Raw genomic sequence first — 72,089 nt, 5'->3', positions numbered from 1 at the left:
CTGATTCGTAGGGTGATGTTATGCTAGTGACCGGTTAGTCTGGTATCTTGGTTGGGGTAATGATATGTTATGTGATATGTTGATCGATTCGCTGACTGTGATCTGTTGAATGATTATATGTTATGTGCACAGTTGCTTGGTCTGGGGTTTGACCCGATATGTAAGGCTGTTCTATGATCTGTTATGTTACGTGGGCATTATATATTATGGGCCGGAAGGCGATATGTTATGGGCCGGAAGGCAATACGTTATGGGTCGGAAGGCGATATGTTTTGGACCGGGAGGTCGTGGCCTGGAAGGGCGTATTTGTGGTTGGTATTTTTGGGGGTATCGCACTAAGCTTTCGGGCTTACAGTTGTGGTTTTATGTTTTCAGGTTCTCAGGAGTCTGTGGCAAGGCAAAGGCGTGATCGTACCGTTCCCCGCATTGGTGTTTTATGATTTGAACCTGTGAAAAATACAATGTTAAATAATGTATTGAAAACCTTTTTGTAACAACGTTATTAAAATGGGTGGTTTTGAAAAGTTTTAATTGTTTTGAAATTTTGGTCGTTACTGAAACTAGGTCCCTAAATTTCGAACGCGATGAAATTTATACAGATTTGTAATATTGAAACAAAATGAGAATTAGCCGACTGAGTCTAAATGAAAGTTGTAGTACCCATCGATACAAAGTCAACGATATAAATTATGTTGAAAACTGAGTTCCTATGAAGAAGTTATAAAATACATAAGGAAAAGTAATGCTTGCATTTTTTTTAACTCTTTTACCTTAAAAAAGACATAAAAATCATGCCTTTCTATCTCCTATCCCTCTTGCTCTCTTTTGAAGCTAGTTACAAGTTTTGGTGGTATAGAAGTGCTTATCCTTAAGTACTTAAGTGTGTTAAAGTACTTAATGGCTTAAGAAGTTCAAATACAAAAGAGGACTAGCATTCCATTGTGTCATAATCTTGTTGGTGGATATTTGTAAGAAAGATCAAGCTTCTTGTTATTGCCATCTACATCAACTCCTGAAATCCAAGTGGGATCAAAATCTCCAAAGGTTCTCATTCTAAAAGACCATTTGGTTGTTTTTAATATTATTTTTAACCTATGTAATTGGATCCTTGATGGAAAGAAAAGTAAAGCACACAATATTTAACTTGTTTTACATGATCGTAATGTTTGACTAATCTACATGGGGAAGAGAGAGAGTATTTTAGTAATCACCAAGAACAAGTACACATACAAATCATTAAAAATGTACATCTAGTCTATGGTTTTCTGCACATGCAAGAGAAGAGGATGAGGAAACTATTTATAAGAGAAAGTTGACCTAAAAACTAAGAATAAGACCAAACCATTAAATTCTGATAATTTTGGCTCATGAAGCATTTTGATGTTGAATCAGATAGAGGGGCTAGCCCTAGATTGGTCAAATTAGCAGCTATGAGGTTAAAAAGAAAATCAGACTCCATAAATCAACAAATACATAGAAATGGAACCCTATTATCCCACATACTTTGGTACAAGTATACACACACAAGGTACAAAGAAGCTTTAGAGTGTAGGCCGTGTTAAAGGAGACACACAAGAGTTCAAATTTAGCAGTATCGGTCATGGTGGGGCCATGTCCCCGAGGGTACTGTCCGATACTGAAGGCAAGCCAAAACTCATCCCGCTCGATGCCGCCCCTAAGTGCCATGGGGGTAGCCACGTTATCCTTGAAAGCGCTTCTCCATCTCCATCTCCATTCCATTAATGGTTTTTTGGACTTATTTTTTGAATGTTAAGAGACTTCGAAAAACCCAAAAGAAGACCGATGACCAAATAAGATTAAATGGTACTTAGTTGATGAATAATAGTATTTACTTTTTTTTTAAAAGATTAACACATTAGCTAGATTTGTTTTTTCTCGCAATATTTTCCACTCATGTGTCGTGTAAAGGACAATAGTGTCAATGTGAACAAAGTTTTTTAAGTGGCGTATGTGATTTTGTAGGTTTCGAATACGTTAAATTATCAAAAAGATCACTACTATACAACCTCATTTTAATGGTGGTGTGAACAAAGTTTACTAATTACTAGCTCATGATCAAACGATAAACTAGCCAAAAAGACTAAGGTGTTTTTATATTTTTAAACTATATAACTGATTAAAAAGGTTTGATAAGTATGCATTTATATAACAGTTTTTATACAATTTATATCATTTCTTGATTCTTTTTTTAGTTGATGGTAACTTTCAAAATTTTGACAGGTAATTTGTTATTGAGGACGAGGTTAGCACTTAGCAGTGTACAGGGACACACTTATGTGCAAAAAAGTGTGAAATTATATAATAATTGTTTGCCAAAATTCTAAAACATCGTCAAATATTCTAATATATTACAAGGTTTAATCACATAAAAGAAGTTAGGAACTTATCATCAAAATGTATACAAATTAATAAGGTTTTGTAACCAACTCTTCACTTGAAAACAAATGTTAACTATTTCCCCCTTTTCCTTTGTTCTAATTTAACACAATTCATACTTATGTATTTGTCAAATATATGTAATTATGAACACGAACTCTCAGTTTATTGGTTGAAGGACATCAAGAAATGCTTTAATACATAATTAAAAGAATTCGAAGATATAACAAGTTTGTTATGAATCTTGTCATAAGAAAAAAGGACATTAATGACTATCGCACAACCAAACAAGTATATGATGGTCAAATGGTCCACTCTCATGTATTTTAATAATATTTCTAACAAGTTTGAAATAATGATACGTTTTACGTTTAAACATATGCCACCTACACAAAGAAGATGTCAAAAGTCAACCATATATATAAGTTGAAAAGAAACTTAAGATTATTGATGCTAATACTTGGAAGGTATACAAGTAATTTGTGTTACTTGCACAAGTGTCTAAGATTGTTGTCATTTTGGTCAATAGTTTATGCCAAAACTAGAATAACTTGTATCGTTTACTTAATTATATATTCCCCTTCTTGACACCACATGCTCGAAACACGAATTCAGTCTCAAGTTTGAAAGGCGTGCATGCACCCACTTTAATGTAATTTATATAACATCACTTAAAAGATGTTTAACAGAATCAGATAAAATTGTGGAGTATATATTTTAAAAGAACTATGATATTTAATATATTGTGATGTGTCATTTTTAATATATTGTGATGTGTCATTTTAATATGAAGATTGGATACCAAATAATTAAGTTTTAGTTAAGCATTTGGATACTAAAAGGATTTGATAAATAATTAAATATTTCAGATATCTTAAACGGATAATAACAAAACAAGACTTTACTTAAACGCAAGTTACGTGTCAAGGCAAAAGCCATTTAAAGCAATTAGGAGCACACCGTTACTTGTTCCATGTAGAGAACGTGGTCTTGGATCTGAACGTCAGTTTAAATCGAAGGGAATTTAAAAACTGAAAGTATGGATAATCACTTAAAATATCAATATGGTAAGGTATCGTATTTCAATGATTGTGCTTTCAATCCTTATCATAACATAATAAATTATTTTTAAAAATTAAAAGAAAAAATTAATTTACTATGTTACTTTTCTGGTGATGATTATAGTTATGTGAACGGTTTGTGATGCTCCTTTAATTTGCAATACTTTCTAATTTTATATAATTATAATTTGAAGTCTTTAAGAATTTTTTGTAATATTCATAAAAATAACTATCAAAACAGTCTGTAAATCTTTAATTGATCGTTTTTTAGATTTATCGACATGATCATGTATTCGGAATATACATCTTGACTTCCAACTCATCATCATTTCCGATTTTGGACATTCATTTTTTTCCTTACAAAATAATTAAGAACGTTGTTTTGATGTCGATATACAAATTCAATCCTCGGTTTGTATGTTTGTGCGACTAAAATAGTTGAAACGAGGACATTGATATTTAAATAAATTATATTCTTATATAACATTATAATTTATGAATACATCAATATCCCAATATCTTTAATGGAACACAACAATAGAACTAGGGGCTGAAATCAAAACTTCAAAACAAAACAAAATAAACAAGTTAAATTCAAGTTAAAGTCATTCAAGTCAAGATTGTTGGGGTGTACATGGTTTAGAACTGGATTCCTGATGGATCATGGAAGTTTATTTTTCGAACTAATATTTATATCATATGTTTGGTTTACAGAAACACGAGCTAGGGGATCTGCCCCTTGGACCATGCTAGGGGTGTTGCCCCTAGGACCCTACAACGGGACGTGCCCCCCTTGACCATCTGATATTCTGTCCTACCGACTAATAATTCAATCTTATATATGCACGTATTCACAAACATATAATATAAAGTACAAATAATAAGTCATTTAGCTTACATGTCAAGGTTATATGTCAGTTCCAATTACAAAAAATATCAAATAACACTAAAATCACCAACAAATATAAGCTTTTCGGGATTGGTTTTCGGTAATATAAACGCCCGCTGTAGGAGTATTTGCATCCAAAACAATCATTGATGGTTTTTCAAGATTTTAGGAAAAACTTGCATGTTTTCTTTTAAAAACATTGTAAATAGTGGATTTTCTTTTTTAATTTAATTTATAACACATAACACAATTTACTAATTATAAAAAAAAACAACAAATAAACTAACAATTCACAATTGCATTTTTGACAAATAACTTATTCTGATTTTATTAAGACTATTTTATAAAAGCTATACTTATACTTTAATAACAATTAAAGAATAGCAAAATTAATTAAAATTTAATGAAAATTTAATAACTAACAAATACATTTAATTAATATCATATAATCCTAATATATATTAGAGAAAGAGAAATCATCAGAAAAGTCCTAAAATTTTAGTCTAATTTATGAAAAAATCCCAAACTAAATTTTATTTACAGAAAAGCACAGAATACTGGTTAAAACTTCGAAAAAACCCTTTTCAACCGGTTTTACAAATTTTGCCGGTATTCTATCTTTTTTCGTTAGTTTGCTCAAAATTTTGGGATTTTTCCAAAATTACATAATAACCAAAATACTGAGACTTTTTTTGAAAATTACTATAAAATTAATGGATATTATTATTAACAAATCATTTGTAAACATAAAAAAAATTATTATAAAAAAAGAAAATATATTTGATGCTAATTTCTATGAATAAATTGGTGGCCTAAGTACTATATTGCTTCCTGACCACTCAAACTCTCTACGTTCTTCCTATGCATTGTTGTGAGTATGATGGTGAGATGAACTTACTTAACATTCCTCTAATGTTGTTGTTCCTTTTATGTTGTTTAACCTAACTACCAACCAACATTCATATCTTACATGTTAACAACCATCAGCTAACACACATCTATAAAATGTGAAAGGTGAACCGTAAATGATAATTTATATGGAAACAAGTGAAGGTTTATTATCTATTTAAATTATCATTCAAAGTTTACTTTTCACTCTCGATAAATATGTGTAATTTTATGGTTGTTACTGGGTAATATTTGGAGGTTAGGTGGTAGTTAGGTTAAAGAACATAATGAAAGATCTATATGTTCGTGTAATGATATTTTCTGATAACATGTGATCATATAGCATCACCTGATATCAAGTAGAAACTTATTGATTGTGTATTAATAAATATTATCAATTCTTGTATTGGTCACGCCTAACAGAGTACTTATCACTATGACACCCACAACGATACATAGGAAGAACATAGAGACTTTGAAGTGGTCAACAAACAATAGAGAAGTATATTGTCGACCATTCTATTCCTAGAAATTAGCAACAAATGTATTTCCTTTGTTTATAATAAAAAAAATATATGTTTATAAATGATTTGTTAATAATACTATCCATTAATTTCATAGTAATTTTCAAAAAAGTCCTATTTTGGTTATCGGGTAATTTTTAGAAAAGTCCTAATATTTTGAGCAAACTAACGAAAAACGACAAAATACCGGCTAAATCTACGAAACCGACCAAAAAGGTTTTTTCGAAGTTTTAGCCGGTATTCTGTGCTTTTCTGTAAACAAAAAATAGTTCGGGACTTTTTCATAAATTAGACTAAAATTTTAGGACTTTTTTGGAGATTTCCCTTAAAGAAACCCACAAAAAAACCTTATGTATTATACACGAGTGCTTAAAAAACCCTTATATTAATTTTTTGTTGAATTAAACCATTATTATTTCTGAATCCATGTAACGTATCTAATTTATCCGATAACCCTAGCTTACATGTTCTTATCAGTCTACGTGGAATACCCTTTATCCGCTTTTACTATGATATCAATCATTCTATAAAATAAAATAAAAAAGGAAAGGGAAAGTTTCGTGGAGGAGGGAAAACTTTTTAGAAGTGGTGAGGAGGGAGGGGGGGGGGGGGGGGATCGATGCTTAATTACACGAAAAAAGGTAATTGATCATTCTATTCTGCTTAATTAGTACATTGACCCATCTTTTACCCATATTTCTTATTTTGTTGTATACATTGATTCTTTAAGGAAGCTTTAACTAACAATTATGACTTCTATTTCAAATGTATTATTCGAAGTTTATATAAATGGTTTGAATGGAACAGATGATGAGTATGATGATAAAGAATACGTTGCTTCTTCAATGGACAAGACAATATGAGATCCTTTTTTGAATGACTTGGTACAGAGAGAAATGGAATTGCCCAAAATATCATTAAATGATGTTTAATTGACTCCTTCAGATGAAAATTTTGACAAAGGCGAGCACAAAGATCAAGAAAATGGGGATCAATTTCTTATAATAACCCTATGATATCTTGGAATAAAATAGAACCACACATGTGGGAAAAATGTGACATCCCCAATTTCATGGTCCGAAAAAGACCGATTTGTGTATGCTTATTTAAAATCAAAGTACCTTTTTTGAGGAATAATATTGTTGAATTTGTCCCAAAAAAACATAATAATGATATTATCAATGCATTTATGAAGAAACGTACTTTATTAATACTAAAACATTGGGATGTCATCTTCAATATAAAAACATAAGCATAACAAAATATTACAAGCCTTACAGTAGTTAAACTAATGGCCTAATACTCCTCGAATCTCTCAGCATAATGTATCCTCTATATCGCTACATGTGATACAATAAACCGAGTAGGTCATGTTGGGAAACCTGGTGAGTACATACGGTTTTCAACCCACAATAGTATAATTCATATGTTGAATCATCAAACAATTAATCCAATTTCACATCCCCATTATCTTCTTTATTCTTAAGGATCTACCCTAAGGGTCATCTATGTTCTTAATACTAGTTCAGCGATTCCTCCATGATACTTGTTAGTAGGTTTTCTTCTATATTTATGCCTAAGGATTTGTCCTAATGAATATACACGAAGTCCATCGATTCCTGGTTTTATCTAATAAGCTCTAAGTCCATAGCTACCAGTGTTTATCTATTAGGCACTAAGTCTATAGCTTTCGGTGTTTATCTATTAGGCACTAAGTCCATGTCATCGTCTTCTTTATTGACAGTATTATTTTACGGACTCCAGCCACAATACATATCAATTGGTTTTCGTATATCTGATGAACACATGGTTCATAAACACCTACAGGGTGTGAGTTTGGTAGCGTTCTACTGGACTGTCTAGAATAGTCTATGGTTGTCATTAGGACTATTCACTATTCGGATAAAACCGAATTATCCAATTCGATAATTTGGATTGGACTATTTGGTTCGGATATTCGGATTTTTGGATTGGATTTTAACAAAACCGAATTACTATTTTGGATTTCGGATTGGTTTTGGTTTATAAAATAAGAACCGAATAATCCAAAAAAACCGAATAAACATTTATTATTTATCTATTTATAATATATATCCATAGTTATTTATTAATTTGGTAATTTATTTTTTCAAATAGGTTCAAAACGTTTCACCCGATAAAAAACATTAATATGTATTTCTCTCAAAAGTTTTCTATCGATAAAATTATTTAACTACAATATATCTTCTTAGTAGTTGTTTAAAAATTTCAAAACACAACTAAATAATTTATTTTTGGTTCTTGTGTAAAGTTGGGTAATATTATAATTATATATCGTTTTAAAATGTTTCATTTTTTGAAAACCGAATTATAAAAAACCGATCCAACTGAATTGTAATTGGATCGGATCGGATCGGATTTGAATTTAGATTGGACTATTCGGATCCATGTTTTGAAAACCGAAATCAAATTGGATTCACTTGATTGGATCGGATCAAACCGATCCATCCAAACGAACACCTCTAGTTGTCATATATATTTTACTAGATAATGTTATCTTTACAGTCAAGACCTCTCATCAGCTATTTCATCTTTCATCTCTTATCATATATATATATATATATATATATATATATATATATATATATATATATATATATATATATATCATATTTCATCTCTCATCATATATATCTTCTTTCATCTACCCATCTTTACCCAATATATTTATATGTATAAAAATACATGTACAGTTTAAATCGAGTAAAACATATATAAATTGTTCATCTAGTATAGATATCAGGAACACATATAATAGGAACATATAACATGTAATTATCTTAAATACTTCATATATATATATATATATATATATATATATATATATATATATATATAAGATGAAAGTAACTATGCACTCACTTGTTAAAGTGATGACTGGAAACTTGGACACAGCTTCGCTTCTAGCAATTGTTTTTTCCTTTGACGTAACCTAGTATCATTATCACTAAGTCTTAGTCTAATATTTATTGCGACTAATTTTTAGTCTATATTTGTTATTAATTCAAAGTATATAGATCTATATCTGATAAGGGACAACCAGTAAGATCATATCGGAGGTACGGTCTGTTTGGTACACAGAGTATACTGTTTGGAAAGCCCACTTTAAACACCTCAGTATCTAGCATTGTCATTATCCCCGTAAGTAGAACTTCTAAACCTAAATCTCTATTTCTCAGGGATTTCTGATGCTTAGGAGCTTTGCTACTAGCCCTTAGGAAGTGCTAGAACAAGGCCTAGGTACCATGGGGGTTTGGGAAAGATTGGAATGAAGAGGTGTGTAGAAATAGGTGAAATTCGTGTTCTATTTATAGGCTGCCAGGAGGTCCAATACGTTTGGTGTACTCAAACATTGGGCGTACTAGGGGTTATGTGTCATCATTTGGTGGCAAGACGTGGGGAGAAAGGAGTGTGCCAGATCACAACACATGTCACGCTCTTGTTAATCGAAAAATTAACTATCCTGTAAAATTCATAACTTTCGCATACAAGCTCTGTTTTTAACGTTCTTTATATCCACGCGTAGCTATCGACGAGATCCACAACTTTTGTTTATAATTTGTCGGCTAATTTTGACTTTATTTTTAAAGTTATATTTTAACAGGCTTAGACAAAAAAAGTCCGTTAAAAATTCATAACTTTGTCATCTGACGTCCGTTTTTTACTGTCTTTATATCGTTGAACTCCTATTAACTAGATCTTCAGTTCTCATTTATATTGTTTTGGATAAAAATCGGCCGATCTAAAATTCAATTTCTGAGTTGTATATTGTTATGTTGAATCTTAAAAAAATCATAACTTCCTCTAATGAAGCCAGATTTCGACGTTCTCTATATGCACACTCTCGATTTGATAACTACAACGCCTTTCCTTTAGATCATTAAGTATCAAATGTATTTTATGAAAAAATTACTTTTTACGTTACGTAGAGTCGTACTGTTTAAATCGCGAAACTTCAACAGGTCATAACTTCTTCGTTATAAGTCGGATTTCAGTGTTGTTTATAGGTACGGAATCCCTGTGATATATACTATAACTTTGTTTAAGCTTATTTATCCTAAATAATCTTCTATAAAAAAATTCATTTTTAACGCTTACTATCTCTAAAATAACTAACCCAAATCTATGGGCATTACAAAAAATACGAAAGCCCGAAACAATTCAAGCTTTGTCTAAAAAGTTATGCGGTGGTTAATCGATACCAATTGAGGTTTGACAAGTGTGATCGTTCTAGGATATTAGTACATTGTGGCAAAAAAAGTGACGAAAACAAGTATCTATTTAGATTTTGGGCGTTTTGGATGGGAAATGAACTAACTTGGCAAGTGAAATCCTTAGAAAAGAAACATGTTTATGCATGAAAATACAACCTCGAGTAATTGATAAGTCTGAGTTGGATTGTTAACCATTATCTCAACAACCTAATTTGCAAACCCAAATGAAATTCAAAGAAATGAAAGTTGATTTTTTACATAAATATTCATTAAAGCTTAGAAAAAGTCAGTTTGAAATGGAAAGGACATTAGCATTTACACTAATTGATGGCAAGTTAGTTGATAGCTATGCTCGAATAAGGGATTATGGTAATGAAGTTTTAAGATCAAACCACGAAGCAATATTGAAATTGGATTCAATTTTAATCTGGATGAAAATATTGATGGGTTTTATACAAAGGAACATCCTATGTGCTCATACAAACCCTAGATCTAAGACATGTAATTATACAAAATAACATCCTATGTGCTTGGATCTAGGTTTCTCTATTGTACATGCAATTCATCTAAGACTTATGAACCCTAGATCTAGCATATATATTTTGAAATTATCATATAAGATCAGATCTACATAATTACCTCTTCAAGAATGGCTTGAATCTTCTTCTCTTAGAGCTTAAAGTCACAAATGTCACTCCTCTAATGGCTTACAAACACCACAAGCAAGAGGATGATATTGGAGAGAGGGGAGGAGGCACAATTTCGGCTATAAACTCTTCTAGGGTTTCCAGTGGCCTAAAACTAATGCCCTAGGGGTCTATTTATACTTGTGCTGCTAGGGTTTTAGTCAAAACCCTAATGGATAGCTTACGCCTTAAGCAGTCCAACGGACCTTCTAGAATAAGGCCTCTATGGCCGAAATTAAGATGGAAACATCCTTAATTTTGTCCATGCCTAATATATAAGGCTTCTCAGCCCAATATTCAACTATCACACAATTGACAGTTCTAGTCCCCTTTATTTAACTAATGTCTTTTAGCCACATAATTAATTCTTAATTAATTCTTGTCTAATATTTATTAAATTATATAATTTCTCTTTTAATATATTATTCATATAATATATTAATAAACCATAATAACCTCTCTTTTTCCTTGAATCATCCTATCAAGTTGCTTTGGTGAAGGCAACCCAAAAAGACCATGCACAAGCGGGTCAAGTACATACCAAATATAGTTACGGGCTTAGATACTAATCCAACGGTCTCCCACTTGGATGAGTCTAGTAACTATAGTGTAAGTACAATCCGATTAACAATCGTAGCTCTCAAAGATGTTGTCGAACTCTGATCTTATCAGTAACTTGTCCTTTAGATCAGGGATCGTATAGTCCTCCGTTCTAAATATCGTGTGGACAATTAAATGGAACACAGTCATACTTATTGTCCAGCAGTTTGTTTCTCGATCTCTGATTCGTCTAACATAGAACTTAATTAAACTCATCAATTCAGTCTTGATCGGGCCCGACACATAAGTCAAACCAAATCATCGAAGGGCCCGGATATCGCTTTTACCCTCTTAGGATAAAAGGGACCGATAAACTTCGACTTATATACATTTACCATTCACTCATCAAATCATGCACAACAATGCGTTTTATAACATCATGTTATTGATACGTTTACGCATTATCAATGCACAACTAATTTTCAAAAAATAAACCATATATCTAGGTTTTAAGACCATATGATATTATCATCTTGTGATCACTCATGATAAATTCCATGAAGTGATGCCAGAAAGCACGGGTTTAATCTAGTACTCAAATCAAATTCATAAGCACTCATGAACGTTGCAGCAAACCTTTGCTATGTCTAATACACTTTAGACAATCTACAAACCAATTCATGACAATCTTCTTTCATACCTACTCCCAAAGTATAAGCGACTGTAGAACGTTAGAATAATCTTATTATTCAGGAAGTCAAAACATGCAAAGTGAAGCAATAGGAAAACAATTAACATAAGACAGTAACTTCACTTATAAATAATACTCCTTTATTTAATCATCAAATGTCAATTACATTTATCTATTACACGTTTCGAAGCTATCTAATCTAAACTAATACCGTCCTTCAGCCCGATGCTCCTAGCGTGCTGTAAGTGCTTAACCTTACTCAGTCCCTTCGTAAGGGGGTCTGTTGGGTTATCATCCGACGATACCCTCTTCACTACGAGGAGTCCCTCTTCTACCCAATGTCGAATAAAATGATATTTCCTGTCGATATGTCAAGATCTTCCATGATCCCTCGGTTCCTTGGTTAAGGCAACCACTCCTTCATTATTACAGAAAATTTCCATTGGCTCCTTTATGGCTGGCACAACTCCAAGGTCTCCAATGAAGTTAACCATATCTCCTCCTTTGACGCTTCGCTCGCCGTAATTTACTTTGATTCACACGTTGAATCAGATACGATCTCTTGCTTAGAACTTTTCCATGTCACTGCTCCTCCATTTAGGGTAAAGACCCATCCCGACTGTGAACGGTAGTTGTCCCTGTCGGTCTGAAAACTGGCGTCACTATACCCTCGCACCCTTAAGTCATCACTCCCACCGAGGACTAGAAACCATTCCTTGGTCCTCCGAAGGTACTTAAGAATATTCTTGACTGCGATCCAATGTGATTTTCCAGGGTTCCCTTGATATCTGTTGACCATGCTCAAAGCGAAGGTCACATCAAGGCAAGTATAAGTCATCGCATACATGATCGATCCGACTACGGAAGCATAAGGTACTTGGCTCATCTATGCTATCTCGACTTCGATACTCGAGCTTTGAGTCTTACTCAACTTGACATTACTTTGGATTGGTAACTCCCCATTCTTAGAATTCTCCATACTAAAACGCTTTAGTACCTTGACCAAGTAAGTATTCTAACTAAGTTCTATTAGTCTTTTACTGTTGTTTCTCACTATCCTTATTCCCAGAATATAGACAAGCTCTCTGAGGTCCTTCATAACAAAACACTTCCCAAGCCAGGACTTGACTTCCTGCAGCATCGGGATGTTGTTTCCTATGAGTAGTATGTCATCGATATACAGTATGAGCAAGCTTACTATACTCCCATTGGCTTTGACACACACACATGATTCATCATCGCTTCGCAGAAAACCAAACTCTTTGACTTTCTCATTGAAACAAAGATTCCATCTGTGAGATGCTTGTTTCAATCCATAAATGGACTTCTCAAGCTTACAGATTCTCTTGGGGTGCTTTGCATCGACAAAACCCTTTGGCTGACTCATGTAAACATCCTCAGCCAACTTCCCATTAAGGAAAGCGGCTGTGACATCCAATTGCCACATCTCATAGTCATGAAATGCATCAATGGCTAGCATCACCCTATAGACTTTATCTTTACAACTGGTGAGAAGGTCTCATCATAGTCAACTCCGGGAGTTTAAGTGAAACCCTTCACAACCAATCGCACCTTATAGGTGTGTACCTTTCCATACATGTCGGTCTTCTTCTTGAAGATCCACTTGCACCCGACCGTCTTATGACTTGGCACATTGTCAACCAAATTCCAAACTTGGTTGTCATACATGGAATGAATCTCACTGTCCATAGTCTCTTTCCATTTTATAGACTCCGGGCCTACCATGGTTTCCTTGTAGCTGTTAGGTTCATCCAAATTTATTAATGTACTATCACTAATAAACATATCACCCTCACTTGTTATATAAAACCATACAACACAGGTGGAACACTAACTCTACTGGAACGTCTAAGAGGTAAGGATTCGTCAATCGGTTCAACCGGAGTTTCCTTCTTGGGTTATGTGCCAGTGTTAGAGGTTCCTTGATCGCTCGACTCTTGAAGCTCTTCAAGATCGATTTGCCTCCCATTGTCCCCTTGGCTTATGAGTTCTCACTCTCGGACAACCCTTCTCCTCACAACGAAGACAGCAATGTCACCCGATCTATAGAAGAGATATCCAAAGGACTTATGCGAGTAGCCGATGAAAATACACCACTCACTATGGGGTTTGAGCTTGTCGTGAGTCTCTCGTCTTACGAAAGCCTCGCAACCCCAAACCTTGATATGTGCCAACGAGAGAGCTTTCCCTGTCCACATCTCGTGAGGTGTTTTAGCAACCTTCTTTATAGGGACTAAGTGAAGGATATGGGTGGCAGTGTCTAAGGCATACCACCAAAATGAGATAGGTAGCGAAGCACGCCACATCATGGAACGAACCATGTCTAGCAAGGTTCGATTATGCCTCTCAGCCATACCATTCAACTACGGTGTCCTAGGTGGCATCAATTGCGAAACGATTATGCATTCCTTGAGGTAGTCGTGGAATTGAAGACTTAGGTACTCTCCTCCTCGATCGGATCAAAGCATCTTATTTTCCTGCCCAACTGATTCTCCACTTCTTTTTTAAACTATTTGAACTTTTCAAAGGTTTCCGACTTATGCTTGATTAAGTAGATATATTCATATCTGCTATAATCACTGGTGAAAGTCACATAGAAGCGGCTCGCATCCCTTATGGTGGATCTAAAGGGACTACACACATCGGTGTGTATGAGATCCAATACCCCCTCACCCCTTTCACAAGTGTCAGTGAAGGGTGACTTGGTCATCTTTCCAAGAAAACAAGACTCGCACACGTCATCGTCCCTAAGGTCGAATGACTCTAACACTCCATCCTTTTGAAGTTGGGCTATGTGTTTCAAGTTGACATGTACAGGACGACAATGCCACAAGCATGCTTTATGTAAACCATTGGAAGAATCAATACATAACACATCATTTCCTAAATTGTCTACACCCATCACAGTTTCATATATCCCATTACAAGGTAATGCTTCAAAATAGAAAACACCATTAAGATAAGCGTTAATTGAACCCTTTTCATCATCAAATGAATATCTAAATCATTGTCTATACAAACCATGAAAAGAAATGATATTTTGCCATATCTGGCGAATAGCAACAATTATTTAAATCTAGTCCTAATCCATTACTAAGCACTGAAGAGTAAACTCCAATCTTGGTGACAGGCGACGATCTTTTGTTCCCCATGATCAAGTTTATCTTCCCATGCTCCACATACCTATTTATTCATAGGCCCTGCAAATTAGAACAAATGTGAAAACCACATCCTATATCAAGTACCCAAGAAATAGCATGTGATGAATCATTAGATTTAATAGTGTTAATACCTACATAGGATGGCTTGATCTTTTCATCCTTGATGTTTTGCAGATATTTCGAGCAGCTTCGTTTCCAATGCCCTATTTCGTGGCAGTGATGAAACTCTGCATCCTTGGGGTTGGAGTTAGGTTTAGCAGAACCAGCCTTAGTTCCACTAGAAGAGGTGCCATCATGGGACTTTCCCTTATGGTGGCTCTTTGAGAGAGCCTTCCTCTTCTTACCCTTTCCTTGCCCAATAGCCAAGACTAGGGAAACAGTAGGAGTAGGAGTTTGTGCAACGGACTTATCCTTTGACCAAGAGTGTGGCTGGTAAAATGGTGGGGAAAGTACTCTTGAATGACCACGTATGGTGGAAGGACAATGGTTGGTCATGGAGTGGGCATGGGGTGGTTGCTTGTGTCATACACTAAGGCAAAGTCAACACTCCACCACAAGATCTTACTTAATAGATTTTTACTCTTAAATAAGGATTTCCCTAAAAAAATATGCTTAATTTATGAATATATATGTGGTCTTATATGTTAAAATATAAGTTTGGGTGAAAATCCCTTGTTAAAATAATTAAAAACGGGCTTAAAACGGAGTCGTGGTCGAAACCCAGGTGAAAAATGGGAAAATCCGAAGTCAGGGCGAGGGTTCCGGTCTTAGCAGCCTTAGGTCCACAGGGAAGGTTTGGCTAGTGAGTTGGGTCCAAAGTGGAAGGGACTGTGGTCCGAGCAGGTACCGCAGGCTGCTCGTCAAGAAGGACCGAAGGCGAGGTCAGGTGCGGTGCTCCAGCTGCAGGTGTGGTTCAGCGCTGCGATCTTCAGCAGCCTCGGTCCTCAGCAGTTCCGGTCTTATGGTTGCGGTTCCTTAAGAGGCCTTCGGATTTGGTCCTTGGAGCTTCGGCTCAAGGAGGGTTTGGCCCCTATAGAGAGACTTCGACCCTAAAAGGCTATTTTCCAATGAATCTTCCCGTTTCGAATGGTTTTTCACCAAATCAAGTGTCGGGATGCCCCAAATGATTAAAATAAATCAAAAGGGGTTTTGAGAGAGATTTGGGAGAGATTTGACATACTTGGAGAGATTTGGGAGAGATTTGACATACTTGGAGAGATTTGGGAGAGATTTCACATTCATGGAGAGATTTCTCATACAGAGAGAGATTTGGGAGAGATTTCACATTCTTGGAGAGATTTCTCATACAGAGAGAGATTTGGGAGAGATTTCACATTCTTGGAGAGATTTGGGAGAGATTTCACATTCTTGGAGATATTTCTCATATAGAGAGATTTGGGAGAGATTTCGCATTCTTGGAGAGATTTCTAATACAGAGAGAGATTTGGGAGAGATTTCACGTTCTTGGAGAGATTTGGTAGAGATTTCGCATTCTTGGAGAGATTTCTCATACATAGAGAGATTTGGGAGAGTTAGAGTGAAAGAGATTAAGAGAGACTTCTTTTGAGACCTTTTTGAGTGTTTGACTCTGTAATTCAAGGTTTGTAAACCTCGTTAAGTCTTGTTATGATTGTCATATGCCCCCGAGGGTTATGGAATAATGTTTTATCGAGTAGTTTCATCACTTGCCCTGATTAGGGTTTAGAGTTTTCGAACATGTGAAAACTCTAAGTGATACTTTGTATTAAGATTACGAGTTGTTCAATAAGAAACATAATGAAAACCCTAATATACAAGGGTTAGATGAGTTGACCGGTTTGACTTGTTGACTTTAGTTGACTTTGACTTGACTGGAAATTGACGGTTGTCACATAACTTCAGTAGGCGGTCAACATACCTTTGCATTTTCTGCAGATGAGCAGTGACAGACTCTCCATCTCTTATTTTGGTCGTGATCATCAAAGTGATGATCTCGTACCTCTCCTGCCTCGCACTTTGGTGATACCTTTCCACCAATTTATGATGCATTTCGTAGGGATAGAAGTCCTCGTAGGACATTTTGCAGTTCAACAGTCATTGTCACTAGCATGATGCAATGGACTTTCATGGAATCACGCTCAGGGGCCTCGAAGGCAGCGATCTCTTTAGGAGTGGCAATGTTCATATCCACCTCTTTCAGATCCTTATCGAGGACATATTCTTTGTCCTCGTAGCGGGTGACCATTCTTATGTTACGGATCCAATCATTGAAATTGTTTCCTTCAAAGATCACCCTCCCACACAAGTTCATGATTGAGAACGAGCCGGAGGCGTTTGAGCCAGAAGCGTTGTTGTTCAAGTTCGACATCTGAAAAAGAAAAGAGACAAAGTTTGATTAGATAACAATCCCCAACTAAAACCCCCAAATGAAAAATTAGGGCTAGGATCCAACAACATTATTTACAATTTAGAAGAGGGATGCCATCTAAACAGCAAATAATTTGAAGGTAAGTGAATGACGATTCACTAGTTTCCACCATGAAAAACAAACTAAAATTAAGTTTTAAATGTATTGAAAACTCCTAGATCTTTTGAGATTCATTGAAATTTTCAATGGCATGTTTAAATCTCGATATGCCCCTCAAGTTTGTGACTGGGATGCCGAGGATCACAAAGCGAGTGTGAATAACCATGCAAATGCACATGGTGCCCTCAATGTTACAGTCACATATTTGACGTGTCAGTTAACCACACATGCTCCATAGAACTATGAAAAACATCGAGTCACCCTTTGCCACCTTTTCTTAGAGCCCAATTAGTGTGCCAGTTAACCAAACACGCTCCACTAACGTCTTAGCAAGGGTACAAAGTGTAATTTCATGGAATTGCATCAATTCACTTTTGCCTAAAGTAACTAAGATTGAGAATTTTGAAAAAAAACATTTAGTTACTTTATAAATTCCTTAATAATTTCAAATTAAACTTTTAATTAAAAAATTTTAATTCTAGGAGTTTATAAATTCCTTATAATATTATAATAGTATATGGTGAATTTTAAACTTGTAAAATTCTAGGGTTTGAAATTTAATAATTTCAAATTAAACTTTTAATTAAAAAATTTTAATTCCAAAACTTGAAGGCAAGTTATGAACTTTTCAAAACACATAGGATCAAATAGAAAATAATTTAAATTAAACATTTCATTTAATGATTATTTAAATTTGACCTATTCCATTTTATTCACAAGATAATTCATCAAATAATTCAAATAATCAAATTTTATCATATAAGGAATTTATTATTCAATTAATTGGTAATTATCTTTGGTTTTGGTAAGGATAATCACATAATAATAATAAAATTCGGATTTTATTAGTCAAAAATAGTTTTGGCAATTATCCTTCAGCAAAACATTAAGAAATCCTGAGTTTCCCTCTGTTTGACTCCCCGACTCGCCGAGTCACTCGCTGGACTAGCCGAGTTGTGTCGACGCGCCAAGTCCCGCATGTGAGTCACCGAGTCAGGTCGGGCAGAGGGAAAAAAACGATTTTTAGCAAGATGAACATATAAGGCATCAATACAATAGAAACCAATCATGGCTCTGATACCACTGATGAGTTTTATACAAAAGAACATCGTATGTGCTCATGCAAACCTTAAAGCTTTGATCTAGCTTTCTTTATTGTACATACAATTCATCCAATACTTATGAACCCTAGATCTAGCATACATATTTTGAAATTATCATATAGGATCAGATCTAGATGATTACCTCATCAAGAATGGCTTGAATCTTCTTCTCTTGGAGCTTAGAGTCACAAATGTCACTCCTCTAATGGCGTACAAACACCACAAGCAAGATGATGATATTGGAGAGAGGGGAGGAGGCACAATTTCGGCTATGAACTCTTCTAGGGTTTCTAGTGGCCAAAAACTGATGCCCTAGGGGTCTATTTATACTTGTGCTGCTAGGGTTTCAGTCAAAACCCAAATGGACAGCTTAGGCCTTAAGCAGTCCAAGGAACCTTCTGGAATAAGGCCTCTATTGCCGAAATTAAGATGGACACATACTTAATTTTGTCCATGCCTAGTCCATAAGGCTTCTCAGCCAAATATTCAACTATCACACAATTGACAGTTCTAGTCTCCTTTATTTAATTAATGTCTTTTATCCACAGAAATTAATTCTTGTCTAATATTAATTTTATTATATAGTTTCTCTTTTAATATATTATTCATATAATATATTAATAAACCATAATAACCTTTCGTTCTCCTTGAATCATCCTATCAAGTTGCTTTGGTGAAGGCAACCCAAAAGGACCATGCCTAACTGGGTCAAGTACATACCAAATATAGCTACGGGCTTAGACACTAATACAACAAATATTTCAAAAGAGTATATATATATATATATATATATATATATATATATATTTGCTTGAAGGCTTTAAAAGAATGATGGTTGAAAGGATGCCACAAGGTGATTGATTTAGATGGATGTCTCTTGAAAGGGAAGGCTAGCTGCAATTGGTCGAGACGAAAACAACCAAATGTACCACATTGCGTAGGTGGTTATGAATGTAGAAAACAAAGATAATTTGAAGTCGTTCATCGAGGTACTATACTCGGATATTGTAACAGTTCAAGGAAATGGACTTGCTTTTATATATGATCGACATAAGGTGTTTTTCGACCTAATAATGCTTATTTTGACTAGTATGGAAATATGTGGACAACCCTTATGTCAAAACATCCCTTATGGACATTTGGTACACTTTTTAACAAATTTGATATATTTGAAATGAAAAAACAAGCTCTATATCAAAACAACCCCTATAAACATTTGTGGACACTTTTAACAAATTTTAAGATATATGAAATGAAAAAACAACCCCTATTTCAAAAACATCCCCTATAGACATTTGTGGACACTTTTTAACAAATTTTAACACATTTGAAGTGAAAAAATAGGTCGTCTATCAAAACAACCCCTATTGACATTTGTGGTGGTGTTTATCCAAAACAAAAGTGTTATGCAAAAAAATCTTACATGTATCTAGTTTTCTTGGAATTATCAATTAATTGATGCAAAAAAAAATGTTAAATGGAAGTTCTGTTTAATGGATATTGCGTTTGGCAACTTTCTATTAGTGTGTGTGCACAAAAAGTGTTATACAGAAAGTATGACCAACATATAATTACCAACTGATTCTAGTCAAAGCAAAAAGTACATTACTTAAACGGGGAAATGCAACTGATTTATACCCCAATATAATTATAAAATGATTCCATAAATCAAAATGCAGGCTAGGATTGAAACCAACAAAAAATGAAACTAGCAAAAATGAACTCCATAATGAGATAATCTTTGAGCAAAAGGGTAAAATCATCCCACTGATTTATACCCCAAAGTACATTTTTAAAACATTGTTTCAAATTTGCAAAAGTGCATAATACCAAACAACACTACCCTATCACATAATTAGCAATTTTACATTAACCTAACTTGCCTTCTTACATTATTACAAACAAACTAAATATACGACCTAGAACAATACCAAACAACATCACGCTAACCATGTATATATCAGTCTCCTTTTTGTCAATCACTTCAAAGTTCATTAATTTCTTCTACAGACCCATGTTCTACTTCTCCAATTCCATATTCTTCTTAGAAAGGATCATATTATCCATGAACATATATGTATTCTCCCTATGCAAGCCATTAACTTTACTCTTATACCAATGAAGACCCAAATCCTCATGTAATCATACAAAAAATTTACAATCTTTTGAAGTATCCTACAAAAAAAATAAAGTATTTGAGTAACATTAGAAAAACGATATCAGTACTAAAAGAATTTCATATACCCAAGAATTAAGGCATCAAATTAAATGTCGGCCTGGGTTCTTCCTGTTTGTTGAAGTCCACATCTTTGGTTTCTCACCAAATTTACACAATACATTTTTATAGCTTGAAGTTGAGGAAGAAGAAGAAGATCCATTAGATTGGTCGCTTATTTCTGTAACATGAATGTAAAGGAAGAGGAATTGGAATGAGATCATAATTATTGAAGAAACAGAAATAAATGCACCATTTTAACCTAAATTTGTTTTCCTACTGTAACATCCCGAAATTCAGGTACAACTATTTAACCCTTCTCTTTTCTCAAGTTGTCAAGATTAGCCCTTGAGTGGAAATTGTAGGAAATAAGTACGTTGGGCGTACTGGAGAGTACGTTGCACGTACTCATGCCCTTAAATTGGACGCGACCTCACCTAGGTACGCTGGGCGTACCCAGGGTTACGTTGGGCGTAGTGGGCCAAGATGAAAACCCTAATATTTGGGTTGTGCACTATATAAGGAATGCTAAGGCTTTATCCTCAGCCACCATATTAGAGAGTGAAACCCTAAGAAAGCATTTCCTTTGTCCTAAAGCTTGTGTTGGAGTGTTTAGAGCTAAAAGTGCCTTTATGTGTTAGTGAAGAAGAAGGAGAGGAGCTTGTGGAGGCTAGGGCTTGAAGTTCAAGTTTGGATCTGAGTTCTTCAGAGGGGGAAACTTCATTTAGAGGTAAAAAGCTCAGAACTTTCCTCTTTATTTTGGTTTGGTGTTTCATGGACCATTTCTAGGGTTAAAGTCCCAAAGGTGGAGACTTTATGAGCATAAGAGACTCCCTGGACCTAGATCTATCCCATTTCAGTGATATATGTGTTGTAGATCCATAAAAATCCCAACTTGGTCGTGTTTATTGGGTCATTCTTGAGTTATGAGCTTTTCTAAGATTGGAAATGGAATGTTACGGGTGTTGGTGACTTTTACAGCCATGCAAAGGCTTAAAGTCACCAACTATATGGATTAAGAGGCTTAGGGATGGTCAAAACTAAATGTTGGACGTGTGTCTTAACTGTTTAAGACCCCAAAAGCTAAGGAGTCTGAAACTGGGAGTTACGCGGGGCGTAATCCCAGTACGCGCGGCGTAGGGGGTCGCATTCCCCGTTTTTGTGAGGCCGCCAGGTACGCTCAACGTACAGAGTTGGTACGTGCAGGGTAACCCAGAGAGTTGACTTTTGTTGACTTTTAGCGTTTGTTTAATGTTAGGGTCTTTGAGTCATAAGAGGGGTAAAATGGTCTTTTACCCTTCTGAGAGTGCTAAGAGAGGGAATAGTCTAGCCTTGAGAGTTGTATTGATAAGAGTGCTTATTCCATGTGATTAGGCGGAGGCTAGACCAGATTTTACCGAGTTCGAGATTACCGAGTTACCCGAGGTGAGTCTTCTCACTATACTTTACATAGAGTGGTAATTAGAGTTATAGGACAAAGTCTCTTGTATGTTATTTATGTGATTGTGATGCACTGCATTATTTCTATGTGATCTATGTCGTGTATGTTCCAGAGTTTACAAAGTTGGAATCGGAAGGTTCACAGAGTTAGAACCGGAAGGTTCACAAAGTTAGGACTAGAGGGTCCACAAAGTTAGGACCGGAAGGTCCATAGAGTTATAGCCCCGAGTGGCCATTATTTGTTATATGTGGTATTTTGGGGAACTCATTAAGCATTTATGCTTACAATTATGTGTTATGTGTTTCAGGTACCAGTGAGGATCACGGGAAGGCGTTGGCATGATCAGTACACACATGAGGAGTTTTATACATTATGATCTTGGGTTGTGTTTCTATGGATTGATATGTGATACAATGACATTTTTATAATATTTATGAATGAAAGTATGTTTTTGAAAATGTGAAAAATTGTTTGAAATTTTTAGGTGTTAAAAGTTGCTATCAGAGCCTTGGTTTGAGGGATTTGGGTGCACCCTCGAGCATATCTGAACTCAAACTGAGGATTTGAGAGATTTTCAAAATAAAATCACAAAATTTCCTCAAGGAGTAAAAAGTTTTTGAAAAGAGCAGAGCAGAGCAGTGTGTACGATCAGCCAGCGCCGAACGGTGATTTCCCAAAATACCTTACAGTATGTGTTATGAGATATGAGATAATATGTTATGCATGCTATAGTAGGCTAGGTATTCTTATTAGGACTAGAGTGGCCTGATTTGTGATGCCTTAGCCTAGGGGTTTTGCTGCTAGGAGATGCTTGAGAACGAGTAGCTAGCAGCGAGGAGCTTATAAGAGATCTACTAAAGAGTAGACTATGCATAGAGAGAGTAGAGTACTTGGGACTTAGGATCCTAGGAGGAGGACTTGCGGTGAATACTGATGCGGTGTAGACGGTAGTATTGGGCCCATACTACCAAAGGCATCGGATCAGTGCGCAGCCCAAGTAAAGAATCCTTAGGGTACCAGGGATCGAGTAGGAATGGGATATCGAGTGTGTGTACACTCGAGCAAGTCTCTGATATTTTGTGTTGTATTTCAGAGAGACATCATGGTTGGGACATGCCACACACCTGAGAGCAGTGGTGTTAGTGATGAGGAGATCTGCAGGTTGATTCACGAGGAGGTGGCTGCTGCCATCTGAGCCGGCATACCAGAGATGTTTGGGTCTATCAAGACCACCATGATCGAGACTTTTGACGAGCAGTACGCTGCTCTTACTGATGTTGCTGTTGTTACGGCCACCACAGCCGTCGCTGCTGCGAGGCCACAGGGGGTGACTCGTTGTTGTACCGAGAGTTCAGCAACACGAAGCCACCAGAGTTTGATGGGATGCAGGATCCGATTGCTACGATGAGATGGATTTCCGATATTGAGGAATGCTTCTATACGTGCTCTTGTCCGGAGCATCTGAGAGTTCGGTTCACGCTGAACCAGCTTCGCTTGGGAGCAATGGACTGCTGGAAGTTTGTGACAACGCACTATTCTTCTGCAGAGCTTGCCACGGTGACCTGGGAGAGGTTCACCGCTATGTTTCTTGATGAGTACGTTCCCCCGGTGGAAAGGGAAAGTTTGGCCCAGGAGTTCTTGACCCTCAACCAGGGTATCAAGTCTATTACAGTGATCACCAGGATGTTCCATGAGAGGGCGATGTTCTGCCCTGAGCACGTGCCTTCCGAGTAGGCGTGCATGAGTCGATATTTGAGCATTTTGAGGAGAGACATCCGCGAGTTTGTGATGAATTCGTCGTACCGGACATTTTCCGAGCTTCAGGGAAATGCCCGAAAGAGGGAGATTGAGCTCGAGACCCAGGCTAGGGAGGAGGTGGAGTCTTAGGGGAGGGATCGGCGACCGGCATAGTCCCAGTCGGCTGCCAAGTGGGCCAAGCCCGCCGATTCGAGATCTGGGAACCAGAAGGGCCGCACTTGTGGCAAGTGCGGCAAGAGTCATGAGGGGGTTTGTAGAGCAGGGTCTTGCTACAAGTGTGGCAAGGAGGGGCACATGGGCAAGGATTGCCCCAAGGGGTTTGCAGTCTATTTTCACTACAACCAGACCAGACACTGGAAGGCCGAGTGTCCACAGTTGTGGGGGTCAGCACAGGGAGCATCATAGGGATCTGCCCCTGCTGCCGTATGAGCTACGTAAAGTCGGCCAGTGAAGGCCGAGGCGCCAAAGGCTCGCAGGAGAGCCTTCCAGTTGACAGCGGAGGAGGTCCACGCAGCGCCCGCTGTTGTGGCTGGTACATTTCTTCTGAGTTCTGTACCTGATTTGGTGTTATTTGACTCGGGTGCGAGTCGGTCTTTCGTGTCGTTAGCCTTTAGTCAGCACATCAGTATCTGTCGAGAGGCGTTGAGTCGACCTTTGCAAGTTTCCATAGCTGACGAGAGAGCGGTGTATGCCACTGATGTGATTCGAGGATGTGTACTCGAGATCTTCGGCGTTGAGTTTCCGATTGATTTGGTCCCGATATTGATGGGAGATCTCTGTGTCATCGTGGGCATGGACTGGTTGAGCAGATTTGGAGCGGTTATCGACTGCGAGCGACAGCTGTTGACCATACAAGACCTTAGTGGGGGAGTTCTTATGGTTTATGGCGAGGGTACCTATTCTGGGTCAGCATTTTGTTCGGCTGCTAGAGCGAGGCAGAGCCTACAGCAGGGCTGTAGCGGGTTTGTGGCTTATGTGGTGGATACGAAAGTAGATGCAGAGAGACCGAGGTCGGTCGATGAGGTCCTGATAGTGCGTGAGTTCCCAGACGTCTTTCCCGAGGAGTTGCCAGGAGTGCCTCTCGAGAGGCAGGTAAAGTTCCGTATCGATTTGGTCCCGGGGGCAGCGTCTATCGCCAAGGCGCCCTATCGCCTTGAGCCACCAGAGATGCAGGAGTTATCCTCACAGCTGCATGAGCTACCGGGGAAGGTTTTATTCGGCCGAGTACCTCGTCGTGGGGAGCGCGGGTCCTATTTGTCAAGAAAAAGGATGGTTCACACCGGATGTGCATTGATTACTGGGAGTTGAACAAGCAGACGGTCAAGAACCGTTACCCTTTACCGAGGATCGACGATTTGTTCGATCAGTTGCAGGGAGCGTCTTGGTTCTCCAAGATTGATATGAGGTATGGATATCATCAGATGAGAGTGCGTGATGAGGATATCCAGAAGACTACGTTCAGGACTCGTTATGGACATTACGAATTCGTGGTGATGCCTTTCGGGCTCACCAATGCACCGGAGGCGTTCATGGATCTCATGAACAGGGTGTGCAGGACGATGTTGGATCATTCGGTGATCGTGTTCATTGATGATATATTAGTGTATTCGAGATCCAGAGAGCAGCATGTGGAGCATTTGAGGGAGATCCTCGGAGTTCTGAGATCGGAGAGGCTTTACGCCAAATTCTCCAAGTGCGATTTCTGGTTACGGGAGGTCCAGTTCCTGGGACACCTCGTCAACCAGAATGGGATATTGGTCGATCTGGCCAAGATTGAGGCGGTGATGAGTTGGGAGGTGCCGAGATGCCCATCAGAGATTAGGAGTTTTCTGGGGTTAGCCGATATATCGGAGATTTATCAAGGATTTCTACAAGATTGTTGTTCCTCTCACCAGGCTGACCCGGAAGGGTGTGGTTTTGAATTGGGGCCCAGAGCAGCAGGCCTCATTCGAGACACTTCGCCAGAGATTATGCGAAGCCCCAGTGTTGGCCCTTCCAGAGGGGATGGAGGATTTTATGGTATATTGTGTCGCGTCGATATCGGGATTGGGTGCAGTGTTGATGCAGAGAGGGCATGTGATAGCATACGCATCGAGGCAGTTGAAGCCTCATGAGACAAGGTATCCTACTCACGATCTGGAGTTGGGGGCTGTGGTGTTCGCCCTCAAGAGCTGGCTTCACTATTTGTATAAGGTTCGGTATACTATATACACGGACCACAAGAGCTTGAAGTGTCTGATGGATCAGGCCAACCTAAACATGCGCCAGAGGAGATGGTTGGATGTGGTAAAGGATTATGAGTGTGAGATCCTGTACCACCCGGGCAAGGCTAACGTTGTAGCCGATGCCTTGAGTCGTAGGGCAGAGAGTGCCCCGATACGGAATGTTTGTATGAGGATGAAAGTGATGACTCCAGTTTTAGACACCATTCGGGAGGCCTAGGTAGAGGCCATGAGACCGGAGAACCGTAAGAGAGAACGGGTGATCGGGCAAGTATCTAAGTTCATTGCCGATATCCGAGGCCTTATGACCTTCTAGGGCCAGATTTGGGTGCCATTTGAGGGCGGGGTACGCACCATTTTGATGGAGGAGGCGCACAGGTCGAGGTTTTCGATCCATCCCGGGGCCACTAAGATCTATTTGGACTTAAAGAGAGACTATTGGTGGCCCTATATGAAGAGGGATGTGGCGTGGTTTGTAGAGAGGTGCTTGACCTGTTGCAGGGTTAAGACCGAGCACCAGTGTCTACATGGAAAGTTGCAGCCACTTGAGGTTCCCCAGTGGAAGTGAGAACAGATTTCCATGGATTTTATCACCAAATTACCAAGGACTGTGAGAGGTGTCGATGCAATTTGGGTGATCGTTGACCGGCTGACAAAGAGCGCTCATTTTCTGGCTATCAGTGAGAGCTCTTCTGCAGAGAGGCTGACAGAGGTATATGTGAGGGAGTTGTTATCGCGACATGGTGTACCGATCTCGATTGTGTCAAATCGATATGTACGTTTCACTTCTAGGTTCTGGAAGAATTTCCATGAGGAGTTGGGTACTAGGCTGCATTTCAGTACCGCTTACCATCCACAGACGGATTCAGACGCTTGAGGACATGCTTCGAGCATACGTGTTGGACTTCGGAGGGAGTTGGGACACGTATTTGCCTCTGGCTGAGTTTTCCTATAACAACAGTCACCATTCGAGCATTGGTATTCCTCCTTTCGAGCTGTTGTATGGGAGGAGGTGTCGGACTCCCATCTGTTGGGGAGAGGTAGGGCAGCGAGTGATGGGCAACACTCACATAGTGCTTCTGACGATAGAGCAGATACAGCAGGTTAGACTGAGGTTGTTGACGGCTCAGAGTCGCCAGAAGAGTTATGCAGATAGGAGACGATCCGAGCTTGAGTTCCAGGTGGGAGACCTCGTACTCCTCAAAGTGTCTCCTTGGAAAGGAGTGATTCGATTCAGGAAGAGGGGCAAGTTGGGGCCCCGGTATATTATGTCGTTTAGGGTGATTGCGAGGGTGGGCAGGGTAGCATATCGTTTGGAGCTACCTGCAGAGTTGATCCAGATTCATGATACCTTCGACGTGTCTCAGTAGACGAAGTGTATAGTCGATGAGTCGGCAGTGGTGCCGTTGGAGGATATCCATGTGGACGTGAGTCTGAATTATGTTGAGAGCTAGATCACAATCTTTGATCGGAAGACCAAGGTTCTGAGGAACAAGGAGGTGCCTCTGGTTCAGGTCCAATGGCGGCATCGGAGGGGGTCCGAGCTGACTTGGGAGCTGGATTCAGAGATGCGGGAGCAGCATCCGGAGTTGTTTCTAGCATGAGACTTCGAGGGCAAAGTATGGTTCTAGTGGGGGAGAATTGTAACATCCCAAAATTTAGGTACAGCTATTTAACCCTTCTCTTTTGTCAAGTTGTCAAGATTAGCCCTTGAGTGGAAATTGTAGCAAATGATTATGCTGGGCGTTCTGGAGAGTACGTTGCGCGTACTCATGCACTGAAATTAGACGCGGACTTGCCTAGGTATGCTGGGTGTAGCGGGCCCAAATGCAAACCCTAATATTTGGCTTGTGCATTATATAAGGAATGCTAAGGCTTTATCCTCAGCCACCATATTAGAGAATGAAACCCTAAGAGAGCATTTCCTTCGTCTTAAAGCTTGTGTGTGAGTGTTAGCACCATTATGTGTTATATGTGGTTATAGCCCCGAGTGGCCATTATGTGTTATATGTGGTATTTTGGGGAACTCACTAAGCATTTATGCTTACAGTGTTGTGTTATGTGTTTCAGGTACCAGTGAGGATTGCGGGAAGGTGCCGTCATGATCAGTACACACATGAGGAGTTTTATACATTATGATCTTGGGTTGTGTTTCTATGTATTGATATGTGATACAATGACATTTTTATAATATTTATTAATGAAAGTATGTTTTTGAAAATGTGAAAAAATTGTTTGAAAATTTTGGGTGTTACACCTACATATCACCCAATGTATAACTATGTCATCTATTTAGAAGCCACATCATTTATGTCACCACTTGCTTAAAGCTAAATGCTTATAAAGCATTAATACAATAAAGGTAAGAAATAATAGTGGTTAAATTGTACAAAAATATAATATGAGGGTTTTTTTAAGCATCCGTATATAATAAATATGGTTTTTTGTGGTTTTCCTATTTAGACTTTTCACTTTTTAACCTACGAGGGTACACTCAAACTAAAACTAAATTTAATACACTAAATAACTAATAAAAAAAACTTTGTTGCAACCTTGAATACTTTTATAGTTTTACTGCTACACTACTTCCATTTTCTTTTAAAGTTCATCACGTCACATTCTAGCGAGTGAAAGAAAAAGAGAGGACATGAGGTAAGAGAGAAAGATAGAGACTTACAAGTCTGACAATGAGAGTAACAGCCATTATAGTGGAGAGCCAGAGATCACGAACATCAGCACAAGTTCGTTGGAGAGGAAGCACTGGTCACAGAGGTTGTTGGCCGGAATATCAATCATTAAACCGTGGGGAGGGATGAGGAGTGACAATAACTGCACAAAGGTTAGTTAATAGACAGAAACCAAATGCCATAGAGGAATTAAAAAGCGGATTTCAGGGAAAGGAATGATAGAGTGATGAGCACTTCAGTAACGACGTTATTGAAACATCCCAAAATAGAGATAAAAATTTTCATTTTAAAAATCATCAATCCATACATCAGATGTCTCAAAATCAATCATAATACATCTTATCAAAATCCTTAATGTAAAATAGTGGTCAATGAGAAATCATAAGTCGGATGTTATGTGATCACGCCAGGCCCTTCCCTTTTGAACCGAAAGTACCTTAAACATAAACATGAAACCTTAAGCACAAATCTTAGTGAGTTCCGTAAAATACCATATGCCATACTCATAAGTTGACCTATCATTGGGGTATACTCCAACCCAACATATAATCATGGGTCTAGCCTTAGGGTGTATTTCAACTCGAACATGAAATAATGGGCCTAGCCCTAGGGTATATTTCAACTCAATACATATCAATGGGCCCAGCCCTAGGGTATCTTTCAACCCGATACATATCAATGGGCCCAACCTAAGGTATCATTCAACCCAAAACATACATGAAAAAGTCATAAATACAAATAGCATCCAACATAACGCAATCTAGTGGACCGGCATTCGTGCCTTTGACCCGCAAGTAAAGCAAGAAGTCTCACTTCAAACTAAAGACAAATGAATCTCACACCGGACCTATCGAAACTAGAACTCCCACACTAAAAAATACATCATAAATCCCAAATTAGAAATTAACATAATAATTCACACTCAAAGGTCTAATCCTAAAATCACTCTCTATCTCTTTCTGGGTAAAAGACCATTTTACCCTTCCATGACCATGACCACTCAACTTGACCCAAAGTCAATTTTGACCAAAATTCAACATCTAGGGGGTGCGACATGTGTACCAGGCTCTACGCCCAGAGTAGAGTCTTGGATGGGAATATGGACTAAATCAGGCTACGCCCTACATAGCATAAATTATGCCCTGACATACCAACGTTCTTTCCCAACATTCTCAATAAGTCCTAAATACCTTAAGAACAAATGTCCAATTCCTAGATCTAATCCTAAATGTCATCCTAAGCAATAAATTCTTCAACTTTATGCATTTACATGGCTTAATGGAGCGTAACACTAAATGTAACACCCCGGTTATTAAATAAATAAATAGGAAAATTAATATGAATAGTAGCCCTAAAATCCATATTTAGTGGGATGTTGGTTTTGGGAAGCCAAATGTAATAAGTTAGATTATTCGGGGGTTAAAATATAAATTCGAGATTTATTTTGTAAAGATTTTAGAAGACACGGGGATATTTGGTAAGTATTAGACTTAATTTGTAAAGGATTTCAGGAGGCAAGGTTAGAAAGGTAAAATATGGATTCACTTTGAAAGAAAAAGGGAAGGAGGGACAAAAGGTATTATGGAAATTAGTTAAGGGGACCGGGTATACAACCTGTCAGCCATTCAGGAAAATTGAGAACAGCCACTAATGTGGCTGGGGTGCATTTTGCAAATTAGGAGCGTGTGTTTTTGTTGTGTGTGGATTTATTTGGCCAGAAAATTGAGAACAACCACTACCACCACCATGAGGTGCTGGCTGCCACCATGTACCACCACCGGTCACCACTAGTGTGCCCGTGTTTTTGTGTTTATGTTAGTGAGTGAGTGTGTATGTGTTATTGCGATTTGTGTTGTAAATTGCAATCATGTCGGAATAATGAAAAGAAAACTCGTAACCACGGCCGTGAGGTATTGGCTACTACCACCAGCCGCCATGTTGGGTGGCGGTGTGCTTAGTTTGTGTTCGGATTGCTTTTGGAGTGTTTGGATACGATTGGACTAGAGCCATAACCACTACCGTGAGGTGGTAGCCACCGTTGACCACCACTACCCGAGGTGGTGGTGGGTGGTGTGTGACTTAAGAAAACCCTAATTGTTCTAATGAAACCCTAACGGGTCTAAGGACTTAGCCTTTTGTCCTAATTGGGTTGTGATGGGTGGGAAACCCTAATTTGGGTTTAAAAAACCCTAATTTTGGATATATGGGCCTTGGACTTATCGGGACCCACATTTGGGCCATTGGAATGGAAGTGTGAATTACACCCCATCACACCATATGATTTATCTAGTAGAGTGATGAACTTAATGGATTATGTCCTTAATGGGTGAAGTGAGAAACACTTAATCCTAATCGTCATTTTATGTAAAAACCCTAATTTCACTTGGGCCTTAAGTTGGGCCTTTCTTTTGGGATTTGGTGATTGGGCCAATAATGGGTCATTCAAGAACAATCATATGGACTAGAATAACTACATGTGCTTTATGATAAGGCCCATATGAGGGGTTCGACCCAATTTGGAAAATTACGCCATAAATGGGCAATAATTTTTGGCCTTGATGATTATGAGATATTGGGCTATTTGAATGCCAAATGTTTGGACTGGAATGAATACTTGGGCCTTAGGGTATGACCAAGTAAGGGTTGGGCCTAATTTGGAAAATTGGGCCATATATTGGGCTTTGACTCATAGTTGACTTTTGGGCCTTTAGACTACGCCTTTGGCTTAAGTCAAGCTAAGTTGGGGGTAAAGTAGCCTTTTACCCTAAGCATGGACTTATGGGTATATGTTGGAACCCAATTATTGATTGGGTATTATTTTGATGATTAACAGTTCGAGAACCTGCCATCCAGCAGCTAGAGTTTTGTCTACGGGACTTTAGCAGTGTGAGGTCAGTTACCTTTCAGTAGAAGTGGGTCGAAGGCACCAATGTCGGCCCACTAGTAGTTGATTATAGTTGAGATGATTGTCTTTGTGATAATAGTTTGGTATGCCACCATTTTTTATCTGTTATGTGCTAGTATGCTATGTTTTATGGGATAATGTAGGATGGGTAGGATAGACCCAGGTATCAGTTGTAGGGACCGACAGGGTAGGTCGGGCACCCCAGATATGCCTGACAGTATGTTTATGATATGTTGTTATGTGATAGTGGTAGTAGGAGGGGAATAGTCCCCGTATTACAGTCATAAGGACTGAAGGGTAGGTCGGGAACCCCAGATATGCCTGACAGTAAGTATATGGTATGCTATTATGTAGTAGTAGTAGGGGTCAAAATAGTCCCCGTAGCCGGTTGAGATAAACGGAGGGTAGGCCGGCGCCCCACAACTGCCAGACAAGGTAGGCAGGCACCCCAAAATGGCCTGACAGGGTAGGTCGAGCACCCCAGAAATGCTTGACATGGGTAGGTCGGGCACCCCAGAATTGCCTGGCAGGGTAGGTCGGGCACCCCATAATTGTCTGGCAGCATGCGTTTGGTATAGTATGTGGTATGATGGGGTAACTCACTAAGCTTTGTGCTTACGGTTTACTGTTTTGGTTTCAGGTAGTTCATTTTCAAAGGAAAGGAGTCAGCTCGATCGCAACACATCACACTATGATTTTTCCGCACATGAGATCTTTGGGATTACACTATGATATTATTTTATGATAACATGTTTTGATTACTGACACTTTGGTCTTCACATGTGATGTTATTATGAATGTTTTCACACTGTTGGTTTTACAATAACTTAATTAAAAACAAAAATTTTGGTCTTGAATTTTGAGATGTTCCAAGTTGGTATCACAGCCTTGGTTTGAGGGATTCAGACACACTATCGGGTGTGTCTGGACTCCATCTGAGGACTTGGTATGAAAATTTTCAAAAGAAAATAGTTTTCATCAAAAGAATTTGAAAAAGAAGTTGAAAAATGAAAAGAACTTTGAAAAGAACAATGTGTGTGATGCGTGCAATCAGTCGAGATCAAGTAACTTTTCCCCAAAATACCCATACATGTTATGTGTGTCATGTTATGATATGAATTGAGAATATGTGAACTGCAAGCTATATTAGGGCTAAGGATCTAGGAAGGATGCCTTATACGCCTATTATATGTGCTTGTAGACCTGCATGCTAGTACTGATCAGTCAATGATAGGATGACATATTTAGGTTATACATGATTGTATGAGCCTTTGAATTGTACGTACATATTCCTGATTTGAGGATATAATGGTTTGATTGGAGTATGATGGTTAGATTTTCCATTGTCTAATTGTTGTTTGCGTTGTGCTTTGTGGGAGTCTTAGTGATGTAAATTAGCTACTAAGAGAATATGCTAAGCCACATGGGACATAGGCCGGATAATCTCAGAGTGATGGACTTGACCCTACTATGCAGTCTTGTCTGAGCCAACCGTTATAGGGATGGGTCTTTTACTCAAAGGATTATCTGATCTCTATTGCATGTGGCTATATTCATGAGGTAGCTAGTTGACATTTATGGGAATCTTTAAGCAGCTGAGGCCTTGGTGGGTTCGGGAACCTAGGAAATCCTAGGAAATGATTTAGTGAACTTGGTTGTGTTGTTAGCAAGCATTCGGGGTATCAGTTTGAGAAGGTGACTTGGAGGATTCAGGATGATTCTTGAGGAAAGTATGGATAGGTGTGGAAGGTAGTATTGAGCCCGTACTACTAAAAGCACAGGATTCATACTCGAATCCGGGAGAGTAGAATCCAGGAAGCCTTTGGGATAAGGATTCTTGGGTATATGCGGATCTCTTGAATGTCAGTTCGGTATTGGGTAGAGCACTCAAGAATGGGATTCATATTCTGGTTACGACTCAGGAGCAGGAGTTGGACCAATCGATGTGTGATCATAGGAGTTCATCTCGTCGAATATTACTCGTAGATTTTTGGGAATGGACCTCGGTGGTCTTTCGTTCATCCAAGGAAGGTATTTTGGAGCCCTCGTTAGTCATCTCGGGGCCTTTCGGACCATATTTGTCGCAGGGAAGTTAGGGGTTCATCTGAAACCCAGAGTCTGTGGATCCTTAGATTCCTTCAGGAAGGAGGATCCTATTGTTAGTCCTTGTCATCGGGATTAGAAGGGAGTTTTGCACCATGATCTCAGAAGGGTCGAAGTATCTCTAGAGAAGGTGATAAGGATTCCTCCAGATGTTGCGGGTATGTCATATTCTACTGTTGCTAGGTGGATGTCGGGAATCTATATCCCTTTGGAATTATGAGTAAGTTTGGATAAGTCAGATCTCGGTTCAGTTCTTTGCTATTTTCTGGGTTATCAAGGATTGCTATATGCCATTCCGCATGTCGAAAAGTCCTTGAAGAACCTACAGAGGGACGTATCTTGTGGAGTGGGTTCCACGAGTACTGTTATCATCCCTGATCTTCATCGGGATCTGAGATAGAGTATTATTTGGAGGATATTTGGGTGGGGTTAGAGCGATAGTTCCCCAGTGAAGTCATAGTTCAATTGTCCCATCATTGTTCAGGTATGGTCGACGATTGTCTGTGGAAGAACTTCGGAGTTCAAGGCACTACTGTTGCTAGGATAGGACTGGTAGTATTAAAATGGTAGTGTCAGTCACGGGTGTTAGATGCATGGATGTTTTGGTCATTGGATGTTCGAGCGAATTACATTTTTCGCATGGGTTGTGTTCGGTTAGAGCTCAGTGGTGCTGCGAGAGTGGAAGTGAGAACGAGGTTTCGTCAGCCAGGGTGAAGATTAAGGTCTCTATTTGTCAGCATGGTAGGCGGAGTGAGGCATCAGTGTGGTCTAGATTTCAAGAGTACTCTTCAGGATTTTAGAGGATGGGCAATCTTAGGGTTTAACCGATGATTGATCGCTAGAATTGGCAAGCATAGGTTTTCATCAATGGGATATTAGAAAGCGAGAAGGATTGGGAATCCTTCAATTCTCACATGTCGTGAAGACTTAGTTGAATCTAAGTGGGGGTGAATCGATCAAGTACTCAAGAACAAAAATAGGTGTGAAACTAGGATGAGTTTCGCATCCCCTTTAGGAAGAAAGGTGGTCAAGTGTCCGTCTAGGTTGAGTATTGGATGAGTCGGGAGTTCAGAAAATGTTCAAACTTTTGGTTCACACTTTTTTCCTTGGAATTGGATAACAGGTTTAGGGAACCGGGTTAAAGCTTCAGTTAGGACTCAAGTTCAGTTGGGTGTTAGGTTGAGTCCATGTTCAACCCGGTATGGACAATGTTGTAAGACTACGGGGGTAGCGTAGCATTCACTAACAGTCAGATAGCATGGAAAGTGTTGTAAGACTACGGGGGTAGCCTTAGTATTCACTAATAGTCAGATAGTATGGAAAATGTTGTAAGACTGCGGGGGTAGTCGTAGCATTCACTAACAGTCAGATAGTATGGAAAGTGTTGTAAGACTGTGGGGGTAGTCGTAGCATTAACTAACTGTCAGATAGTGTTAGAATGATGTAAGTCTGCGGGTATAGTCGTAGCATTCATGAGGTTGGCAGATAGTGATAGAGTGTTGTAAGTCTACGGGTGTAGCCGTAGCATTCACGAGATTGGTAGATAGCTTAGGTGCGTTGTTAGGATGCGGAAGGAACAGGAGTACCCACCAGTTCGGTGTAGCGGTGAGGATATGGAAATCCACCGGATTGGATTTTGGAATTACCTAGATGGATTAGATCTGGTTAATCCAGTGATAAGACTATAGAAGTGCCACTATAGTTATTGGATCAGGGAAGCAATGTATCATATAAGACTGCTTGTGATATAAGGCTACCATTGGTCAGGTAGCAATCACTTTTAGCTTTCGATTGGTGACGTCAGGGCTCGAAGTATGGACCCGATGAGTTAGATCAGAAGGTCGTTAGAGCCACAGTGGTAAGATAACTAGTGGTAACTACTGACAGAAGAGGATTTTGTTTGAAAATCGTGTGGAGACGACTGTTTGGGAGTCCTTTTAGCTCAGCAACCGGGTCGGGACCTGGTATTTCAGATGATTTGCGAACGAATTGAGACCAGGGAGGTCTCGGTAGAGTTTGTAAAGCATCCATGTGGCAGCATGCTATTTTAGGTAATTCATTGTTTTAGGCATTTTCAGTGTTTTGGGTAGTATTAGTATTTGTGTTTTGGGTTGCAAGTATTGATAGAGTAACAGATTGCTTGGGTTATGTTAAGTCACTCACAGTGGGATTAAATAATCTTAGAGTGGTCGATTTGATCCTGTTTCATAGCTCTCGTCTGAGTCTAACCAATGCCGGGATGGATCTTCTGCTCGAAGGATTATTTGAGCTTTCTGTCAAGAATAAGTGTTCTATAGTTGTCTATGGTCTGTGATTTTGTTTCTAATGGTAGCATTGAGATAATCAAGTCAGAAAGCGTGCATTGGGTCAGTCACTCGAGCAAGATTAATCTTGGTAAAGCTCAGTAGGGGTGGTCTACCAGGGAGTCAGTCCATCTCGAGACTACAGGTTTCAGACTGAGTAGATGCGATCATGTTGCAAGGGGTTCACTTATTTTCGGATTTCAGAACCCTACGAGGGATGATTTTTATTGCCTTGGAAAGGCTAGGTTATGCTCGGGATTGTGGCCACATCGTTCAAGTTGTCTGGTGTGTAAGGGATGGAAAGGAATGATTTCGAGGACGAAATATAATTTAAGTGATGGAAAGTTGTAACACCCTAGTTATTAAATAAATAAATAGGCAAATTAATATAAATAGTAGCCCTAAAATCCATAGTATTTAGTGGGGTGTTGATTTTAGGAAGCCAAAAGTCATGAGTTGGATTATTCAGGGGTGAAAATGTAAATTCGAGATTTATTTTGTAAAGATTTTAGAAGATAGGGGATATTTGGAAAGTATTTGACTTAATTTGTAAAGGATTTCAGGTGGCAGGGTTAAAAAGGTAAAATATGGACTCACTTTGAAAGAAAAAGGGGAAGGGAGGGATCAAAGATGGTATTATGGAAATTATTTAAGGGGACCAGGTATATAACCCGTCACCCATTCTGGAACCCTAACCCTAAGGTGGAGCTACAGCTGCCACTCCCACTTACTCGGCCTCCGTTGAGGTCGCCAATCACCAAAGCCGCCCTCGAGCATCGTCCTTTCCGGCGAGAACAGGTCGACGACATGGATGATGGGTGCGTCTGCCACTTACCTTCTCTTCTTCTTCTTCTTTTTCCTTCTGCCGCCATCCACAAACGCCTCTCGACGGTCAACGGTGCTACTCCGAGCACCTTTCGCCAATTGTTAACGTGTCGTCGCCGTTGTATGGCTCGTTTTTGTTGCTCAGGTCAGCGTTAGTATCTTGATGGGCTATCGGTTCGTGTGTACTTCTACTTGGGTATGTTGACATGTTGCGGGGCAGAAGACCAAAAGAAAGCATCGCCACCATCGGAAGGTGGTTGCTGTAAACGCAATACGCTGTTGTTTCCGCTAGCAATGTTGCTACTGTCGCCAAACGCCACCAGGTGGGTGGTTGGGGTGCATTTTGCAAATTAGGAGCATGTTTTTGTGTTGTGTCTGGATTCGTTTGGCCAGAAAATCGAGAACTATCATCACCACCACCGTGAAGTCGTGGCTGCCGCCATGTACCACCGCCGGCCACCACTAGGGTGGATGTGTGTGTGTTTATGTTAGTGAGTGTGTGTGTGTGTGTGTTATTGGGATTTGTGTTGTAAATTGTAATCATGTCGGAATAATGAAAAGAAAACCCATAACCACCACCATGAGGTGGTGGCTGCCGCCACTAGCCGTTGTGTTGGGTGACGGTGTGGTTAGTTTGTGTTTGGATTGCTTTTGGAGTGCTTGGACACGATTGGACTAGAACCATAACCACCGCCGTGATATGGTAGCCGCTGTCGTGAGCCGTTGTTGACAACCACTACCCAAGGTAGTAGTGGGTGGTGCCCGACTTAGGAAAACTCTACTTGTCCTAATGAAACCCTAATAGGCCTAAGGACTTTGCTTTTAGGCCTAATTGGGTTGTGATGGTTGGGAAACCCTAATTAGGGTTTAGAAAACCCTAATTTTCGATATATAGACTTTGGACTTATCGGGAGCGACATTTGGGCCATTGGAATGGAATTATCAATTACACCCCATCACACCATATGATTTATCTAGTAGAGTAATGGACTTAATTGATTAAGTCCTTAATGGGTGAAGTGAGAAACACTTAACCCTAATCGTCATTTTATGTGAAAACCCTAATTTCACTTGGGCCTTAAGCTGGGCCTTTCTTTTGGGCTTTGGTGATTGGGCCAATAATGGGCCATTCAAGAACAATCATATAGACTAGAATAATTGGATGGGATTTCAGGTAAGTCCCATATGAAGGGTTGGGCCCAATTTGGAAAATTAGGCCATAGATGGGCCATAATTTGGGCCTTTGATGATTATGAGATATTGGGCCATTTGAATGCTAAATTTCTGGACTAGAATGAATGGTTGGGCCTTAGAGTAAGGCCAAGTAAAGGTTGGGCCCAATTTGGAAAATTGGGCCATATGTTGGGCTTTGACTCATAGTTGACTTTTGGGCCTTTGGATTGCGCTTTTGGCTTGAGTCAAGCTAATTTGGGGGTGAAGTAGCCTTTTACCCCAAGCATGGACTTATGGGTATATGTTAGAACCCAATTACTGATTGGGTGTTATTTTGATGTTTGACAGTTCAAGAACCTGTCGTCTAGCAGCTAGAGTTTTGTTTGTAGGACTTCAACAATGTGAGGTGATTTACCTTCCAGTAGAAGTGGGTCGAAGGCACCAATGTCGGCCCACTCGTTGTTGATTATAGTTGATATGATTGTCTTTGTGATAATTGTTTGGTATGCCACTATTTGTTATGTGTTATGTGATGGGTTTTGAGCATTCTAACACTCCTAAGTGTACATGCAACCCTAAATACCTTGGATCTATGTTTTCTCTATTATAGATGCAAATATGAACTTTCCAAGGTATTCATCCTAACTATCATAATAACATTGATTCAAATGAATATATGAAGTTAGAATTGCATACCTCTTTGATGTAGATTGTCTTCATGAAGCTTGAGTGCCTAGTGCCCCAAGTTTGACACCTTAAATGGTTCACACAACATCATATGCACTTAGACATTAATCCAACAGCCTCCCACTTGGATAAGTCTAAAACTATTATTGCGTATGACTTCTAGAACCGATTGCCAATCGTAGCTCTCAAAAGCTTTTGTCGAACTCTGACCTTGTCGATGAACTCTGACCTTTGTCAATGACTTGTCCATTAGATAAGGGATCACATATTCCTAAATTCTAGATATCATATGGACTGAGACATGGATTATAATCATTCTCTCTATCCATTTGTTGTTTTTCGATTTCCGATTTATGACGACTGACTAATTGAACAAATCAAATCAGTCCTGGACCGGCCGAGCACTTCCATTTGTCATCATCAAATCATCGAGGGGCCCACAGATATCGCTTTTATCCCGAAGGTAAAAGGAATGGATAGACTTCGACTCATATGGCTTGTTCTACTACTTGTTGAATCATACACAAACGCACGTTTTATAACACCGAGTTACCAAATGCGTTTTCGTGCAATCAATGTACAACCAACTCATAGTAACAATTCATATCTCTAGGTTTGAAGAATATAAGATATTATCATCTCATGATCACTCGTGATAAAATCCATGAAGTGATTCTAATGAGCCCGGGTTGAAGTGATTCTAATGTCCCATGCTCCAAGCATGTACACTATGTTTTCTAAACACTAGTCATGCCACACACCAAGTATGCATACTATGTTTGTCTATGATCTTTACTTTGTGAAATAGATCAATTGAACATAACTCCAATGATCCTCTTTTCACAGTCCCAAATCCTTACTTCAAATGCAAGAATTCCAAATTCATGCCAATTACTGAAATCTGTTAGATTCAAAACTTATATGCATTGATCCTCTTGTAATGATTATGCACAAAGTCAGAAAGACTTGACAACAACCATTACAGAGCATTCCAAAGGAGGTCAGCTCCTTGGAAACATCCTTCTTGCATTAAGTTTCCTAATCTACACAGATTGAATAATTTCTAACTTTGAAACATTTCCAGTTTCCATTTTGACTATCACTTCTGAACAAGAGTTGCCTCTTTTCAGAATATGTCAACATGGTCCTTCCAACAATTAACACTATACTTCCAACTGTCCCTGAGCAACCAATCTTTGGTAAACCTTAGATTGTCCTCGACTATTGCTTAATCGTTTTAGTCATATCCAGTTCTAGACCTTTTCCCTTCTTAATGCCCCAGACATTTGGAAAATTTTAGAAAGGATGAATATAGCACATATAATCGCTCCTATATCCGAAGCATATGGGACACGATTCATGATGTCTCACATAAAGGCTAAACCAATCTTTTGCTATAACATTTCCATTTCTATTTTCCAAGTTCTCATAATCCAGATTATGAAAAGGGATGTTGTAATCATAATCGAATTTTAGAACACAAATAATGGACCCATATACAGAATTTCCTTATGTTGAGCCATTCCAACATGAAATTCATATATATATATATATATATATATATATATATATATATATATATATATATATATATATATATATATATATATATTCTTGACTAAATACGATTAAAACCTCAATCTAAGCTCTTAGATTTGATATGAAGTATAATTTCCTCTCCCTTAATTATAGCAAAACAACTCTTTCCCAATTGAAACTTTTGTTTTCTATAATTAACATAGCTAACTTGCAACTTTTATCATAATTATCATGCTCCCACTAACATGATGATTATTAGCATAACACTTATGCTCCCACTAGCTTTGACATGTACTCAAAAATTACTTGGACTTCTATAAATCAATACTTTATTGACTTTCTTACCAAAGTTTAGATTTCTGATACTAGATTGCTTTGATAAAACTTTATCATAATCATACACCTTATCATAGATAGCTCACAGGTGTGTCTAAACAATTTTAAGAACTATGAAAAGGGATTCTGTAATCATAGTCTTCATTGTTTAGACCTTTTCCACTTCTCACAAGTCCGTGTTAGTGTGCCGGTAAACCACACATGCTCCACTAACGACTTTGAGAATGCAAATATCACAATTGCTATCTAGCTAAAATCTACTTAGTGAAAGTGTTTCCTTACCATCATTTTCATGAATTTGAGAGAAACCTTATGACACTTAAATTTAATGGTGTATGTGTTCTTATCCATGTGAATTGTCAAAACCATAGTCACAAGACAAGGATAATGACAAATCCAAACTCATATGGACTGAACTCAATCTTAATTTCTTGCCACATGGCAGCTCAAGGGCCTGCCATTGTTTCCAAGTTGTTGTGCAACCAATTGAGAACTCTAAGAACTCATATGCAAAGCCAACTTTAATTGGAATGGGCACAGAATATGTCAACACGATAGGTTATGAACCTCAAGTTGTGTGCTAGTGAAGAACTTCAGGATTTATTCTTGATTAGTTCTTAAGATTTTCAAGACCTTTAAGACTCCCACTGTCCTCTTGACACATACGACTTTCTTGTCAGATATTCAAGAGATAGTGTGGATTCTAATCAAGACAAACACTTCACACAATTGGCCTTAGTTGGTCTTTGTTTTATCCAAAACATCACAACTTACCAATTTCAAATGTACAAGAGTAGAAAACTTTTACTCTTACATTTGACAAGTGTTTTAAACCTTCTTTAAGACACGTCACTCAAGTTACATTCTTAGAGTATAACTCTAAGAATTATTTTTGGAATGAAGTATGAATCATCTTCTTGATTTAAGCACTTCAACAATTCAAGATTCCTCTTCCTTAGAGAACTAATTGTGATATGGTTTCTAAATCATTAAGATGATCACTAAAATTGATACTAAAGTACTCTCCCATCTTTTCAGATTTGAGACACTTTTATCTTTCTGCCTAATTTGACACTTCTTATTCGTTCTGCCTTACATTGAAACTTTTCCAATGTTTCAGAATTATACTTAAACTTGTAAGTATAACCATATTTACTGAACTTAAGTAAATCATGACAAATAGTCTTATCGATCTTTTGTGGTGAACTTTACCAGTGCACAAGAATGTGTACCCGATCCCTTAGTCCGTTACTTGACTCACACATCCATGTGAACAAGTAGTTAGTCTTAATTTTTCCAATGCTTGAAAGTTCTCATTTCATCATGCTATACAACTTGCATGATTCCAAGTTCCGGTCTAATTGAAACTTGGGTGATGAGGATCTTTCCTTATTTGGTAAATTTAGACATTACCACAAATGAAAGAATAATTTCATATTTCCACTCTTGCTATTAATGGAATCATATAAGAAACAAATATTTTTCCACAACTCGCATTGTAAGGATATTTTTAAAATAAATAAAGTCAAATTTATCCTTTTATTTTAAAAACTTTGCGGAAAAACTATCCTTACAATGCAAAAGAGCATGAAAACTTTGTTGTTATCTATTCCTAAGCAATATATCATAACTCCTAAGAAGTAGCTCAAGAATCCGATCTTCAAACTATGCGATAGAAATCCATCTATGCGATCAGATTCAACATATTCTTTCTTTAAGTTTCTTCACTTTTCTTTGATTCTTAAAACATCAACATGTTACCTAGTCACATCATGTATCAAGAATCTCAGAATAGAAACTTAGCAGGGTGAGATAGTGGACTTTACCTGAAGTAAAGTCAAACTTATTGACTTTAACATCCTTAGGTAAACTTGGTAGCTTCGCAACCAATGCCCCTTTCTTTGGCAATATAAACATATGGACCCTTTGGTGATGGGACTATCTCAGACTTAGCTTTTCTCTTTACCATTTGGTCAACCGAGTTGACTATGGCCGACCCCTTTTCATTAGGAAGAGAGAGCTTTACCGGATATCCATTGTCATCATTGTTAATTTCCATAAAGTTGTAGGAAGTTGATCTTAGCAAATAGATAAGATCATTAAGGGTCCTGTCATAGTCTGCTTCATAGGAGTCCCAAAGGAGCTCACTATGTGACTTAGAGAATGATTGAACCACCAACTTTCTCAAGACTTTGACACCCAGCTCTCCCGGCTTGTCAATATGTGACTACATCTCCAAGATGTGACCACACATAGACCTTTATTTGCCAATAGGGCTTGAGTGACCTTAAAATTTTCCAGAACTTGTGGGTTAGGGAGAATAACTGGAGGAGGTGAAAGAAGTATGATTTCCATGGGACATCATCTTCATTTAGGAAAGCTTGTTTCAAGAGATTTGGGAAGATCATAAATGTCTAAACCAGACATCTTTTTGGGAGATATTCAAGATAGTTGATTTAAAGTCCTTAATATGACACCCAATATGAAATATTAAGGCTAGGACCCAACAAACTATTTTATAACTTAGAAGAGGGTTGCCATAATCCAAGCTATAAAATATTTGAAGGTAGGTGAATGACGATTCACCAATTTCCACCAAGATAAACGAAATGTATTATTGGGTTTTAATTGAATTTGAAACTCCTAGATCTTTTGAGATTCATTGAACTTTTCAATGGCATGTTTCAATCTTGAGTGTTCCCTTTAGGTTTTGTGACTAGGATGCCGAGGATCAAAAAACAAGGTGTGAAGTAACCATGCAAATATATTGGGTACCCTTAATATTTACCCCTTAATCGATGTGCTGGTTAACCACGCACGCTCCACCGATACTATGATAAATATTAAGTTACCCTTTGCCTACCTTGTTAAGTCCAAGTAAGTGTGCCGGTTAACCACACACGCTCCACTAACTGACTTACACAAAGTGCAAAGTGTAATTGCATGGATTAGCACCTTATTCACTTTTTCTTAAGTAACTAAGATTGGGTATTTATAAAAGGTTTACTTACTTAGTATTTATCATTAATACTTTTATTGAAGGGAGAATTATAGTCCTTGTACTACCCGTTCGGCTAACGACCCTCCACCAGTCAAGGAAGCGGTGGGTGAGAGTGGACACCCATTAAACTGCCATTTTATAGGCAGTAACCTTATACCCCCTTATAGACCGGCTTCGTGAATGAGGCCTACTAACGGTAAGACTGACTTGCTCTTATACATATATATATATATATATATATATATATATATTATTAACTTAAAATATTATAAAGTATAAGGGTTGAATTTTAACTTTTAAAATTCTAAGGGCTAACTTGGAATTAAAGTACTCAGAAGTGAAAACTATTCAAATTCCAAAACTTGAGGGCAAGTTTTGAAACTATTCAAAACTAATTAATTCCATAACTTATGTGTTTAAAGTAGTTTTAATCACAACTAGAAAAATAGCCTTTTACGACACTCAATGCACGTCGTAAAAGGCTCGGACGACGCGTAAATGCGCATCAAGGAAGGCCGTGTCATAAAGAGAGACGACGCACTTTTGTGTGTCGTCTATACACGACGCTCATTTTTGACACGCTGTTACGACATGCGTTTACGACACGCAATGCGTATCAAGGAAGGTCATGTCATAATGGAAGACGACACGCATTCGCGTGTCGTAACCTTACGACGCGCGTGTTAATGACACGCAATGCGTATCAAGAAAGCCCCTGTCAAGAAAGGTCATGTCATAAATGAAGATGACACACATTTTTGCGTATCATAATTTTAAATGTTTAAAAAAATATATTTTTTTATAGATTTACTATTTTTCAAATTAAATTTGCATTTAATGCCTCATAATAGAAAATAAAATATCATATACAAAAAATATAATCCATTTCATAAAATTTAATGTCATACAAAATATCATATACAAAAAATAGAATTCATTGCATAATATTTTATTACACTAGTCAAATGTGTTATCTATGGAACTCTAGTATAACAAATTTTCTACGATGTAACAATAAATAAACCTATTCAATTAGTGAAATAATGGATCTGTGTTAAAGGAGATTCACTTTAGCAATATTAATATTAAACAAAAATAATACATTGCTAACATGGGTTATACATTCCTATAAAACTAACATGTGACCTTGTTCTAGATCGAGGTCGAATTGGATCGATGGCGACGATTCAATTTTAGATATACAACATGATTACTAACCTAAGACCTTATGCAACAAGTGCATCCCATGCCCTATTTCCAGCAACCACCACATGTTTTAGTGTCTTAAGGGCTAGTATATACAACATGATTACTTTCTCCTTGCCATCCAATAGCTTTCATTAACAATGGAACCATCTGTAATTTATTTAAAAAAAACAATGTCAAAACTGGAAACTAAGTATGCCCTTGCTCCAAGTGTCTTTGTGCATTTCTATTTCAAAAAAAAATGTGTTTGTGTGAATTTAATAACCCAATAGTAAATAAAAAGATAAAAAATAGATATAAATATGAATATATAGTTATGTAGTTATATATCTCGTATCCTGGAACCAGAAATGCAAACACTACATTCACTAGGAAAATGCCAAACAGAAAAAATGATAAGATAAATCTTCTTTTAACTTGAGGTTTATAAGGAATTTTATAACTTTGTAATACATATACAAGCTACATACAATAACTTATGGTTTATGTGCAAAGTATTCTAGAAATGATGTTGAATAAGAAATGTCTATTTATTTCAAAACTGATAATGAAATGACATAGTAAATGAAAAAATATAAAAAGAAATTAAATTTACTAAAAATAAAACCTAACATACCTCCACCCCTAAGCGTCGGATGAAGAAAGAAACCCATTGTTTCAACTGAAGCATCAAATTAAGAAATCTTAGAAACGTTGACTTACTAGTCCAATGCATTGACCAACCCATGGACAGTGATGGTCAAATATTTGAAAACAATTGTTGCAGACAGAGCAATATGACGCTATTGGAGGATGATAGAGCATACCAGTATCATAGTATTTGGCATTAACTGTGTGACCATTCACAAGTTACATTGTAGTTCAAATTACTGCGATTTTACTATGAAAGGCAACAAAAGAAACATGACATCAGATGTTGATATGGAAACATATCCTGCAAATTTAGCAAATACAAAAATTAAAAACCCCCTGAAAATAAAACTGCACAAAGTTGCTCAACGCCCAGACTAACCTTGAACCCATCCACTGACACATTGGCTCAATCAGGAAAGACCTGATACCAAGAACCACCTGCCCAATACTTATTATGGTCAGACAAATGATTATAAATATGAATTTAGTGATTATTTAGAATTTGAAAAAGGAAATAAAAATGCAAAACCCTTGTGCTTACTGAATTCAATAGCAAACCAAAAGCACCTTCTCTAACACCTTCATCATAAGCTTGAACTTTGTTAGCATCTCCTTTTGGGTCTCCATGATAAACCTCTCTCCCCATCCAATCCGTATCAAAAAGAAAAAAGGGAACCATCACAACTGCACATGTGATGTGAATATATAAAAAAAGTAAGCAAAAGCAAAATGACCATTTTACCCTTAGTTTCATTTTAAAAACTTAACCATGTAAGAGCCATGACAATAAGCACTGAATGCATCCCTACTGGTAAATGGCGTAAGCTGGTCAACAAGTTGACCAAAACTGCCCCTAGATTATCATTAAAAGTTTCAACTTGATATTCTTCTTCAACCTCAGATGATTTACTAGAATTTGTCAGGGGTTTTGAGTCTGAATTTTCAGACCCAGTCTGCTGATGATTGTTAAGAAGAGGAGCAAAATCTAATAATTTTTATGATGTTTTGGTGCTAAAGGGATCTCTTTTGCAAAGTAGAGTGTTACCAATGTGCAAAATGTATGAAAAATCTGCAACATGCCAACATGTTTTGTATTATTTAATATTCTAATTTTCCTTTTGTCAGTTAGAAACATCAGAAGGCTTTTTGGTTGTCAATTTATCAATTTTAAGATATAGTTATATTTAGCTATTAAAAACTCACCACTGCAACTAAAAAAGATGCCTTCAGATTTCCACATGCCTCACACCAAGCTATACTTTTCAAGAAAGGAAACCACCTGCCATGGAGAATGATCAAATTAATTAGAAAAAAAAATGAAAAAAAGTCAAATAAAACCATATAATATAATAAGAAGACTTCCAATAGATAATTTACCTGTGCCAATTTCCACTAGAACCAGATAGAAACCCTAAGATGTTTCCAATCGCCATCCATGAACAAAATATAACATTTGCTGAGTTCCTATGATTAGGGCCTATCAATAAATGAATAAATATTATTATTAGCATTTATAGAGACATAACACAAACATCATAAGGTGAAACTATTAACAGATTTGGGTTTAGGGTTTTGATCTAAATTAAGATTGAGGAATTTAGAAAACTTGGTACATACCTGCTAAATCAGCCAGGAGAGCTCGAGCGGGGCCCTGAAATTATTAAAATTGTTACTTGAATTTAAAATAATGGTTTAAAACACAAGTTTTTTTTAAAAAAAAAAAGGAAATTTTTTTATAAATTCTTACCTGAACAGTGTTATTAGCAAGATCCAGCATCCAGAAACCTATGATGAAAATAAAAGTTGTCCTTGTTCGTGTATCTTTATACACACAGAATTATGGAATTATGTTATATACAATCAATTACTATGAAATATAATGAGAGATATAAACTAAAAAGAAGAAACTGGAAACCTGCAATGTTCCTTTGTATCTCCAATCAAGTATCCAATGTCTGCAAAAAACCCAATAGTTATAACCTAAAGTGCAAAATGTAGTTCAGTGGATACAAAATATAGTAAAATAAATTGAATGTGTAGTAATCCTTTTCATTGAGGCTTTTGGATAGATTGAAACATAGTTTAGTGTTGTGTTTTCCTTCAGCCTATCGCACATAGACATTTTGTCAAATTGCTATCATGAGTAAAAACAAGTACATTTCTCATATCAGTAAAAGAAAAAGAAAAAGGAAAAGTACCTCTCTTTCAAATGGAGGATATCTCCCAAGTCCTGGTGTAGCATTAGCTGAAGCTGAAACTATGTCCGCAAGTACACGATGAACCTGTACTCATTACAAATGATTACATAAATGAAATTAAAAGAATAATAATATTAATAAGAGAAAAGGGGAATTAATTAAAAATGAAAAAACAAAATAATGTGTAGTTTTTTTACCTCGTCAACACAGAGACATGAGGGCTCTTAATCTGATACATAGCAGAAATCACAGGGACCATTTTGTAATATATTCTTAATCTGATACATAGCAACACAAATTACATAAACCAAGTAATAGCAAAATAATCGATCACAGACATACCCTTGGTCCTTGACCCAACAGAAGTGCCTGAACAACAGCAAGAACTTTGGGATCGGAAGATGCTTGATCGATTTTACTGATCACACCAATGGTTCTTGTTGCTACATTAAAAAAAATATTTTAATAATTCATGAAGCCTTGACTGGATTGCAATTTGGGGAAACAAAGATTAGTTGTCCCAGATTATTTACCTTTCCTTGAACACTACTTGGAACAACTTATCACCATGACAAGCTAAATCAACTAGAAACTTTCCCTGTTTACATTTTACAACAATACCTGTTAATAAATGAAACAATTATACTAGATTTCTTAAAAAAATGCATAAAATTAGAATAAAATAATGAAATAGATGAAGAGAAGTTAAAAAATCACGCATATTATAGAACAGATCCATATCTAATGCCTGAAGCATTCCAATTTAATCAACTAGGGTAAATATCCAGCAATGTGATTACATTGCAGAAATTTCATGAAGATTATTTATATAGCTTTGTTGTTTTGTATAAGGAAATACAATTACCTTCCCAACTAGTATCTCATTAGCATGCTGAACCCCATATACATTTGCAGTATCAAAGAATGTAACTCCTCTATTAAAAGCTTCCTTGAGCACTTTGTTGCCTTCTTCCTCAAGGAGAGGATTGTTACAGATACTTGTAAGCCCCATGCAGCCATACCCTAATATTGAGACCTGTAGAAAAGGAAAATGAGGTTGAATGTATAACAGATCCATATCTAATTTGCAATTTATAAAAATCTTTTCTATCCCTAATCATACAACTTTTTGTCCCAGAATTCAACTACTTAATGCATCAAACCCCCAAATTGGAAGTAGAATATAAACCTAGGTAGAATTAAAGAGATGATTTAGGGAGAAAGGTTTTAACAGAAAAGGTAATTGTATCACATACATACACATATGAATCTAATTACTCCATAGAAGGCTAAATAATTACCGTATATTCTTTCAGAGACATCGACAAGTCCGTAGAGCGACTTCTTATAAAACAATTTCTGTAACAACGCCATTCAAATTGACCGAATTTGGAAATCCTAAAAACAATTTTAAAAATCCCCCGACAGGCCGACCTAGGTAAAACAGATATACATGCACGATGTTTTGGCGAGGCTGAAGTCTGGAATAAAGTCGTCATCCTTGGGAGGCACTGGAGTGAAGTCCGATGATCGATTGCGTGAGAACCGGTGGTAGTAGAAGGAGAATTTATGCGTTGGTTTGAAGGAGAACCAAGGTTCGACATACGAACTACAAAGAAGGAAGCGGGGAAGAGGATATACATGAGAACGACACACAACAACTCGGTCAGCAGGTATTTTTCCTTGGACCGAATCGACACAGAAATAGGGACTGGATCCTTGATTTGGATCGAGTCCAAAGGTGTAGAAAGGAAAACAAACAAGCTGACTTTGGATTGAGGACCGGGTCCTAACTTCGGACCCAGTTAGAAAGAAAATTGAACGGACCCTTAGAAGAAATGAGGATGAAGAAGAAGAAAACCTGGTAGTTCATGGTATGTTTAAGCGAAATTTTGAAATTTTGTTGCAGTTTCTGTAGGATGTGATTGCGTGGCATATGATGTTGATGGACATCATTAAGGATCTGCCAATGTTGGAAGAGGTATCCATTACTAATTCAAGGAGAAGAGGGAGGCTTTCTTTGAGTGGGGAAAAGCTCATTAAGGTGAAGGAATGGGTAAACTCAGCCAAGATGTAAGCCTGAAGTGAGATCGTCGATTGATGCAGAGGCCTAGGAGAACCGATCGAGAATCGGAGAGCTTTTTCAATTTTCTTGAAAAAGCCCTAGGTAGAATGGTTCATGAAAAAGAACTAGGAATGAGTGAATGAAGGGAGATACAGAGGAGAGACTGAAGAAGCGGGCACTTCAAAATTTTAGAATTCTAGAGGATTTCATTTTTTCCTTTTAAAAACGCGCGTTTGATTAAAAAAATATAAAGCGACATTTCTAGAGGACACACATTTAAAACAAGTGCCCTCCGTGTTTGTATTTTTTTTTTGTTGGACATTAATTTTAAGGCGCGCAAACATGCGTGTCCTTCATTCTTCAAATTTTGGAAGGCTGACATTATTTTTAAGGGTACACAAAAATGTGTATCTTAAATCAGCGAGTGTCATTGTTTGCGCGTCATTAAAGGGTATTTTTCTTGTAGTGAATTAAAAAAACTCTTCAAGTTCCATAACTTGAGGACAAGTTATGGAAGACTTCAAACTAATAAAAGAATGTAACTTTTCTTTATTTTGTAACTTATGGAATTAATTAAGGTTACACATTTTATTACTTAATGAAGAGACTCTTGAACCTCCATAACTTGAGGACAAGACTCTTCATTTTTTGTAACCATTGCCAGCTTTTATGAATTTTATGAAAATTAAATGTGACTTTTCATATAACTTGAGGACAAGTTACAAAAACACATTTTATAATCAACTATTAGATTAAAATGGATTGAAAACACATAATCAATTAACTTTTCTATTAATCTAAGCAACTCATAAGAACAAGATAATTCAAATCAATATTTTTCATGTAATTAGTCTAAACCTTAAACTAATACAAAACATGAATCTATTGACAATTATCTTTGAAATTGGATTAGCATGAACATTACGACATCAAAAACAAGTTTATAAGTCCAAAAACATCTTAGGGTAATGTTCCTAGTCCAATTCCGGCCAAAAAAGTCGAATATATGCTGTCTGGGGGTCCAACTCGTTGAGTGCATGAACAAACTCGGCGAGTTGGATGCATTTTTCCTTGGACTCGGTGAGTCCATCAGTGGACTCGGCGAGTCTGCTGAGCAGACAGCATAAAAACTCGATTTTTCAGCCAATTTTGCAAGTATAACAAGAAAACAAGCCTAGGATCTGATACCACTGATGGGTTTTGAGCATTCTAACACTCCTAAGTGTACATTCAACCCAAAATACCTTGGATCTATGTTTTCTCTATTATACATGCAAATATGAACTTTCCAAGGTATTCATCCTAACTAGCATAATAACATTGATTCAAATGAATATATCAAGTTAGAATTACATACCTCTTTGATGTAGATTGTTTTCATGAAGCTTGAGTGCCTAGTGCCCCAAGTGTGACACCTCAAATGGTTCACACAGCATCATATGCACTTGGAAAGACTTGAGAGAATTCTACACTTCATGAAAATCGGCTAGCCCTTCATATTCATACATAGTAGTCGATTTTCTCCAAGAATAAGATCATTATATAGTTAGGGTTACACCATGTAAAACCCTAATTATCATGGCCTTTCATTTCCATGATCCATGGGTACAAATACACCATGGAGCATCCATGGAGCATGTTATGGGTTTTAGCCCAACTTGACAATCCATGGAGCATTAGCGCACTATATAAGTATGGATGATTTACACAATCAACTCATATATTTAATTCGTCTTCTTTTGATCACTTAATTAATCCTAGATTAGTTCTTGATCAATACTAATTAAATAATCTTATCAATATATTAGGACTTATAATATAACAAACCTTAAGTGTTATTTCTCTTATTATAGTCTATCCAAATGCATGATGCCATGCAACCCAAATGGACCATGCCAAACTGGGTCAAGTACATACCAGAAATAGTTATGGACTTAGACACCTTATCCAACAGTTACCCACTTGGATAAGTCTAATAACTATAACTGCAAGTATGACTTCATTCGTACGAGTAGTTCTTTGTGGTGAGCGTCGATTCTCTTCGTCAGGAAGAAGGATGGTTCACACCGGATGCGCATTGATTACCAGGAGTTGAAAAACTGAACGGTGAAGAACTGTTATCCACTCCCAAGGATAGATGATCTTTTCGATCAGTTACAGGGAGCATATTGGTTATCCAAGATAGACCTAAGGTCCAGGTACCATCAGGTCAGGGTTCGGGAGGATGGCATGGAAAAGACCATGTTCTGGACTCATTGTAGACATTACGAGTTTGTGGTGATGTCATTTGGGCCCACCAACACGCTGATAGTATTTATGGACCTGATGAATCAGGTCTGCATACCGATGCTCAATCGCTCGGTCATCATGTTCATAGTTGATATCTTGGTGTACTCCAAGACCAGGGAGCAACATGAGGAGCATCTTCATGAGCTACTGGGAGTTTTGAGACGAGAGTGGCTATATGCCAAGTTCTCGAAGTGAGACTTTTGGTTATGGGAGGTTCAGTTTCTTGGACATCTTGTTAACCAAGAGGGGATTTTGGTCGATCCGTCCAAGATCAAGGCAGTCATGCGGTGGGAGGTTATGAAATCTCCCTCAGACATCAGGAGCTTTGTGCAATTGGCAGGGTACTACTGGAGATTCATACAGGATTTCTCCAAAATTGTGGTACCTCTCACTAGTCTTACGAGGAAGGGGGTGGTTTTCTGGTGGGGCCCATAGCAACAGACTGCATTCGATACGTTGAGACGACAACTTTGCGAGGTGCCAGTGTTGACACTCCCTGAGAGAGTCGAGGATTTTGTGGTGCTTTGTGATGCATCGATCACCGTATTGGGAGTTCTCCTAATGCAGAGAGCACAGGTGATAGCATATGCATCGTGGCAGCTGAATCCGCACAAGACAAGATATCCCATATGCGATATGGAGTTAGGAGCGGTGGTATTCACTCTCAAGATTTGGAGACATTACCCCTATGGGGTCCGCTGTACCATATACACGAACCACAAGAATCTGAGATACATCATGGATCTGCCAAACATGAACATGATATAGCCCAGGTGGCTGGATGTAATTAAGGATTATGACTTCGAGATCCTTTACCATCCAGGTAAAGCGAACGTGGTTGCAGACGCTCTGAGCCACAGGTCGGTGGGATCTTCTGTCTCAGCAGCATGCATGAGGATATCTGTGGATACTCCACTCGTGGGCTTGATTAGGGAAGCTTGGGCTGAGGGTATACGGTAGGAGAACTGGAAGCTTGAGAGGATTAGGGGCGAGATCACCCAATTTGTGCAGGATAAGCGGGGATTGTTGACCGTTTATGGCCGAGTATGTGTTCCGATTTCTGGTGGGGACAGAAAGATTGTACTAGGGGAGGCTCATAAGTCTCTCTTCTCTATTCACTCGGGGCCACCAAGATGTACCGGGATCTGAGTTTGAGCTACTGGTAGTCGTGCATGAAAGGAGAGATTGCTTGTTACGTCGAGAGATGCTTGATTTGCAGGATGCTCAAGGCTAAACACCAGAGGCCACATGGCAAGCTGCAGTCTATGGAGATTCCCATGTGGAAATGGGAGCAGATCATGATGGATTTTATCACCAAGCTACCGAAGACGACAAAGGGATATGATGCAATATGGGTCGTCATGGATCCACTGACCAAGAGTGCCCATTTTACGCCCATCTAAGAGAGCTCATTGTCCAAGAAGCTGGCCGACGTGTATATCTACGACATCATTGCTTGCCATGGATTTTCAATCTCTATCGTGTCAGACCGTGATGTTCGGTTCACCTCCCGTTTTCGGTAGAAATCCGATGAGGAATTGGGCACTCGGCTGCATTTTAGCACAACTATCATCCGCTGACTGACGGTCAGAGTGAGCGGACTATACAGACCCTCGAGGATATGCTAAGATCTTGAGTTATTGACTTCGTTGGGAGCTGGGACTCCTACCTACCCCTTGCAGAGTTCTCCTATAACAACAACTTTCACTCCAACATTGGTGCTCCACCTTACAAGCTGTTGTATAGACGGAGATGTCGCACCCCGGTCTGTTGGGGTGAGGTTGGCCAAAGAGTGATAGGACGGACAGAGGTAGTTTTGCAGAATACTGAGAGGATTTAGTAGATCAGGCAGCGACTGCAAACTACTTAGAGTCGGCAGAAGACTTACGCCGACCGACACCGATCTGAGTTGGAGTTTCAGGTCGGTGATATGGAGCTACTGAAGTTCTCACCCTGGAAAGACGTGATTCACTTCAGGAAGAGGGAAAATACATTGGTCCATTCAGGTTTATTGCCAGGGTTGGCAAGGTGGCGTATAGACTGGATCTTTTGGAGGAGCTTAGTCAGATCAACAACACTATTCACGTTTCGCAATTGCGGAAGTGTATACTAGATGAGGAGGCGGTGGTGTCATTAGATGATATTCAGGTCGATGAGCGCCTACATTATGTAGAGAGGCCAGTGGCCATTCTGGAGAGGAAAGTGAATGTTCTACGGAATAAGGAGGTGCATTTGGTAAAGGTGCAATGGGAGCATCGGAGGGGATCCGAGTGGAGTTGGGAGCCGGAGGCAGAGATGCGGGAGCATTACCCGAAATTGTTCCCCGCAGTAGACTTCGAGGACGAATTCTAGTTCAAGTGGGGGAGAATTGTAACACCCCAACCCCCAAGTATAATTTTTAAAGCTTTATATTTATGTTTTTAGACCTACTCGATGATTTGGATGCCTCAATTCGTCATGTAGAGAAGGTTAAAGTCGCATGGATTCTAGGACCTACTTGACGAGTTTGAGGACCCAACTCGACGAGTAGAGGTTGTGTTTGAAAACCCTAATTTTTAGGGTTTGCACCCTATTTAAAGGACCTTGAGTCCATTCCCCCTGCCACTTTGCCATGTTTCACGTCTAGAAGCGAACCCTAATCGATCTAACCCTATTTTGAGTGTGTGAGGCCAAAAGTGTGTGTTTGATGCATTTCTTGAAGAGGCTTGAAGATTTAGAGGCTTGGAACGAGGAGAAGCTTGTAGATCTAGTATCTACATCGTGTTGGCATCCAGTTGAAGGTAAAAAGTCCATACCTTGGCTGTCCATTTCTTAGATCTCTTCTTATGTTAGTATATGGGCATTTTGGTGCAAAAATGGAGTCACTTTCGGATTTGAGCTTGCCACAAGGGCATGGTTTTAGATCTGGACTTCTCTAGGCCTTATAGACATAAAGCCTCAAGCTTTATGAAGCTTTGCCCCTCCTCCATGTCCAAGACCTCTTCCTAAGGCTAGTATTGAGTGTTTTAGCTTCATGGAGCCTTGTATGCACGTAAAGTTTCAACTTTACGTGGTAACTACACCCTAGGAGGCTATATCTACAGTTTGGAGCCATGGTTTCACTTAAAAGCGTCTGGATGAGAAAATGACTGACGGAACTCGACGAGTTGGATGAGGGTTTCCCACTTTCTGGATTCTGCATGAACTCAGCGAGTTAAGTAGATAACTCGACGAGTTGGTTAGGGTTTTCCCGACATTTTGGACACTGCATAGACTCGACGAGTTGTCTTGAAATTCGACGAGTCAACTGGGGTATTCACAATTCTTTGAGTTCTAAAGGAACTTGACGAGTCAATAAGCAACACTCGACGAATTGAGTCAACATGGACTGTTGACCTTGACCGTTGACTTCGACTTTGACCAAGGGTTGACTAGTTGGACTTTTGAGGGTATCTTGGTAATTTGGGGTTTTGATGGACTTGGTCCTATGGAGTTTATAGGTGGTGAAGTTCGTGGCTGTGATTTGGGAGTTTGATTTTATCACTACAGATCGACATTGTGAGGTGAGTTGTCCTTACTATACTAATAGGGTTGAAGGCACCAATGCCGACCCTTTTCAGATTTGTATACAGGTTTATTGAATGTTGATATGCTTAATTACCTGTTAGGTTGGTATCCTAGTATATAGGATGATGCTATGTTAGTGACATGTTTGGTTGGTATCCCGGTATATAGGATGATCCTATGATTAGTGATCTGTTAGATCACTCTAACTGTTTGTTTATGCTAGCATTTGATACTTATGAGTTGATTGTGTGATTGGGGATGGGTTGAGGCGGTCTCTGCTTTGTACTCTAGGCCAACATACCTAGGGCGGCCCGGATAGACTACAGACCCGTTAAGGGCACACTAGTCAGACTGGAGGCCCAGCAAGCAGTTCGTATAGGCTGAAGGCTCGTGAGACGGTCCAGATGTGTTAATGGCTCAGAGAGCGGTCCAGATAGATTGATGGCCCTACGAAGCGTTCCATTCAGGTTGATGGATCAGTATGTATGATGTTTATTTGCTATGATATGGTTATGTTATATGGTGTTGGTATTTTAGGGGAACTCACTAAGCCTCGGGCTTACAGTTTTGGATTTTGTTTCAGGTACTTTAGATGATCGCGGGAAGGCAAAGGCGTGATCATGCTCCTCATATTTTATGATTTTGATTTTCGGGATACTCTAATATGAATTATTCTGAAAACATTTTGTAATAAATAGTGGTTTTTGAATGATTGAAAAAGTTTTAAATTTTCATGAATTTTATGGTTGTTACACAAGCACATATAGATTTTTGTTTGTTATGCTCAAAACTCATCAGTGGTATTAAAGCCTTGGCTTGTTTTCTATTGAATCGATTACAATTGTTTGAATTGATTAGTTAGGGTATAGGGCAATTAAACCATTTTGGTCATAGGGATTTATGATGCTAGGGTTTCTTGAACCCTAACATTCGGAAATTTGGAAAGGGTTTAACGCTTTCCCTTTCCCTAGAAATTTCGAAATTAGGGTTTCCTTAACCGTCCAGAATTTCGAAAATGGCAAGGATAATTTGGAAAGAATTTAACCCTTTCCCTTGCCCTACAAATTTCGAAATTAGGGTTTCCTTAACCGTCCAGAATTTCGAAAATGGCAAGGATTGAAATCCTTGCCTTCCTGCCCAAGATAAGCCAATTTTTGAAAATTAGGTTTTCTGGTAGGGTTATCTTATTTTTGGTAATTACCTCCTTATTTGATTAGTTGGATAATTATAAATTTTGATTTATCACTCCCATGATTTTAGAAATTTTGGGGAGAGGATTAGGTTAAATTATCTTGATTAATTTAATTGGATAATCCTCAACTTATTTAATAAATTAATTAACTGTTTAGTTGAGATAATTATTAAATCATTTGGTTTAATTTTAAATTTAAATTAAATGTTTTAGTTTTCGAAATTTAATAATTAAACCTAGTATTTTGAAATGTTTAAAATACACCTTATACTATATGTAAAATTAAATGTTAAATATTTTCTATATGTATAAGTCTAAGTCAGTCGAACCGCTAGTACGTCTCATTCACGAAGCCGATCTATAAGGGGAGTTTAAGGAAGCGGGCTATAAAATGACCGCCATTGGGTATCCAGCCACCGCTCCCTTGATTGGTGGAGGGTCGTTACCTGAACAGGTTTAATCAAACAAATAATTCTCATTAATAAGTATAATGAATTATAAAGTAACTAATTCCTTTTATAAAATTTCCAATCTTAGTTACTTTAGGAAAAATGTGAATTTGATGCCAATCCATGAAATTGCACATTGCACTTTATAAGTCGTTAGCGGAGCGTGTGTGGTTAACCGGCACACTAATATGGACTAATACAGAGTGGAAATGAGTGTCTCGTAAATTATCATTGATTAATGGAGCGTGTGTGGCTAACAAGCACATTAAATTGAGATGATAAATTACATAGAGAGTACCAAGCTAATTTGCATAGTTATTCACATCATGTTTGTGATCCTCGATATCCTGGTCACAAATAAAAGAGCATAATCCAGATTAAACATGCCATTGAATAGTTCAGTGAATCTTAAAAGCTATAGTAATTTCATTAAAAACCTAATTTGTTAAAAAAAATTGTTTTGGTGGTGAAATTGGTAAATCGTCATTTACCTACCTTTATTTATTTCACAATTAGATTGCGACATCCCTTTTCTAAGTTGTGAATTATCTAGTTGGATCCTAGCCTTAATATTTCATTTGGGTGTTATATTGAGGAATGTTCTTATCTAAACAAAACTATCTTTCTTCTTTTTCAGATGTCTACTCACAATGATGCTTCTTGCTCCTTCTCCAACAACAACAAATTCTCGCTCTTGAACATCTGCTCGAGGGTTACTTTTGATGTCACCAATTACAATGATTGGATGTGAAACATCAAAATGGCTCTATGTTTCGAGGAAAAAGAGTGTGTGCTCAAAAAGGAACTTCTCGAGATTGATGAAAACAAATCTATTGTCGCAGAACTAGCTGAGTATAGGAAACAATGTAATGAAGCAACCAAAGTGGCATGCAACATGGTGGCGACTATGACTCCTGAGCTACAAAGGTTCTACAAGGATTACTTTCCACACGAGATGAACAAGGACTTGATGGAAAAGTACCATGAACGAGCTCATTAAGAAAAGTATGAGGTAGTAAAGTCCCTCATCAAAAGCAAGATGAAAGACGGAGAGTCGGTCAGTAGCCACGTGCAAAGCATGCAACGATACATGGAGCGCTTGCTTAAACTCAATGTGATCTTTGATGAGGAATTGGCAATTGATATAGTCTTCCACTCATTGCCCAGTTTTTATGATCAGTTTATCTGAACTTATCATCTGAACAACCAAGAGACCACATTGGCTCAACTTCAGAACCTCCTATGAACTGCTGAAGTAGAAATGAAGGGAAAGGGTATTTCCTCCACCCCTGTTACTACTCCTGTCTTGACCATTGGGCAAGGAAAAGGGAAGAAGAATAAAGTTTCTCCTAAAAAGAATTGGAACGGAAAGTCCCAAGTTGGGTCGTCAAGCAATGGACCTAAAGGAAAGGCCAGTTCGGACGCTCCTCCTGCCTTTGATCCCAAAGAGGCTACTTGCTTTTACTGCCATGAGAAATGGAATTGGAAATGACATTTCCTAAGTACTTGCAATATATAAATGATGGCAAAGTAAAGCTAACCTCGACAGGTATTTACAATATCTTATCTAAAAACTCATCATATTCTCATTTTTGGGTCCTTAATACAAGATGTGGTTTTCACATTTGTTCTGATTTGCAGGGGCTAAGAAAAAGTAAGGATGTAGCGCATGATAGAATGAACTTGATCATGAGCAATAGGTGGTCTTCACCTGTTACCAAGATTGGAGTTTATATCTTAGTGCTTACTAGTGGGTTAGGATTGGATTTATTAAATTATTGCTACTCGTCAGAGATGACACGAAACATCATTTCATTTCATGCTTTATATAAACAAGGTTTTCGATATTCTTTCAATGATGAGAATGGATCTATTTTTGCTTTTAAAAATGGTGTATTTAATTTTGAAGATTTAACTTGTGACGGTGTGTATGAAATTGTGATGGTTGTAGACAACTTAGGTAATAGTGTGTTACAAATTGATTTGTATAATGGTATAGACAAAGCATGTTTGTGGCATTGTCGTCTTAGATATGTCAACAAGAAACGCATCTCCCAACTCTAAAAGGATGGATTGTAACCATTTAACTTAGGTCCAGATGACACGTGCAAGTCTTGTTTACTAGGAAAGATGACGAAATCACCTTTCACTGGTTCTTGTGAAAGAGATGAAGGATTGTCGGATCTCATACACAAAGATGTGTCTGGGCCCTTCAAATCCACTACAAGTTATGCAAATCGATTCTATGTGACTTTTACTTATGATTATAGCAGATATTCCTATATCTACTTAATTAAGCATATGTCAAAAACCTTTGAAAAGTTAAAAGAGTTCAAACGAGAATTCGAGAAACAATTGGGCAGGAAGATCAAAATGCTCAGATCCGATAGAGGTGGTGAGTATCTTAGTGGTGTGGCTGAGAGGCGTAATCAAACCTTGTTGGACATGGTTCGTTCCATTATGAGTCGAGCTTCACTTCCAATCTTATTCTGGGGGTATTCCTTAGAGATTGATGCCCACATTCTTAATCTTGTCCTAACTTATAAGGTTGTCAAAACACCTCACAAGTTGTGGACAGGGAAGGTTCCCTCGTTAGCACATATCAAGGTTTGGGGTTGTGAAGCTTTTGTTAGACGAGACATTTATGAAAATCTTGAACCTCAAAGTAAGAGATGTATTTTCATCGGCTACCAACAAAAGTCCTTTGGATATTTTTTCTACAGACCTAGTGACAATGTGGTCTTTGTAGCACGAAGGGGAGTCTTTCATGAGAGAGAGCTCATATGCAAAGAGGACAGTGGGAGCACATTTGATCTTGTAGAAATTCAAGAGTCAAAAAATGAAGGAACCTCGCAAAATGCTAGGGCTCAACTTGAGGAAGAAACTTTGAGAGAAATGTCACACTACTTGAAAAAGGCTACCCCTCTTTTTCTTTCTTAAGTGTCAATTTTGGTGAACATAAGGGTCCTTATATAGTGTGTTACAATTAGGGTTACACCATGTAAACACTAATTTTCATGACCTTTCATTTCCATGACCCATGGGTTCTATAACCACCATGGAGCATCCTATGGGTTTTAGCCCAACTTGATAATCAATGGAGCATTAGCACACTATACAAGTATGGATGATTTACACAATCAACCCATATTTTTAATTAGTCACCTTTTGATCACTTAATTAATTTTTGATCAATACTAATTAAATAATATTATTAATATATTAGAACTTATAATATATTAATAAACCATAAGTATTATTTCTCTCATTTTAGTCTATCCAAATGCATGATGCCATGCAACCCAAATGGACCATGCCAAACTGGGTCAAGTACATACCAGAAATAGTTATGGACTTAGACACCCTATCCAACAGTCACCCACTTGGATAAGTCTAATAACTATAACTGCAAGTATGACTTCAGGAACCGATCAACAATCATAGCTCTTTCAAGGTCTCTCAAAACTTAGATGATGATACGCCATTTAAGATAAGTGATCATATAATCCTATGTTCTAGATATCAGCCGGACAAATACATGGAACAATGTCTTACTTATTATCCAGCAGTTTGTTTCTCAATTTCCGATTTGTTTGACAAAGAACTTAATTGAACACATCAATTTAGTTCTGACTGGGCCCGGTACATAGGTCAGAACAAAATCATCGAGGGGCCCAGATATCGCTTCTAATCCAAGAAGGAACAGATAAACTTCGACTCATATGCTTGTTCTACTACTTTTTGAATCACACACAAAAGCACATTTTATAACATCGAGTTACCAATGCGTTTTCGTACGATCAATGCATAACCAACTCATAGGAATCAAGTCATATCTCTAGGTTTGAAGACTTGACTGATATTACCGTCTCACGATCACTCGAGATAAATTCCATGAAGTGATACCAGTGAGCATGGGGTGAATCCAATACTTAGAACTTATGAGCACTCATGAGTGTTGTAGCTATGTCCAATATCTTAGACCTCTACAAGCCAACCCATGACAATATTAATTCATGCCTACTTCCGACATATGACTGACTATGGAGAATTTGAATGATATGTAATACCAAACATAATTATTCTGGAAGTCAAACATGTAAAAGAAATAATAGTAAACGATTAACAAAAGATAGCAACACTTTACTCATAAATAAACACAACTTTTATTCATCATCAAATGTCAATTACACTTTACAAATTTTATAGCTATCTAACTACTAAAACTAATATCATCCTTCAGCCCTATGCGCCTCGCATGCTGGAGATGCTTAACCCTACTCAGGCCCTTCATGAGCGGATCTGCTGGGTTCTCATCCGATGATACCCTCTATGCCACGAGGAGTCCTTCTTATATTCGATGTCTGATGAAATGGTATTTTATGTTGATGTGTCTGGATCTCCCATGATCCCTTGGTTCTTTCGCTAAGGCAACTATGCTTTCACTATCACAGAAAATTTCCATAGGCTCCTTTATAGTTGTTACAACTCCAAGGTCTCTAATGAAGTTCTTCAGCCATATTGCCTCCTTTGCTGCCTCGCTTGCTACTATATACTCTGATTCGCAAGTTGAATCAGCCACTATCTCCTGCTTGGAACTTTTCCAGGTAATTGCTCCTCCATTTAAGGTAAAGACCCAGCCTGACTAAGAGCAGAAATTATCGCTATCAGTCTGCAAGCTAGCATCACTATACCCTACAACTCTCAAGTCATTGCTCCCACCGAGGGTAAGGATCCAGTCCTTAGTCCTCCGCAGGTACTTGAGGATATTCTTTACCACAGTCTAATGAGCCTTGCCAGGATTCCCCTGATATTTGCTGACCATGCTCAAAGCAAAGGCTACATCAGGACGAGTACAAGTCATAGCATACATGATCGAGCCTACAACAGAAGCATAAGGTACTCGACTCATTTCTGCTATCTCAGCCTCGATACTCGGGCTCTGAAACATACTCAATATGGCGTTACTCTGGATGGGTAACTCTCCTTTCTTGGAATCTTGCATGCTAAACCTCTTCGGAACCTTATCTAAGTAGGTACTCTGACTAAGTCCAATTAGTCTTTTACTCTGGTCTCTCAGAATCCTTATCCCTAGAATATAAGCAGCTTCTCCTAGGTCTTTCATAGCGAAACATTTCCCAAGCCAGGACTTCACTTCCTGCAAGGTTGGGATGTCATTTCCTATGAGTAGTATGTCAACTACATACAGTACCAAAAAGCTAACTATACTCCCACTAGCCTTGACATATACACAAGATTCATCTTCACTCCTCGAAAAGCCAAAATCTTTGACTTTCTCATCAAAACAAAGATTCCATCTGCGAGGTGCTTGTTTAAATCCATATATGGATTTCTCAAGCTTACACACTCTATTAGGGTATTCTATACTGACAAAGCCCTCTGGATGACACATGTAAACATCCTCAGCCAACATTCCATTAAGGAAAGCGGTTTTGACATCCATTTGCAATATTTCATAATCATGAAACGCAGCAATGGCTAACAGGACCCTAATGGACTTAATCTTTTCTACTGGTCAAAAGGTCTCCTCATAATCAACTCCCGGAGTTTGAGAAAAGTCCTTTGCAACGAGTCGCGCCTTATACGTGTGTACATTACCATCCATGTCGGTCTTCTTCTTGAAGATCCATTTGCACCCAACTGTCTTACGACCTGGTACATTGTCAACCAAGTTCCAAACTTGATTGTCACACATGGACTGTATCTCGCTGTCCATTGTCTCTTTCCATTTAGCAGACTCGGGGCCTGCCATGGCTTCCGCATAGCTATTAGGTTCATCCAGACTTACCAGTGTCTCATCACTAATAAGTGTCTCACCTTCGGCAGTAATATGGAAACCATAGTAATGCTCAGGTGCATTCCTAACTCTCGTGGAACGCCTCAGAGGTACAAACTCGTAAATTGGATCAATAGGAGTTTCCTCCTCAGGTCGACTGCTAGGATCTGAAGTTTCTTCACCACTTTACTCTTGAATTTCTTCAAGGTCAATTTTCCTCCCAATGTTTCCTTGGCTTATGAACTCTCCCTCTCGAAAGAAACCCCTCCTTTCTACAGAGACCACATTCCTACGAGGTCTATAGAAGAGGAAATCAAAGGATTTCTATGGGTAGCCAATGAAAATACACCTCTCACTTCGAGGTTCGAGCTTATCATGAGTCTCACGCCTCACGAAATCCTCGCAACCGCAAATCTTGATGTGGTCTAGATTAGGTACTTTTCCAGTCCACATCTCATGAGGAGTTTTGGCAACTTTCTTTGTAGGGACTAGATTAAGAATATGGACGGATGTCTCTAATTCATACCCCCAGAATGAGATTAGTAGCGAAGATTGACTCATCATGGAACGAACCATATCCAACAAGGTTCGATTACACCTCTCAGCCACACCATTCAATTGTAGTGTCCTGGGAGGTGTAAATTGTGAGACAATCCCACATTCCTTAAGATAGTCGAGGAACTTTATACTAAGATACTCACCACCACGATTGGATTGAAGCATCTTAATGTTCCTGCCCAATTGATTCTCGACTTCTTGTTTAAACTCTTTGAACCTTTCAAAAGTCTCTGACTTATGCTTAATTAAGTAGACATAACCATATCTACTATAATCATCTGTAAAAGTCACATAATAACGATTAGCATCCCTTGTGGTAGTTTTGAAGGGTCCACACACATCTGTGTGCACTAGATCCAACAAACCTTCACCCCTTGCACAAGAACCAGTAAAGGGTGACCTTGTCATTTTTCCAAGTAAGCATGATTCACAACTATCATCTGAATTTAGGTCAAATGACTCCAAGACTTCATCCTTTTGGAGTTGGCCTATGCGTTTCTTGCTTACATGTCCAAGATGAAAATGTCACAATGATGCTTTATCCAAGCTATTATTATTAGAATAATCAATACATAACACATTATTTCCTAGGTTGTCTACAAAAGACACAGCTTCATACACACCATCACAAGGTAATGATTTAAAATAAAGAACATTATTAAAGAAAGCATTTATTCCACCAACTTCATTATCAAAAGAAAAGGTAAACCCTTGTTTGTACAAAGCATGAAAGGAAATAATATTTCTTTCCATTTCAGGCAAGTAACAACATTTATTCAAATCTAATGTAAATCCACTACTTAGCAACAAAGAATAAACTTCAATCTTGGTGACAGGTGAAGCTTTCCTATTCCCCATGATCAAGTTTATCTTTCCATGCTCCACATTCTCACTTCTTCTTAGTCCCTGCAAATCAGAACATATGTGAATTCCACATCATGTATCAAGGACCCAAGAGTTAGAATAGGGTGAGTTATTAGACAATACTGTGTAGATACCTGCATGGGTGGCTTTCACTTTCCCATCTTTTATGTCTTGCTGGTACTTTGGGCAGTTCCGTTTCCAATGTGACTTTTCATGGCAATAGAAGCATTCAGCCTCTTTTGGGTCAGAAGAAGGAGTCATGAAACCTTTCTTAGTTCCACTTGAAGAGGATACATCAAGGGTCTTACCCTTGGTACCCTTCGAAGGATTCTTCCTCTTTTTCCCTCTACCTTTCCCGATTGCCAGGACAGGGGCGGAGTTTGGAGTAGGAGTAGGAGTGGTAACAACCGACTTAGCTTTAAGACCTGTTTCAACGGTCTTTAGGAGTCCTTGAAGCTTGCTAAGGGTAACTTCCTCCCTGTTCATCTGGTATGTCATGCGAAATTGATCATAACACGATGGTAAGGAGTGCAAAATGATATATATTGCTAACTCCTCAAGGAAGTTCACATTTAGCTTTAGAAAATGGTCCACATACCTTTGCATTTTCTACATGTGGCCCGTGATGGGTTCACCATCCTTCATTCGAGTTGTTATCATGGAGGATATGATTTCATATCACTCTTGACGAGCACTCTGATGGTAGCGGTCCATCAAATCGTGGTGCATCTCAAAAGGAAAGTAGTCCTCATAGGACTTTGGAGCTTGGCTGTCATAGTGGCCAACATGATGCATGCCACTTTGGTCGCATCTCTTTCATGTGCCTCATATTCAGCGACCTCCTTAGGAGAAGCAGACGGCTCGGGGACCATAAGCTCCTTGTCGAGGACATATTCCTTGTCCTCATATCGAGTGACCATCCTGATATTCCTGATCCAATCCATAAAGTTGGATTCATCAAATATGACTCTCCCACAAAGGTTCATGAGAGAGAAGGAGCCGGTAGGGTTTGAGCCAGAAGCAGCATTGTTGGTTGACATCTGAAAAGAAGAAAACAAGTTTAGTTTAGATAAAAGGATAGTCCTTAATAAAACACCCAAATGTAATATTAAGGCTAGGATCCACTCATAATATATCATAACTTAGAAGAGGGATGTCGTAATCTAAGTTATAACATATTTGAAAGGTAGGTGAACGACGATTCACTAATTTCCACTATGAAAAACGAAATATAAATTATTAAGTTTTAATTGGTTTTTAGAAACTCCTAGATTCTTTTGAGATTCATTGAACTTTTCAACGGCATGTTTCAATCTCGAGTGTGCCCTTCATGTTTTGCGACTGGGATGTTGAGGATCACGAAACAAGGTGTGAAGTAACCATGCAAATTACTTGGTACCCTTAATGTTTTTCACTCAATCGATGTATGGGTTAACCACACGCACTCCATCGACATATGAAAAACCTTAAGTCACCCTCTGCCTACCTTGTTAAGTCCAAGTTAGTGTGCCAGGTAACCACACGCGCTCCACTAACGACTTAATCAAAATGCAAAGTGTAATTTCATCGGTTAGCACCTTATTCACATTTTCCTAAAGTAACTAAGATTGGGAATTTATAAAAAAAACATTTAGTTACTTTATAATAATCATTATACTTTTAATGAGAATTTTTAAGTCATTGTCCTACCCATTCGGCTAACGACCCTCCACCGATCAAGGAAGCGGTGGGTGAGAGTAGACACCCATTAAGCTGCCATTTTGTAGGCAGCAACCTTATACCCCCCCCCCCCCCCCCGCCCTTATAGACGGGCTTCGAGAATGAGGCCTACTAACGGTAATACAACTTGATCTTATACATATATATATATATATATATATATATATATATATATATATATATATATATATATATTATTAACTTATAATATTACAAAGTATAAAGGTTGAATTTTAACTTTTAAAATTCTAGGGGTTGGAACTAAAGTTTACTAGATGACTTTACATGTTCCAAAACCTGAGGCAAGTTTTGTAACTTTACATAACCTTTCAATTCATAACTTATGAGTTATTGTTTATTAAAAATGAAGACTCTTCATTTTTTTGTAACTTATGTGTTATTTTAATGGTTTTATTACCAATCAATAGCACATAATTCCTATGATCTTGCAAGAACTCATAAGAACATGAATATTCATATCAAAATTTCAAGAACATATGAACACATATAAGCATGGAATGTTGATATTAGCCATTGTAAATGGATTAGAACAACATTACACCACCTAAAACAAGTTTTAAAACACCAACAAAGTTTAGGGTAATGTTTCTAGACCATTTCCAGCAGCAAAAATCAAAAACCTGCACTCTGCCTGACCAACTCATTGAGTGCAAGAACTGAATCGTCGAGTTGGTTGAAGATATGCTTGGACTCGTCGAGTCCCCCCATTGACTCGGAGAGTCCCCTGTGCAGACAGCAACAATTTTGACTTTTTCAACTATTTTGCATCAAGTATCAAACAAACAAGCCTAGTCACTGATACCACTGAAGGGTTTTGAGCATTCTAACACTCATAAGGTGTTCATAAAACCTTAGAAACCTTGGATCTATGTTTGACTAAGATATATGAAAATTTGATTTTTAAGGTTCATAATCCTATCTAGCATACATGGGGAACTTTTCAATATAAAAGTTAGCTAGAAAGCATACCTTGTAGTAGTTTGGATTCCTTGAAAACCTTGAGAGCCTAGAACCCCAAGTGTGATGCCTCAAATGTCTCACACAACACCAAATACACTTGGAATAAACTTTGAGAGAAATGTCACACTATTTGAAATCGGCTAGCCCTTTTTTCTTTCTTAAGTGCCAATTTTGGTGAACATAAGGGTCCTTATATAGTGTATTACAATTAGGATTACATCATGTAAACCCTAATTGTCATGACCTTTCATTTCCATGACCCATGGGTTCTATAACCACCATGGAGCATCCTATGGGTTTTAGCCCAACTTGATAATCCATGGAGCATTAGCCCACTATACAAGTATGGATGATTTACACAATCAACCCATATATTTAATTAGTCACCTTTTGATCACTTAACTAATTCTAAATTAATTCTTGATCAATACTAATTAAATAATATTATTAATATATTAGAACTTATAATATATTAATAAACCATAAGTGTTATTTCTCTCATTTTAGTCTATCCAAATGCATGATGCCATGCAACCCAAATGGACCATGCCAAACCGGGTCAAGTACATACCAGAAATAGTTATGGACTTAGACACCTTATCCAACAAAAACCGACATGAATGGAAAGGTACACACTTTCAAGGATCGATTGGTTGCGAATGGCTTTACTCAAACCCTAGGGGTTGACTATGATGAGACCTTCTCACTAGTAGCTAAGATTAAATCTATTAAGGTTATGCTAACCATACCTGCGTTTTATGACTATGAAATTTGGCAGATGTATGTTAAAACCGCTTTCCTTAATAGGAAGTTGGTTGAGGATGTTTACATGAGTCAGGCAGAGGGTTTTGTGGATATAAAGTACCCTAATATAGTGAGTAAGCTTGAGAAATCAATCTATGGACTGAAATAAGCTTCTCGCAGATGGAATCTTTGCTTTGACAAGAAAGTTAAAGAGTTTGGCTTCTCTAGAAGTGAAGATGAATCTTGTATGTATGTCAAAGCTAGTGGGAGTATAGTAACCTTCCTGGTATTGTATGTTGATGAAATACTTCTCACAGGGAACGACATTCCAACCTTGCAAGAAGTTAAGTCTTGGCTTGGAAAGTGTTTCGCTATGAAGGATCTGGGAGAGGCTGCCTATATTATGGGGATAAGGATTTTGAGAAAAAAAAAGAGTAAAAGACTAATTGGACTTAGTCAAAGTACGTATTTGAATAAAGAGTTCAAACATTTTAGCATGGAGAATTCCAAGAAAGGAGAACTGCCTATCCAGAGTAATACCAAACTGAGTAAGACTCAGAAGCATGGAGAATTCCAAGAAAGGAGAACTGTCTATCCAGAGTAATACCAAACTAAGTAAGACTCAGAGTTCGAGTACTGATGCATAGATAGCAAAAATTAGTCGAGTTCCATATGCTTCCATCGTTGGATCGATCATGTATGCTATGATATGAACTCACCCTAACGTAGCTTTTGCTTTGAGCATGGTTAGTCGATATCAGGTAAATCTAGGTAGAGCTCATTGGATAACGGTCAAGAATATTCTTAAGTATCTACGAAGGACTAAGGACTGGGCCCTTGTTCTTGGAGGAAGTGATTACTTGAGAGTAATTGGGTATAGTGACGTCAGCTTTCAAACTGACAGAGACAACTTTCCTTCTCAATCTGGTTTAGGTGTTTACCCTTAATGGAGGAGCGGTAACTTGGAAGAGTTTCAAACAGTAGATGGTGGCTAATTCTACCTATGAATCAAAGTATATAGCAGCAAGCGAAGCATAGAAGGAGGCTATATGGTTGAAGAACTTTATTGGAGACCTTGGCGTTATGTCAGCCATAAAGGAGCCAATTGAGATTTTTTGTGATAATGAAGGAGCGGTTACCTTGACAAAGGAACTGAGAGATCATGGTAAATCAATACATATCAACAGAAAATACCATTTTATCAGACACAGAGTAGAAGGACACATCATCGTGAAGAGGGTGTCATCAGAAGAGAATCCTATAGATCCCCTCACAAAGGGTCTAGGTAGAATTAAGAACGTTCAGCATACGAGGAGCATTGTTCTAAGTGTGTAAAGAGGTTTAGGCATAAAAATGGCTTTGCTGGATTGTAGATTGTGTGAAGAGTTTTAGGCATAACAATGGCTTTGCTGCAATATTAATGAGTACTTTTAAATGGAGATTTAAGTATTGGATTAACCCACACTCAAATAATTATGTCATGGATTTTATCATGAGTAATTCTGAGACAACAATATCTTATAATCTTTAAACGGAGATATATGAGTCGTGGTTTACAAATCTGTTGTGCATTGATGATGCGTAAATGCATCGGTAACTTGATGTTATAAAGCGTATTGTTGTGCATGATTTGGTGAGAAATATCACAAGCATATAAGTCAAAGTTTATCTATTCCTTTTCCCGAACGGGAAAAGCAATATCTTGGACCCCTCGATGATTTGGTGTTGATAATAGTGTCGGGCCCGGCCATGACTAAATTGATGTGTTCGATTAGTAGTTATTTGTCATTACAAATCGGAAATCGGGAAACAAAATATTGGAAAATGAGAATGATTATGTTCCATGTTGTTTGTCCACATGATATCTTGCATAACAGAGGATTATATGATCACTTATCTTAGGACATGTAACTGACTAGGTCAAAGTTCGTCAGCGGCTTTGAGAGCTACAATTTGATAATTAGTTTTTGAAGTTATACTGGCAACTATAGTTGTTAGACTTAACCAAGTGGGAGACTGTTGGATTAGGTGTCTAAGATCATAACTATAATTGGTATATACTTAAATTAATAGTATCATAGTCCTTTTGGGTTGCCCTCATAACTAGCAATTAGACAGGATGACTTTTGGAGAGAGGTTGAATTTATTATTTGATTAATAAATTGAAATAAATAATTTGCTAATCTATTATGAAAATAATATATTAATTAGAAATAATAATATTTAATTAATATTTAATCAAAAATTAATTGGAATTAATTTTGGGATTAAAAGAATTAATCAAAAGTGTAGGGCTAAAGTGCAATTCTTCAAGACTTGAGCAAGAGCTTCCAGAACCTTCCTAGGGAAGGGCGGACGGATTTCCTAAGGATAATTTAGGGTTTCTAGATTATCCCATGTAGATAATTGGACAATTACCAGATTTGAATAAATATTATTATATTCGAATTAGGGTTATCTAGGGTATCTTATCTGCACTATAAATAGACCCCTTTCCCTTACAATTTTCGGCCACCTGGAAACCTTAAAGGAATAGCCAAAAATTCTAGCTCTCCCTCTCCTCTCTCTCCTCTCTCATCCTCTTGCTTGTTTGGGTGTTCTCTACTAGAGGCGTGACACTTGTGACGCTTGCTCTCAAGCTTCAAGAAGACTTGGATTTTCATTGTTATTGCTACATAACAATCAAAGGTGTGTTTACTAACCCTAGTTATGATTTTCAAAATTAATATAGATCTCTTAGGGTTTTCTATTTTATGTTTAAAAGTTGTATGTTCAATTAGAGAAAATATAGATCCAAGAATTATGGTTACATGCGCTCAGAGGTTTTTGTTTGTTATGCTCAAAACCCATCAACATGTCCTCCAGAGTCTGAATAATCCACTCACTCTATCGATCGGTCTGGGGGTGGTATGTTGTATTGAAATGTAGCTGAATACCTAAATCCTCATGAAACTTCCTCCAAAACTTGGAGGTGAAGCCAACATCTCGATTCGAAACCACTAAAACTGGTACACTGTGTCGGACCACCACCTCCCTGATGTAGATGTCAGTCTATTTCTTTGTAGAAATTCTCTCGGAAATAGTTATGAAATAAGCACTCTAGATCAATCTATCAACTATGACCCAAATAGAATTAACTCCATGTGCCGTTCTCATCAACTTCGTGGTGAAATTCATGGTGATCTCTTCCCATTTCCACATGAGAATGGGTAATGGTCGTATCTTGTCGTGGGGTCTCTAATGGTCGGTATTGACGTTTCGGCAGGTCAAGCACCGCTCTATAAACCATGCCACCTCCCTCTTCATATAAGGCCACCAGTAACTCAAGCTCAGATCCATATACATCTTTGTGGCCCCTAGGTGGATCAAAAACTTTGATTTATGTGCCTCCTCCAATAATTTATATTTACCCAACCAGTAGTCGGGACCCAAACCCTACCATACGGAGTTAGTAACCGATGACTATCCCTGACAAATAATGGAATCCAACCCCTGATTCACTCCTTCTTCCAATTTTACTTCTTCTACCCTTACACATGAGCCTTCTTGTCCATATCTAACAGGGGAGAAACAATAACCATCCTCAAACATAGATCCCTGATGGGTGTACTCATGGCCTTGTGACTCTAGGCATCAGCCACGACATTGGCCTTCCTCGGGTGATATAAAATCTCGCAGTCATAATCCTTCAGTACGTTTAACCGCCTTTGCTGCATCATATTCAATCGACTGGTCCATCAAATATCTCATACTCTTGTCGTTAGTGTAAATAGTCCACCTAACCCCATACAAGTTATGCCTCCATATCTTGAGGGTGAAAACCATAGCCCCTAACTCCAAATCCTGTGTAGGGTAATTCACCTCATGAGGCTTCAGCTGCCTCGAAGCGTAAGAAATCACGTGACCTCTCTACATGAGTACTACTCCCAAGCT

At 38.1% G+C, this 72,089-nt stretch overlaps 1 pseudogene; it reads right to left on the bottom strand.

Moving 5' to 3' along the window:
* Positions 1 to 45,224: 45,224 nt before the first annotated feature.
* LOC145064886 (sucrose transport protein SUC3-like) lies at positions 45,225 to 49,326 on the bottom strand (annotated as a pseudogene).
* Between the last annotated feature and the right edge of the window lie 22,763 nt (positions 49,327 to 72,089).

The sequence above is a fragment of the Lactuca serriola genome, chromosome 1 (assembly GCF_051521515.1).
Source record: "Lactuca serriola cultivar US96UC23 chromosome 1, Lser_US96UC23_V15, whole genome shotgun sequence".
Lineage (NCBI taxonomy): Eukaryota > Viridiplantae > Streptophyta > Magnoliopsida > Asterales > Asteraceae > Lactuca > Lactuca serriola.
Note: the sequence above shows the minus strand (reverse complement) of the source record. Positions and strands in the feature narration are given on the sequence as shown.